This window comes from Sorex fumeus, unplaced genomic scaffold (assembly GCF_029834395.1).
Source record: "Sorex fumeus unplaced genomic scaffold, SorFum_2.1 ptg000069l, whole genome shotgun sequence".
Classification (NCBI taxonomy): domain Eukaryota; kingdom Metazoa; phylum Chordata; class Mammalia; order Eulipotyphla; family Soricidae; genus Sorex; species Sorex fumeus.
The window spans coordinates 1820935-1893023 of NW_026606126.1; the positions used below are offsets into that span (position 1 = coordinate 1820935).

The following is a 72089-nucleotide window of genomic DNA, read 5'->3' on the forward strand; positions in this document are numbered from 1 at the left end:
AAGCCAGCCCTGGAAATGCAGAGTGGAAATGTCCTAGCAGAAGCTCAGAGAGCTTGACAGACACTGGAAAAGAGAAAAGTCTGGTTAGAACATCAGAGAGCACTGTCCAATAATACTGTCCAACCAGCCAACACACTACCTCTTGAAAACGCACGACCAGGGCAAACTTGCCTACTAGGAAAACCACAGAAGGCAGTTTCAGAAACACAATTCCAAAGCCAGAGTATGGAACAAGAGCAGGTGGACGCTTGCCTTGCATATGGTATATCTGGATTCAATCCTCAGAATTCCAAATATACCCCTGAGCACCAAAGAAGTGAAAATCCATGAGTAAGCCCTCAGCAGTGTGGGTGTGCACCAACAACAAAGATATATAGAGTATTTGTGTGTTATACATCATATATGGTATGTGTATTCGATATGCCAAAACGAGTAACTACAACTGGTCTCATTCACCTGACCCTGAAGGCTTCACTGACATGGAAGCACTGAGAAGGATGAGAAAGGAGAGGCCGACAAAATCTCAAGGCCGACCTAGGCTGCCACAATGAAGGAAGACAAAAATGATTGTCTGTACTTTCAAAGCACGTACGCTAGCATCAGATGCATCCATCGAGGACCTGATGGTACAAGCGCGAATGATCAAGTACGACATCATTGGTCTGACCGAAACAAGAAGGCACGAATCTCACCATGCTGTTTTCGACACTGGAGAAGAATTGTTCCTCGGAACATGCGATAAAAGAGGTGTTGGAGGCGTCGGTGTCCTTGTCAACACAAACTTGGCCAAGAGCATTGATTCATTCGAATGCCTAACAACCCGAATCGGATGTTTACATTTGAATAGATGTGGCTCACTGCCTGCAGTTTCTATCTTCGTTGTCTATGCACCAACATCTCATTATGATGAAAGAGAAATCGAGAAGTTCTACATGGAGCTAGAGAAGTTCTATAAAGAAGACCACACCTTCTACAAGATCATTGTGGGTGATTTTAATGCCAAGATAGGACCAAGAAGATCAGCTGAAGAACTTCACATTGGGACCCATGGCCTAGAATGGAACGAACAGGGTGAGAGACTGTCTGAGTTCATCATGTCGACCAGGACCATTCATGGTAACTCACAGTTCCAGAAGGCAGAATCTAAACGATGGACATGGGAGTCTCCCGGCGGACGATTCCACAACGAAATAGACCACATCATATTCAATCGACGGTTTTGCCTGACTGATGTCGCTGTTGTCCCAAAATTTCGAACGGGATCAGACCACCGTCTCCTTCGTGCAAAATTCTACTTCACAGAGTGGGGAGAAAGGGCTGCAAAGTTCAAAAAGAGAACTCCCAGAATGACCACCAACTGGGAACTCTTTGGTACTATTGTGGCAACATGGGAAGATGCCATTGTTGACAACATTGACGAGGAATATGATCGACTGGTTCAGCACCTCCATGAATGTGCGAGGAACGCCAAGAGAGAGATAGCCACAAAAAGTCGCCTATCTTCGAAAACTCTTGAGCTAATTCGCCAGCGTGGTTTGGCGCATGCCTCAGGCAACCACAAGCTAACGTCTGAGCTCGCAAAGCAGTGCAGAGATGCGATCAAGGAAGACCTCAAAGAGAGAAGAGCAGAAGTACTGGTAGATGCGGCAGAAGCCGGGAAAAGTATTCGTAACACCCGCCTGTCCTTCGCCAACTATAAGACCAAGATGACTGCCCTCCGACGTCCTGATGGATCCATCACATCCTCCAGAATGGCAATGGAGAAGATTATCTATGACTTCTACTCAAATCTCTTCGATAGCCATGTCTACTTGCCGACATACCAAATTCCACAGGATGGATATGTCGTTCCCAACGTTCTCCCTTCTGAAATCCGACACGCCATTTCGTCGGTAAAGAAACAAACAGCACCCGGCCCAGACAAGGTCAGACCTGAACACTTGAAGAACCTGCTGTCAGTACTCATCAATACACTGGCTCAGCTCTTCACACGCTACCTGTCTGAATGCAAGGTTCCGTCCCAATGGAAAACCAGCAGGACCGTACTAGTGTTCAAGAAGGGAGACATCCATGACATTGGCAACTATCGCCCAATCTGCCTATTGTCTGTCATCTACAAGTTGTTCACTCGAGTCATCCTAAATAGGATTGGCAGAACACTAGATGAAGGAAAACCATGCGAGCAAGCCGGGTTCTGCAAAGGATTCAGCACCATCGACCATATCCACACGATATCCAAGCTCATTGAGGTTTCTCGGGAGTTCAAGATGCCGCTCTGTTTAACGTTCATTGATTTAAAGAAGGCCTTTGATTCTGTTGAGACGGAAGCGGTCATTGAAGCCCTAGCCAATCAGGGCATTCAAGCCCAATACATCAGGATCCTCCGTGAGCTGTATTGCGGATTCACTACCAGGATCTCACCATTCTACAAAGAAGTGATCGTTGATGTCAAGAGAGGGGTGCGGCAGGGTGATACCATTTCACCGAAACTCTTCAGTGCCACCCTCGAGAACATCATGCGACGACTGGAATGGGAAGGAATGGGAGTGAGGATAGATGGTCGGCAACTACACCACCTCCGCTTTGCTGATGACATTGTTTTAATAACACCAAACATCAGCCAAGCGGCACAAATGCTGGCCAACTTTGACCGTGAGTGTGGAAAGGTAGGACTACAGCTGAATCTCACGAAGACAATGTTTATGAGAAACAGCCTTGTTCCTGATACCCCATTCGCTCTCAATGGAATCACCATATCCGAATGCAACAGCTATGTGTACCTAGGTCGAGAGGTCAACATGACAAATGATCTGGCACCCGAGCTGCGCAGGAGGAAGAGAGCGGCTTGGAACGCCTTCAAGAACGTCGAAGAAATAGCTAAGAGGACGAAGAACCTCCGGCTCCGGGCACATCTCTTTGATTCCACTGTTCTTCCTGCATTAACATATGCCTCAGAGACCTGGGCCCTACGCAAACAGGATGAGAATGCTATTCAGGTCTCCCAAAGAAGAATAGAAAGAGCTATGCTTGGAATATCACGTTTCACTCAAATGAGAGAACGAATCCGGAGTTCTGACATCTGTCGACGATCAAGGATCAGGGACGCTGTCTCATTTGCCAAGGTGTCAAAAATCAGATGGGCTGGTCACGTAATGAGATTTAAAGATGACCGTTGGACTAGAGCTGTTACTGATTGGTTTCCACGGGATGTCAAGAGACCGCGTGGCCGCCCACCTACCAGATGGTCAGACTTCTTCGTCAAGATCATGAACGATCGGTTTGAGGCCCTTCATGTTCCCGGAGCGAACAGATGCCATTGGGCTACACTAGCACGCAACAGGGACAAATGGAGACGTTACTGGCGCCCGCTCGAGCAAATCGACGACTAACGGGAAGTTAAGTGATTAAGTGATAAATTACACATATATAAAATTTACTTATATTTATGTACATTTACTTATATTTATTATCTCATTCTTACTTTGGACAAACTCACAGGCTACCAAATGTAACCTGCCCACATGGCAGAGTATGGCAAACTCCCCGTGGTGTACCCAATATGCCAAATACCAGTAACAATGATGGGTCTCATTCTCCTAACCCTGAAAGAGCCTTGAATATGGCACTTTTTAAAAAAATTATCTGGGCTAAGACGAAGGAGACATTACTGGGGCCTGCTTGAGGTAATCGACGAACAACAGGATGGTTGTGATCATGATGTACACGGATGTACATATAAAAATCTAGAGTATATTCCAACACTAAGCATGGAGATTAATGGGCAACAAAGCATTCCGGTCACCATGAAGCATTTTTTGGCCTTCAAAATCCTTTTCATCACTCTAGTGAAAACTAGATTAATTGGACTTTGCTAATTCCAATTATAATACTTATTTTTTTCCTCTGATATTATTGAACTGATGGGTGGGATGCATGACTGTGACCAACCTTGCAAGTAATCACAGGTAAACGGAGCAGCCTGCTGGAATGTGGGGGGTTTGGGGAGTGCTGGGATGTGGGAAGCTTGGGGAACTAACCCATATTCCCAACACTGTCAGACCTTTGATACAAGGGGTCCCTTCCATCCTTTCAAATGTCTTTCTATGCACAATAAAGTTCATTTAAACTGTTTACAATAGGTTCCAAAGAGATAGGACAGCAGGTAGGATATTTGTCTTCCACAAGGTTTAACAGGGCCCCAGAGCACTACCAGGAGTAATCTCTCAGCATGTCTCGGTGTGACCCAAAATAACGAAAAAAAGTTTAAAAATTAAAATAACTCTTCATTTCATGCCAATAAAGAACCTTGCCAGTGCCATTTTGCTAAGATGAGTATAAAAAATACTTATCCTTTATACTTCCACAACGCTAATCAGTACCTGAAACAAGGGAGGCAGAGATGACACAGGAGGGAAGGAGCTGGTCACACACGACAGACCTGGATTCTATAAGGTACCCCATAAGGATCCTGAGGTAGAGATACCTAAACTCCTTAGAGCTAGGAGTGTGCTCAGCTGGTTGTGGCTCCCCAGACAGAACATGATTCAGGAGGAATTGAAAAAAGATGGTATGTCTGTTTCTCTGCCATAATTCCCCAAAGCCCAGGGCCTCTAAGCCAAGCCACAGGGGCTGGAGAGATAGTCCAGCAGGGACGGTTTTTGCCTTGTACGAGGCCAGGCCTGGGTTCAATCCCACCTTCTACTATGGTCCCCAAGGTAGGAGTAATTCCTGAGGAGGCGGGAGTAACACCTAAGCATGTCTGGGTGTGACCAAAAAGAAAAAAAAATAGTCAAGTCCGAGTCAGAGCAAACAATGGGACAGTGGAGAGCCTTGGCAGCCCTGAGCGAGGAGCATCTCTTTTGCTTTTTATTTATCCACATTCTTCCTGGCTTTCACCAGAAGATCCAGAAACTACAAGTTAACCTACGCGTGATATCCAAATATCTGGACACTCACATAGACTTTCCTTTATTGACTGACATCACAGGAACTTGTCATACACTACCAGGATCGTTTCCTTCCTGGCTGTACTTCTGAAGCACACCTAACACTCTGGTACAAACAAAACAGGTTTTACCAAGGGGGCCTGTTTTGACACTGTAAACTCTTATTAGGGAATCGAGTTATGTAGTATGAATTTTATGATGCTTCCAAGGGTTATGACTTGGGATATAACTAAGGCTGCAACAGTGGGCAGGGGGCAGGTTGAAGGAGGGATCAGGGAGGAATCCGAGCAAAGAACAGGGGAGAATACAGGAGGAAGAATCAAGAGGAGGAGGCTGGAAGAGTGGGCGAGGGGAAAGAACCAAGGAGAATGTTAGAAGGAGAATACAAGGATACTGGATAAGAGAGAATGGAGAAGAGTATCATGGGAAGTAGGGAAGAAAGAATCCAGGAGGAATCCAGGAGAATCAGGAGAGGAGGATAAAGGAGAAAAGAGAGAGAATAGTGGAAAATCAAAAGTGAATGGAGATGAAATTGGGATAAACTGTAACTGATACCAACCAGCCCGGCCCTTGTTTTCTCCTTTGTGAACCCAGGGCCAGTGGCCATTCAGGGTGGGGAAAGCAGTGTGAGACCACTGAACACAGGTGGTGAGAGGTGCCGTGGTATACGTACTTATTTTTTGAATACACATTAAAGGTCCTCTACCCCGAAGAATTAGATTCTGGATTTCTTCCCGGCCATGGCCAGCCTGCAACTTAAAAATAACATGCTGGTCCACTGACCTTCTTCACTGGAATAATAATATTGATTTCAAACTTGCAAATCTTACCAGCTCACTCATACTCAGTAACTGTGTCCCTAAAGCAAATTGCTGAAAGACCAAATCTTGAAGCCATGTTTTGAGTTCTGAAACCAAACACAATACCCAATGTAAGAATATGTCCAATGGAACATCCTTGAATGAGGCAGTGCAGGTGGAGGACAACTCTACGGTTGTCATAGCCCAAAGCATCCCAGAGCAAAGGAAAGATCCCTTGGGAGGATCACTGTGAGAAGTTGGAAATCCTACAACAGTTTTTTGGGTTTTGTTTTTTGAAGAATCTCAGTGATGCTCTGGGAACAAGGAGCATGAATGTCATGTACTGGCAGATGCGGAAAAATAATGTCAAACCAAGAAAGTAAAACACAGGATCATTCCATGAGAGAGTATCTAGAGGGGTCCCTCAAGACGTGAGCTCTGATACCTCCTGCATATTCCAGAGGAAAACCCTGAGGCTTGATGAACCAAGAACCCTTGATCCCAAGCACTCAAATAGAGCAGTGTCTGATGAGGTGAGACCCTAAGAAATAAATGAACAATGGTAGGAGAGACATCACAGCGGTAGGACACAGACAGTGCACACACATACAGGTTTGATCCTCAGCAGCACACATGGTCCCAGACTGCAGCGTGAATAACTTAATACACAGCCAGGAATAATCTGAGATCTGGCAGGTGAAACCCCAAAGCCAAATCAATGCAAAACAAAGAATTTGAACTTGACGAACAAATGCAACAGTAGGAGGAGTAAGGCAGCAACCCTGTAAGCTGGCAAATGGGTCCAATACTCAGCACACCATAGGCCGCTAGCACTCCCAGGAGTGATCCTTCAGCACAATTAGGAGCATTGCAGTTGGGCCCCCAAATAAAGCCAAAACCAAAACAAATACACAGAATATGTAGCGTAAGAATTAAACTGAAAAGCAAACTTAGAAATGACACAAACTTTGGCAGGCTCAGGGGACCATAAAGGGTGCCAGGGATTGAACCATGGTTGGCCACATACAAGGCAAATGTCCTACCTGCTTTGCTATACTATCTCTCCAGCCCCTTGGGTCTCACTTTTTTTTTTGGCCTTTTTTTTCGGTCACACCCAGCGATGCACAGGAGCCACTCCTGGCTCTGCACTCAGGAATTACCCCTGGCGGTGCTCAGGAGACCATATGGGATGCTGGGAATTGAATCTGGGTCAGCCGCGTGCATAGCAAACGCCCTACCCGCTGTGCTATTGCTCCAGCCCCTATGCAACAATTTTTATGTTGCTGTTGTGTCGCCATACCCACACACCCAGCATTGCTCAGGGATTGCCCCTGGCTCTGCACTTAGATGTTTCTCAGGGGATTATCTGAGCTGCTGAGGATCAATCCTGTGTCAGCTGCGCACAGGCAAGTGCCTTACCCGCTTGTATATGTCTCTGGCCCCTGCAAAAGTCTTTTTAAATAAGTATTTTTGCGCTCTTGGGGTCAACGCTAAGAAGTGGAATTACTGGATCATATGGAAGTTTTGTTCTTTATTTTTGATAATTTTTTGCACTGTTTTTCATAGAGCATGAAACAGATGACAGTTCCACCAACAGTGGATGAGGCTCCTTTTTCACATCTCTGCCATTACTGATTGTTTCTAATCTATTTTTTTTATTGATTGCTACTGTTGATTGTTTCTGGGTTGCTGATGATATCTGAGGCTTACTGCTGTCTCTGTGCTCAGGGATCATCAATCCTGGCGGTGTTTGGGGAACTATATTGGGTGCTAGAGATTGAACTTGAATCAGCCCCATGCAAGGCAAGCATCCTACCCACTGTACTAATTTTCCAGCCCCACAAAATTTTGGAGCAAAAAGATAAGAGGAATTAAGAGGAAGTGAAATTCTTTAAGAAGGTCTGGGGGTGGGGCTGGAACGATAGCACAGCAGGTAGGGCGTTTGCCTTGCACGCGGCTAACCCAGTTCGATTCCCAGCATCCCATATGGTCCCCTGAGCACTGGCAGGAGTAATTCCTGATCACAAAGTCAGGAGTAACCCCTGAGCATTGCCAGGTGTGACCCAAAAAGGAAAAAAAAGAAGGTCTGGGGGTTGGGTTGGGGGCTTGAGAACATAAATTAATAAAAAGTAACACAGGGTCAGGGAGATAGCATGAACTGGAGGACTTGCTTTGCCTACAGGAGCCCTAGGCTGGATTCCTGGCACATACAGTGCCAACGTGTGGCTCAAAAACCAAAACCAAAACCCCATAAAACAACTAAAAACATCACAGATGATTCTGGTGCACAGCCTTATTGTTGCACATTTATGAGTTATTTGGTAGCCACTATGTTGCTCTGTAACATACTACTCATGCTTTTAACTATTTTTAACCTCCTCCCCCTCTTATTGTATATTTTTATTTTTAAATTGTTTTTATTTTTTGCTTTTTGGGTCACACCGGCAATGCACAGGGGTTACTCCTGGCTCTGCGCTCAGGAATTACCCCTGGTGGTGCTCAGGGGATCATATGGGATGCTGGGAATCGAACTCGGGTTGGCCACGTGCAAGGCAAACACCCTATCCACTGTGCTATTGCTCCAGCCCCGCTACTGTATATTTTTAAAACAGAAGGTCATTGTATCTTGAGAATATAATTAAACTTTGAGTACTAGTTTTTCATCTACAAAATTAAGAAAATATTATTTCTAACGTGCCTCCAAGTCTCCCTCTATGCACTAGGAAAACCAGAACTCAAACTTTATTAGATAAGAAAGATAGATCTCTAAATTTTGTGTGTGTACCTTTTTTATAGTTGCTGCTACTGGAATTCCTGTATATACTAACTACCTGGACTGTTTCTATAAGACAAACATAAAATTGGCTGTATTTTTCTGAAAGCTGCAGGAAAAACAATTCATAAGATACTTATAAGTAAAGCAAGTAGCTGACCTATAACATCTACAAATAGTAGAAAAAACAAATACATTTCTACAAATAGTAGGCCCTCCCGTTGATCGTCGATTTGCTCGAGCGGGCCCAGTAACGTCTCCATTGGAGACTTTGTTGTTACTGTGTCTGGCATATCGAATACTCTCGGTAGCTTGCCGGGCTCTCCGAGAGGGGCGGAGGAATCGAACTCAGGTCGGCCATGTTGGCCGCTTGTAAGGCGAACGCCCTACCCGCTGTGCTATCGCTCCAGCCAAAAAAACAAAAACAAAAGCATTTTTTCCCAGGACCTTCGCTGATTATAAGACTGGGATAAAAGGAAAATACAGACAAGTAAATTTACTGTTGATTTGTTTTCTTTATTCAATTATTTCTACTATAAAATAGCAATGTATACAAATGGGAATTTAATGCATCACATATACACACATATATATACACATATGTATTTATATACAACAAGCTTTGAAAGGCAAAATGGAAGTTACAATTATTATGAATATAGTACTTATATTAAAAGACTTTTCATAGGTGATTTATTTGGCTATTTTAGCTCGAAGTCATCGCTTAAGAATCTCACGATCACTTTCTGGTTCATCACAATCTAAAATAAACAATTTCACAATTAAAAAAATGAAAAATGAATTAAAAGATATAATGACTGAGATGTTCATGAGCTTAACAATGGAAAAGTAGGTACAGTATGAGATCTTTTTTTCTCTTAAACTGCAGGTATATTATCATTTTTTTGTATTTTGGGGGTCACACCTTGTGGTGAACTTAGGGTTCACTCTTGGCAGTGATAGGGACTGCTGGGTATTGAATACAGATTAGCTGTATGTAAGGCAAGTGCCCTGCTCACTGTAACATCACTCTAGTTCCAGATATACTCACTTTATAGAAAATCGTGCCTGTAAAGATTTTGCAAAAGACTCTTTTACTGCTATGATCTTTTATAGCAACAAGCATATAACTTAGAAAGTAGAAAGATTAATTATTATGTTGCAATTAAAAATAATTTTCATGGGGCCAGAGGGATAGCACAGCAGGTAGGGTGCTTGTCCTGCACACACTGACCAGAGGCAACCCCTGGCATCCCATATGGTCCTCCAAGCTCTGTCAGGAGTAATTCTTGTGTGCAGAGCCAGGAGTAATCCCTTAGCATTGCTGGATGTGGCCTAAAACAAACAACGCCCCCCCACCACCCCCCAATGTCTATCTTTTATCTGATAGGTAATATTGCGAATGCCTCTCCCCTGATTTTTCTTTGCCATTTTCTGTTGAAGGCTTTTCTTCAAAGTACATTTTTACATGCGAGAAAATGAGATCTTTCCCTGCAATAGCACAACCTGTTCTGAGTGAGGAGAATGAGTCATAAGTATTAGGGTGATAAACTACAGTCTTTTCTTAATGGAATGTGGATTGATGTTTAAAGAAAAGGTGGGAGGAAATAACGTCAATTCTCCATTTTTAACAGGCACACATTGGCCCAGATTTGTATAACTTTTGTGATAAAGATAGCAAGAAAAATAACTCTGGAAGCAAATAAATTACCAGTAACAACTCTGGATGGAATTAAAATTCTCCATGATTTTACAAATGTAAATGTAGAACACTTGTGTATATTGATGCAGCATTTATATAGACTGTGTGTGTGTGTGCGTGTGTATGAATTTTTTGTTTGTTTTTCGGCCATACCTGGCTATGCTCAGGGGTTATTTTTATTTATTACTTTCTTTTGGGTCACACCCGGTGATGCTCAGGGGTTACTCCTGGCTTTGAACTCTGGAATCACTCCTGGTGGTGCTTGGGGGACCATATGGGAAGCTGGGAATTGACCCCGGGTCGGCCGCGTGCAAGGCAAACGCCCTACCCGCTGTGCTATTGCTCCAGCCCAGGGAGCAATAAAAAACAAAGTAACTCAGGGGTTACTTTTAGCCATGTACTCAGGGATTCCTCCTGGAGGGGCTCAGGAGACCTTATGTGGCCTGGGAATTGAACCCAAGTTGGCTGCATGCAAGACGAGTGTCTTACCTGCTGTACTATCTCTTCAGCCCATATTTAGTATATATCACATAAGAAGTTACTGTCACTGTCACTGTCCTCCCGTTGTTCATTGATTTGTTTGAGTGGGCCCAGTAACGTCTCCATTGTGACACTTGTTACTGTGTTTGGCATATCGAATATATCACGGGTAGCTTGCCAAGCTTTGCCGTGCGAGCGAGATACGCTCGGTGGCTTGCCGGGCTCTTCGAGAGGGGTGGAGGAATTGAACCTGGATCGGCCGAGTGCAAGGCAAACGCCCTACCAGCTGTGCTATTGCTCCAGCCCCACATAACAAATATTATTCTTAAAACATGTATTTTAAGAGATCTGATTTAGAGAGAATAGAAATTCAATCCATTTATACTTTAAATTGTTATCAAAACTTTAGAAAATTTAAGGAAACTGAAATAGCAGCTTACCACTTGGACAGATATATCAACAGGAGATTTAATTTCTTGTGTGTGCAATTTCCGTTTCGGTCGAGACTCATTTTCTTTACTTGCTTCTACAGTTGAGGGCTTTGAAGAACTCATTGTTTCAATTATCTTCTTTGCTGTGAAAAAAATATAGACACTAATTCTTGTAATAATTTTCAAACTTCAAAGATCTGAAATTATTCCTTAAGAATTTCAAACCTGGGGCCTGAGCGATAATAAAATGGGTAGGGCATTTGCCTTGCATGCAGCTGAACCCGGTTTGATCCCTGGCATCCCATACGGTCTCCCAAGCACCGCCAGGACTAATTCCTGAGTGCAGAGCCAGGGGTAACCCCTGAGCATCGCTGGGTATGACCCAAAAAGAAAAAAAAATTCAAACCTGAGGATGGAGTGATAGTACAGCAGATAGGGAACTTGCTTTGCATGTGACCAATCTGGGTTCAATCCCCAGCACCCCCGAGCCCCACCAGGAGTGATTCCTGAGCACAGAGCCAGGAATCAGTTCTAAGCACCACTGGGTGGTCCATAAACCAAGGGGGAGGTTTATATCAAATACTAAAACCTGTAATCTTGACAACTTTAAATACTCAGATTAAATTTCATTTCTTCAGTAAAATTTTCTTTCAGATTCCCAATTACTATAGTCCTCTTTCATCCAACACTCCTATAGCACTCTGCTTGCAACTTTCATCACTAGTTTAATGTTACCTTAGGCAGATCATTACTTATATGTAGATCTTTCTTCTACACTTCACATTAAACATTAGATTTATCATCCTATTATCCCCTGAACCTCCACAGTATCTAACATAGGGACTCTTTTATTATTATTAGTCTGTTTGAAATATAATAATCAGCCATTGACTTTATATACCAGACATCAGAAAATACTTTATACTTAACATGCAAGGTCATTTAATTAATTTTCAACAAACCTTTTGACTGAAGAATTGCTAGTGAATGTTGTAAGAAGTCTCCAAATTTCTGTAACGTTTCTTCTTATTTATTTATTTATTTATTTATTTATTGAATCACTGTGGGAAAGGTTACAAAGCTTTCAGGTTTATGTCTCAGTCATGCAAATATCAAACACATTTCCCTTTACCAATACTTATTTTTTACCATGAAGAACCCCAATAAAACCCCACCCCCCACCCCTCCCCGTCCCTGTGAGGCAGATGAATTCTAGTTAACACTCTATCTGCTTTGATTAGATTCATTGTTTCAATAAAAGATTCACCACTATTATTTAGAGTTTACCCCCCCCCCCCCCAAATCAGACATGCTGAAAAAGCATTGTGAAGTGATTTGCTTTCTACGGCTGGGTTCAAGAATTAAATGTTGGTTTTGGATTTCTGCTCTTTTACCTATTGACCCTGGAAGTATTTCTACTGAAAGTCAGATAGTTAAGAAATTGGTTTCTGTGTTCTGGAGTCCTGGCCGTGCTGGAGAGCCGCTCGCGGGGGGCAACCGGTGGCCTCGGTAGGGCGTGAAGGGCGGAGCGAAACGCCCCCCTTCCCATGAGGTTTTAGTCGCCCCCACACTCCCGGCTCATACCTGCTGTCCAAAAGGCTCCCATGTGGCCGCCATCTTTCTTTCCAGAGAGGAGAGGGCGAATGGGGCAACACCATTTCCCCTCCGGCAGACTTGATGGCCTGGATCAATGCATAGTCCGTTCACTTTTCTGCTCCAAGCTGCTGGGTTCTGCATTAAGTCCTTGTGCTTCTGGGGCCGTGGCCGTGCTGGAGAGCCGCTCGTGGGGGGCAACTGGTGACCTCGGTAGGGCGTGAAGGACGGACCAGAACGCCCCTCTTCCCATGAGGTTTTAGTCGCCCCCACACCCCCGGCTCATACCTGCTGTCCACAAGGCTCCCATGTGGCCGCCATCTTTCTTTCCAGAGGGAGGAGGGCGGAAGGGAGCAACACCCTTTCCCCTCTGGGCAGAAATGATTGCCTGGATTAACGCATAGTCCTTTCACTTTTCTGCTCCAAGCTGCTGGGTTCTGCATTAGGTCCTTGTGCTTCTGGGGCTGTGGCCGTGCTGGAGAGCCGCTCATGGGGGCAACTGGCGGCCTCGGTAGGGCGTGAAGGGCGGACCGAAACGCCCCCCTTCCCATGAGGTTTTAGTCGCCCCCACACTCCCGGCTCATACCTGCTGTCCACAAGGCTCCCATGTGGCCGCCATCTTTCTTTCCAGAGAGGAGAGGACGAATAGGGCAACACCCTTTCCCCTCCGGCAGACTTGATGGGCTGGATCAATGCATAGTCCGTTCACTTTTTTGCTCCAAGCTGCTGGGTTCTGCATTAAGCCCTTGTGCTTCTGGGGCTGTGGCCGTGCTGGAGAGCCGCTCGTGGGGGGCAACTGGCGGCCTCGGTAGGGCGTGAAGGACGGACCGGAACGCCCCCCTTCCCATGAGGTTTTAGTCGCCCCCACCCTCCCGCTCATACCTGCTGTCCACAAGGCTCCCATGTGGCCGCCATCTTTCTTTCCAGAGAGGAGAGGGCGAATGGGGCAACACCCTTTCCCCTCCGGCAGACTTGATGGGCTGGATCAATGCATAGTCCGTTCACTTTTCTGCTCCAAGCTGCTGGGTTCTGCATTAAGTCCTTGTGCTTCTGGGGCCGTGGCTGTGCTGGAGAACCGCTCGTGGGGGGCAACTGGTGACCTCGGTAGGGCGTGAAGGACGGACCAGAACGCCCCCCCTTCCCATGAGGTTTTAGTCGCCCCCACACCCCCGGCTCATACCTGCTGTCTACAAGGCCCCCATGTGGCCGCCATCTTTCTTTCCAGAGGGAGGAGGGCGGAAGGGAGCAACACCCTTTCCCCTCTGGGCAGAAATGATTGCCTGGATTAACGCATAGTCCTTTCACTTTTCTGCTCCAAGCTGCTGGGTTCTGCATTAAGCCCTTGTGCTTCTGGGGCTGTGGCCGTGCTGGAGAGCCGCTCGTGGGAGGCAACTGGTGACCTCGGTAGGGCGTGAAGGACGGACCGGAACGCCCCCCTTCCCATGAGGTTTTAGTCGCCCCCACACTCCCGGCTCATACCTGCTGTCCACAAGGCTCCCATGTGGCCGCCATCTTTCTTTCCAGAGAGGAGAGGGCGAATGGGGCAACACCCTTTCCCCTCCGGCAGACTTGATGGGCTGGATCAACGCATAGTCCGTTCACTTTTCTGCTCCAAGCTGCTGGGTTCTGCATTAAGTCCTTGTGCTTCTGGGGCCGTGGCCGTGCTGGAGAGCCACTCGTGAGGGGTGACTGGTGACCTCGGTAGGGCGTGAAGGACGGACTGGAACGCTCCCCTTCCCATGAGGTTTTAGTCGCCCCCACACTCCCGGCTCATACCTGCTGTCCACAAGGCTCCCATGTGGCCGCCATCTTTCTTTCCAGAGGGAGGAGGGCGGAAGGGAGCAACACCCTTTCCCCTCTGGGCAGAAATGATTGCCTGGATTAACGCATAGTCCTTTCACTTTTCTGCTCCAAGCTGCTGGGTTCTGCATTAAGCCCTTGTGCTTCTGGGGCTGTGGCCGTGCTGGAGAGCCACTCGTGGGGGGCAACTGGTGACCTCGGTAGGGCGTGAAGGACGGACCAGAACGCCCCTCTTCCCATGAGGTTTTAGTCGCCCCCACACCCCCGGCTCATACCTGCTGTCCACAAGGCTCCCATGTGGCCGCCATCTTTCTTTCCAGAGGGAGGAGGGCGGAAGGGAGCAACACCCTTTCCCCTCTGGGCAGAAGTGATTGCCTGGATTTACGCATAGTCCTTTCACTTTTCTGCTCCAAGCTGCTGGCTTCTGCATTAAGCCCTTGTGCTTCTGGGGCTGTGGCCGTGCTGGAGAGCCGCTCGTGGGGGGCAACTGGTGACCTCGGTAGGGCGTGAAGGACGAACCGGAACGCCCCCCTTCCCATGAGGTTTTAGTCGCCCCCACACCCCTGGCTCATACCTGCTGTCCACATGGCTCCCATGCGGCCGCCATCCTTCTTTCCAGAGAAGAGAGGGCGAATGGGGCAACACCCTTTCCCCTCTGGGCAGAAATGATGGCCTGGGTTAACTCATCGTCCGTTCACTTTTCTGCTCTAAGCTGCTGGTTTCTGCATTAAGTCCTTGTGTTTCTGGGGCTGTGGCCATGCTCCAAACTTAACTCTGATTTTCAGGGAGAAAGATTGGGTGGTTTACTTCTCATTGATCACTTTGTATATAGAGAAAAAGTCCTCGTTCCCGCATACTCGAGCTGTGTTTGTAGAGGCTTCTGGTCACCGGGGTTCCATCTGGGGGAGGCGGGATGCGGCGCCTACTCCATCTGGAACTTGCCGGTGCTCTCGGCTCTTTTTGGAACCTGTTTTTTCTTTTTTCTTTTCCTCCGGGATCCCGCACCCTCCATGTGTTCCTTCTCTTATTCTGAACGCTTCAAAGATGGCCAACGTTTCTTCTTTTTCCTTAGTAGTCAAGCTAATACTAACATCGTAGGCTTGAATTTGTAAAGAATAAGTTTTCTTAGATGGAAGTTGTGTGGAAACCTAATAGACAAACGTGTTTTGTTATTGTTGCTGAGTAATGTCAGAAATAAATACTCGTAAACACAGCTAAGAAGACAAGCACGGTGGGGGTGGGGGTGGGGGAGCAGAACAATAGCACAGCGGGTAGGGCGTTTGCTGTGCCTGCAGCCAATCCAGGTTCGATTCCCAGCATCCCATATGGTCCCCTGAGAACCGCCAGGTGTAATTCCTGAGTGCAGAGCTAGGAGTAACCCCTGTGCATCGCCAGGTGTGACCCAAAAAGAAAGAAAAAAAAAGGTGGCAGACAAAGGGCTGAAGAGATAGTACAGCAGATAAGGCACTTGCCTGCACTGACCTGGGTTTGATCCCCCCCACCCCCAATCCCCGTACCACATACAGTCCCCTGATCCCTTCCAGGAGTAAGGCCTAAGCACAGTTGGTGTGGCTTTGAAACCAAACCAAACCAAATCAAAACAACATAAGAAGACGGCAGACACAGGTTATGAAGCCTAAGGCAAAGAACTTATTTTATTAAGTATGTGAAGAACAGGATGAAAGGGCCAGAAGATGGCAAAGTACTGTGCCAGGCAGAGGGCTAATGCAGAAATAAACACATCGAGTTGTGGCAAATGCTGATGTTTCTATTCCAAGATGAATGAATGAACGAGAAAGAGATGCTAAATGAATTATGTTGAGTAAAACTGGTAATACTAATCAATTTTGGGGGGGGAGGTTGTGAAGGGATGGGGAGACGGTCACACCGGACAATGCTCAGAGGTTACTCCTGGCTCTGCACTAAGGAATCCATCCTGGTGGTACTCAGGGAACCATACGGGATGCTGGGGTTTGAACCCAGGTTGGCCATGTGCAAAGCAAGAGCCTTACCCGCTGTCCTATCTCTCTGGCTCCAATACTAATCAATTCTGACATCTTTATTTTTATCTTCTAGTTACAGTTGTGGAAAGAGCTAATATGGGACAAATCAAAAGACAAACCTGTTGTTCCTTTTTGGGAGAATTTCTGCACTCTGGAAAAGGGGATTTCGGATTGGTTCTGGGTGTAGCATTCTTCTTATTTTCACATTTCACCAAATTCTAAGTAAAAAGGCCCTCCCGTTGATCATCGATTTGCTCGAGCGGGCCCAGTAACGTCTCCATTGGAGACTTTGTTGTTACTGTGTCTGGCATATCGAATAGGTCACGGGGAGCTTGCCAGGCTCTGCCGTGCAGGTGAGATACTCTCGGTAGCTTGCCGGGCTCTCCGAGAGGGGCGGAGGAATCGAACTTGAATCGGCCATGCTGGCTGCGTGCAAGGCAAACGCCCTACCGCTATGCTATCGCTCCAACCCTCACCAAATTCTAAAAATAATAAGTTTCACCAATGGTTAATTTCTTTAAAATATTTTTTCTCTACACTTAAAAAACTGAGATCTTAACCAGGTGATCTGATCCCAGGGATCCTGGCTATGTCCACAAACCACAGAGACAGCATTGCCCCTGCCTGAGAGATCAGAGATGTGACTAGACAGAACGGGCAGAGGCCAGAAAGGCTGCTCAAGATCCCGCAACGCTGAGGGCAATCTCATTTGGTGATGGTAAGGGATTGCTCCTGGCTCTACACACAAGAATTACTCAGAGGATCATATGAGATGCCCGGAATTGAACCCAGGTCAGCTGTGTGCAAAGCAGGCTCTCTGCCTGCTGTGCTATTGCTCTAGCCCCATGAAAATTGTTTTTTAATTGTAATATAATTATTCTTTCTACTTTCTAAGTTATATGCTTGTTGCTATAAAAATGATATGTATTTCAGTGATTATTTTAAGCTATCTATTATTAAATTCAACACAGTAGAATATTGTGGTTTTAGAATCAGTATTGAAAGAATCTTCTACAAAATTTTTACAGGTATGATTTTCAATAAAGTTAATATATCTGGTGCCAGAGTAGTAGTACAGTGGGTAGGGCACTTGCCCTGCATGCAGCAGACCTGGATTCAATACCCAGCAGCCCCTGTGGTTCCCTGAACACTGCTGGGAGTGAACCCTAGATGTACTGCTCTGAGGGTGACCAGATGGGACGCCAGGAATTGAATACGGATCAGTCATATGCAAGGCAAATGCCGACCTGCTGTACTATCACTCTAGCCCTGCGATAATATTCTTACAGAGTATAAAATATAAATTATACCATAAATGCTACTCTGTTCTGTAAGAGCAGAATTTAGTAATTCACTTACCCATTAAATATTAAATAAATATCTCCAATATTTGGATGTATCATGGTGAATGAAGTTACTCAGAAGCAGAGGGATAAGCACAGAATAATCTCCCTCACCTATTTATATAAAGTAATGTAGTAAAGAAACAAAAATACTCAAAGACAATAGAAACTTAGAACTGGTCTTTAACAGGAAGCACACCACTGCAGAGGGGATCGGGTGGAAGAGCAGGTGGGTTCTGGGATACAGCCAAGGGAAGATGACACTCTGGTGTAGGGTGTAGCATTGGAGTGGTTTTTGCATGAAACCCTTCCAGTATCAATATTGTAAATACAGTGTCTTTAAAAAAAAAAGAAGTTCGCCTCCTCTATTTCACTACTTTTCCTCTTCCGGGCCTTGGGAATCCTAACTGTCACTGGTGAGGAGCAGCCGGGGTGTTTCACTGCCATTACATTTGGCCTTAAGGGGGTAAACTGAATCTCTAACTCGGGTTTTGGAAATCGAGTTGTTGGATTATTTTCTGTTGACACTTCACAAGAGTCAATGACACCAGATCCATCCTACAACAAAAACTTTATTTGCCATGTATGAATTGACATCAACTCTCATAAGTACTGATAAAAGACAAAGAACTGAAAAGGGCCCCCACCCAGAATGACGTCAATGGCAGAGCCGGGAGTAAGCCGTTGGTGCCACACCGGTGGTACTCAGGAATCACATCTGGTAGTGCTCAGGGGCATCTTCTGCAGTGCTGGGGATCAAACTGGAGTCAGCTGTGTGCCAGGTGAGTAGCTCACCCATGTATTATCTCTCCAACTCCCCCTGTGGCACCTTTGCCTTGATAGTGAGCACATAAACTCTTAGCGAGCACAAAAACAAACATAGTGAGCACATAAAGTCTTACCAGATTCCTTATTCCTCGAGAACGGCAATCATGTCTTCTTTGAAGTCCCTATACGACCTCTAGATCTATGCCTGTACATACTATCTATATAGCAGCAGATCAGCAAGGTTCAATACTGAGTGCTACCAATAAATGTGCTCAAAGATACATATGAAGTATTAATTTTATCTTCAAAACTTGGGGTGAATAAAATTTTTATCTACTATCAGACAATTAGAAAATTTCTTTATTTATTTCTCAAAATGATACACAGAAATCTAAAGTCCACTGAAAATTAAGGAATCTCATTGTGAATTACTGAGATTCAGTGACAAAATTATTGTATATCATTAAAAATCAATACAATTTTGGGCCAGAGTGATAGTACAGCAGGTAAGGCCTTGCATGAAGCTGACCTGGGTTTGATCTCTGGCATTCCTTCTGGTTACTCAAGCACTACCAGGAGTAATTCCTGAATGCAGAACCAGGAGTAACCCCTGAGCTTCGCTGAGTGTGTTCCAAAACTTCCCCTCCCTAAACCAAACCAAACCAAACCAAACCAAACCAAACCAAACCAAACCTAAACCCAAGAACAATCCCCCACCCAATCATACAATTTAATAAAATGCTTATTAAAGAAACATTTCAGGGACAGGGAGATAACAATAGTGGTTAGGGCACATGTTGACCCCAGTTTGAGCCCAGCACCACATGCATGACCGAGCACTGTTGGGATGGTTCTGATGGTTCTTGGTAACACAGGGCCCCAGCCATTCAACCAAATGGCCTTCTTGGCACAGTATCACCTGGACTGGCTCTAGAACTCCACTTGCGAGTCCCTCCCCCCATAATCACCCAAAAAAGTTAAAAAAAATGCTTCTGCAGAGGCTGGGGAAATAAATAAAAGGGCTAGAGTGTATTCTTAGATCTGGAGGGCCCCAGACATGATGTCATGCACTGCAGTGCCTCTTGGATACTGCATCACTGAATGGACCCTCCCTCGTTCCTCCCCCAACCAAAAGAAAACTTTTTTTTTGGCGTTTTTTTGGGTCACACCCAGCAATGCACAGGACTTACTCCTGGTTCTGCACTCAGGATTTATTCCTGGCGGTACTCAGGGGACCATATGGGTTGCTGGGAATCGAGCCCGGGTCAGCCGCGTGCAAGGCAAACGCCCTACCCGCTCCAGCCCCCGCCCCCCCCAAAGAAATCTCTTATAAGAAAAAATAATCATCTCTATCTTATCTTTTATAACTTTTTTTTTAAAATTTTGGACCATATCTGGCAATGTTCAGGGGTTACTCCTGGCTCTGTACTCAGAAAATCATTACCAGCAAGTTCAGGGGACCCATAATTGTCTAGGGGATTAAACCGAGGGGTCAGCCACGTGCAAGACAAGTGCCCTACCAGCTATAATATCGCTCTAGCCCCCTAAAGATATTTTTGATTCCCCAAGTTTGTTTATACTTATGCAGCTGCTATTTTAGGTGATATTTTGGAAAGAATAATATCCATTTGGTAATCTATTCTCCCAAAGTAGTTTCAACACTCCTGAAAAGCTTAATTACTTTCCCAGACCCAAGAGATCATATAACTGTATATTAAACTACATAATAACACTTACAACAACTGACAAATTACCTTGCAAATTCTATTCAGTAATTAAAGGCCAAAGGTAGAGGATAAAAATGGATTGTGGAGGCCTTGGCTCAGTGGAGAGCACTGCCCTGGGGGAAGCCCTGGGACTGCCATCCTTGGTGCTGCCAAAAAAAGGGGAGAGGGGGGTAAAGGACCGTGACACCATATACGCACCTCGACTTCATTGCTACAAACTTCAAAACTTGTTGACTGGGGGTCAGCTCTGCCAGAATCTGTTGAACTCTCAGGTCTAGGTTTGCTATCCATGGTCTGTGTTTCCTAAAGTAAGAATATTTAAAGCAACAAGTCATTGTAACAAGAAATTATATTATATTGAATTACTTAACCTTAAAAAAACCCCAAAGAACATAAAAATCACAACTTGGGTAGATTAAACAAATCTTCTACTCAAGACTTCTTCAATGACCACCTAATTCTCCTTTGTCCCCTCTAACATCTTCAGAAATTCAGGAAAGGCTGGTAACTTTCCAGCCTGATTTTTTGTTTTTGGCCACACCTGGAAATGCTCAGAGGTTACTCCTGGCTCTGCATCAGGAATTACTCCTGGCAGTGCTCAGGGGACCATACCGGGTAGGGGATCAAACCTGGGTTGGCCACATGCAAGACATACACCCTATCCACTATACTATTGCTCTAGCCCTCAAAACTTCTTTAATAACACAAATTTAAAAAAAAACTAGAGGATCCTTTTCATTTTTCTTTAGTCATACTTAGAAGTGCTCAGGGTTTATTTCTGGTTCTGTGCTCAAGGATCACTCCTGGCTTGGCTCAGTGGACCATATATAGTATGAGGATTGAACCCAGCAAAGCAGGCACCCTAACTTACTCTCATTCCAGCCCATAAAGCTAGAGGACTTTTGCAAAGGCCATGACAGCCTAACAGTAAAGACCAAATTGATAACTAAACCTCCCTGTGCTGTATAATCTCTAGCCCATTTTCTTCGTCATAGGATATATTCTACTCCTAAACCCCACTTAAAGTATTTAGAGAGATTTATCAGATTGTTCTTAATCTTGGGCCCATGTGGTACCAGAGCAATTAAACCCAGGCTCTGTGCATTCCATCTCTGAGCTCTCTGCCTAGCCCTCATAAAAATTTCTTTTGGGGGGAGTGAGGGGGTTATCACACTTGGTGATGCTCAGGAATTACCCCTGGATCGTCACCGAGGAATTGCTCCTGTCAGTGCTCAGAGGAACATACGAGATGCTGGGGATCGAAACGGGTTGGCTGCATGCAAGGAAAGTACCTTACCCATTATATTATCTCTCTGGCCCTGAGCTGCAAAATTTTAAGTGCAGGTCATGTATTCCGGAAAGACTAGATCTAGATGGGGTGTGATGGGATTCTCGGAGAAGGAACATTTGTAAAATGCATCCCTTATTCCCTTGGCATTGTCAGGTACAGCCTTTGAAGCCCCCAATACCAAGTGTGGTCCTGGTATTGCTGGGTGGTCCTGGTAGTCTTTGGCCCCTCGAGTAGTGCTATACTCTTGGGCTACTGCATCTTGTTGGCCAGGGCAGGGGGACAATACAGGGAAGTCACTTGTCTTGCGTATGGCCAACACAAGTTCAATCCCCGGGACCACTGTGGTTCCCAGAATACTATCAGGAGTGACCCTTAAGTGCAAATACATACATGAGTAAGCCCCAAGCACTCTTGGGTATGGCCTCCCCACACTCCCCCCAAAACAAGGTACAACAAAAAAGGCCTGGTTGGCCAATGATCACTGGGTGCGGCCCTCTGGGTACCAAAGGTGCCCCTCAAAAAAAAAAAAAAAGAAAAGGAATTCTGTTTATCAAGGGCTCCCAGCCCCAACAATCTAGCTTCTGAATGATTTTGTATGATATACATTGTGTTTATTTTAAAATAGTTTTTTTCTTTAGTAAATAGTAAAAGTAGGATGCCACCAATATTTTAAATATCAGCAGGAATTGAAGTGAAACCACATTCCACCATCCTAAAGTATATTACGGACTACATTACAAATTACTTATTTCCCAATTAAATTTACAGGGAAGGTAGGACCAAAACATTGTAGAATGAGTTATTTCTTTTTCATTCATTCATTCATCATCCTGTTATTTGTCGATTTCCTCGAGCAGGCCCCAGTAACGTCTCTTTCATCCTAGCCCTGAGATTATATTCAAGGCTCTTTAGGAGAATGAGACCCAATGAGTCTCCTGCCCCTGCGCCTGGCTGTTCCAAGGGACCCCGGCGAGGAAAGCAGATGGGGCCCAGAGATGCGACTCAGAGCCTTTCTTGAGGGTCTGAGACAGAACCTGGAGGTCCCTAGTGCCACCCCCATGCTGCCGAGCGTAATCCCAGCAGCACTGCAGTTTGTGATCGTTGGCACCACAACAAAGTCTGCGATCTCCAGTGTGCCATAACCAACTGCGTGTAAGCACTGCAACCAAAGTGTATGAGACACAGGGCCTTAGAGCAATCACAACAGCAACGAAGAAAAGGGGGAGAAAGCAGAGGAGACACATGCAGAGAATGTATAATTGTTACCAACCACTTGTTTATTTATTTTTTTTCTTTTTATATTTATTTATTTATTTATTTATTTTTTATTAGTGAAAAACCATGAGGTACAGTTATAGGCTTACAAATTTTGTGCTTGGGTTTCAGTTATACAATGATCAAGTGTCCATCCCTCCACCGGTGCCCGTCATCCATCCCCATGGGTCCCAGCATCCCCCCCCTCATCCCCCCACCCCGTCCCATCTTGCCTCTGTGGCTGGGTATTCCCCCTTGTTCTCTCTCTCTTCTTTTGGGTACTGTGTTTTGCAAGAGAGGCTTTGAGTGGCAATCATGTTTGGTCTCTCGACTACTTTTAGCATGCTTCTCCCACCCTGGGAGGACCCTCACAACACCCTTCATTTGGTACTCTCTTCTCTATCTGAGCTTCCTTTTCACCTAGAGCCTGTGGCTGGCCTTCCATTCATGGATCAAAATTCCTGGTACTAATCTCAGCCATTCCTGGGTGATAGTCTCCCTTTTTGTTGCTTTATGTTCCCCAGATGAATGCAATCTTTCTGTGTCTATCCCGCTCTTTATGACTCATTTCGCTTAACATGATACTTTCCATGTAGTACCACTTGTATGTAAATTTCATAACTTCATCTTTTCTAACAGCTACATAGTACTCCATTGTGTAAATGTACCAAAGTTTCTTTAATCAGTCATCTGTTCTTGGGCACTCAGGTTTTTTCCAGATTCTGGCTATTGTAAAGAGTGCTGCAATGAACAAACAATTGCAGATGTCACTTCGACTATACCTTTTTGCCTCTCTGGGATATATTCCCAGGAGTGCTATAGCTGGGTCAAATGGCAGATCAAATTCTAATTTTTTGAGAGTCGTCCATACTGTTTTCCAAAAGGGTTGGACCAGCCGGCATTCCCACCAGCAGTGAAGGAGGGTCCCTTTCTCGCCACATCCACGCCAGCACCGGTTGCTTTTGTTCTTGTGGATGTGGGCCAGTCTCTGTGGTGTGAAATGATATCTCATTGTGGTTTTGATCTGCATCTCTCTGATGATTAGTGATGTAGAGCATTTTCTCATGTGCCTTTTTGCCATTCGAATTTCTTCTTTGCGAAAGTTTCTGTTCATTTCCTCACCCCATTTTTTGATGGGGTTGGGTGATTTCTTCTTGTGGAGTTTAACCAGTACCTTGTATATCCTTGATATCAACCCCTTGTCGGATGTGTACTTGGTGAATATCCTTTCCCATTCTGTAGGCTGTCTTTGTATTTTGGTCAATGTTTCTTTTGAGGTGCAGAAGCTTCTTAGTTTAAGATAGTCCCATTTGTCTATCTCTGTTTTCACTTGCTCGGCCAGTGGCGTGACATCTTTGAAGATACTATTAGCTTCAATATCATGGAGAGTTTTGCCGACTTTGTCTTCAATAAACATGGATTCTGGTCTGATGTTGAGGTCATAAATCCATTTTGATCTTACTTTTGTGCATGGTGTTAGGCAGAGATCTGAGCCCACTTTTTTGCATGTAGCCGTCCAATTTTGCCAGCACAGTTTGTTGAAGAGGCTTTCCCTGCTCCATTTCACTTTTCTTGCCCCCTTATCAAAAATTAGATGACTATATGTTTGGGAGGAAATGTCAGTATATTCAACTCTGTTTGTTCCATTGGTCTGCAGCTCTGCTTTTGTTCCAGTACCATGCTGTTTTAATTATTACTGCCTTGTAGTAGAGTTTGAAGTTAGGGAGGTTGATTCCTCCCATTTTCTTTTTCCCAAGAATTGCTTTAGCTATTCGTGGGGGCTTATTGTTCCATATAAATTTCAGGAGTGTTTGCTCCATTTCTTTGAAGAATGTCATGGGTATCCTTATAGGATTGCATTGAATTTGTACAGTGCTTTGGGAAGTATTGCCATTTTGATGATGTTGATTCTCCCCATCCATGAACAGGGGATATTTTTTCATTTCCTCGTGTCCTCTTTTATTTCCTGAAGTAGCGTTTTGTAGTTTTCTTTGTACAGGTCCTTTACTTCCTTAGTTAAGCTGATTCCTAGATACTTGATTTTCTGGGGCACAATTGTGAATGGGATTGTTTTTTTGATGTCACTTGCTTCTCTTTCACTATTTGCGTATGGGAATGCCATGGGTTTTTGGGTATTGATTTTATAGCCTGCCACTTTACTATACAAGCCTATTGTTTCTAGGAGTTTCTTGGTAGAGGTTTTAGGGTTCTCTAGTATAGTATCATGTCATCTGCGAATAGTGAGAGCTTAATTTCTTCTTTCCCTATCTGGATGCCCTTAATATCTTTTTCTTGCCTAATCGCTATTGCAAGTACTTCCAGTAATATATTGAACAGTAGTGGAGAGAGTGGGCATCCTTGTCTCGTCCCTGACCTTAGGGGGAAGGGTCTCAGTTTTTCCCCATTGAGGATGATGTTTGCTGTAGGTTTGTGGTAGATGGCTTTAACTATATTGAGGAAAGTCCCCTCAATCCCCATTTTGGCAAGGGTTTTCATCATGAATGGGTGCTGGATCTTGTCAAAAGCTTTCTCTGCGTCTATTGATATGATCATATGATTTTTATCTTTTCTTTTGTTGATATGATGGATTATGTTGATTGATTTCCGAATGTTGAACCATCCTTGCATCCCTGGGATGAATCCCACTTGGTCATGATGTATGATCTTTTTGATGAGTTGTTGTATTCTATTGGCTAGTATTTTGTTGAGAATCTTCGCATCCGTGTTCATCAGGGATATTGGCCTGTAGTTTTCTTTTCTTGTGGTGTCTTTGTTTCCTTTTGGTATTAGAGAGATATGGGCTTCATAGAAGCTGTTTGGGAGAGTTTCTGTTTTTTCAATTTCCTGGAAAAGCTTGAGAAGAATTGGCAATAGGTCCTCTTTAAATGTTTGGAAAAATTCGCTAGTAAACCCGTCTGGGCCTGGGCTTTTGTTTTTGGGAAGACTTTTGATTACAGTTTCAATTTCCTTGATGTGAATAGGTCTATTCAGGTACTCTATATCTTCTTGATTCAGCTTTGGGAGGTGTTAGGAATCCAGGAATTTATCCATTTCTTCCAGGTTCTCGTGTTTCGTGGCATACAGACTTTCAAAGTAGTCTCTGATGATCTCTTGAATTTCTTTAGTTTCTGTTGTGATATCCCCATTCTTATTTCTGATTCGATTTATTAGGGTTCTCTCTCTCTGTTTCTTTGTGAGTGTTGCTAGTGGTTTATCTATCTTATTTATTTTCTCGAAGAACCAGCTCTTGGTTTCATTGATCTTTCGGATTGTTTCTTTGTTTTCCATGTCGTTGATTTCTGCTCTAAGTTTTATGATCTCTTTCCTTCTGCCTGATTTAGGCTCTTTCTGTTGATCCTTTTCTAAGGTCTTGAGCTGTGAGGTCAAATTGTTTATGTGCATCGTTTCTATCGACTTAAGATAGGCTTGCAGAGCTATAAATTTTCCCCTTAATACAGCTTTCGCTGCATCCCATAAGTTCTGGTAGTTTGTGTCTTCATTCTCATTTGTTTCCAGGTATCTTTTGATTTCATCCTTGACTTCATTCCTGACCCACTCATTGTTCAGCATCGAGTTGATTAATTTCCAGGTGTTTGATTTGGTTCTCCGTGTCTGTGTGTGATTCACTTCTATCCTCAGTGCATCATGGTCTGAAAAGATGGCTGATACTATTTCTATCTTCTTGATTCTGTTGAGGTATGTTTTGTGTCCTCGCACATGGTCTATTTTGGAAAATGTTCCGTGCGCGCTGGAGAAGAATGTGTATTCTTTCTTTTTGGGGTGTAAAGCCCTGTATAAGTCCATAAGCCCTTTCTCTTCTATTACTTCTTTCAAAGCCAATAATTCCTTGCTGGGTTTTGTTCGTGTTGATCTATCCAGAGGTGATAAGGCGATGTTGAAGTCTCCAAGTACTATTGTGTTGGTAGTGATGTCCTCCTTAAAATCTGTTAGCAGTTGTTTTAAATATTTAGCTGTTCCCTCATTAGGTGCGTATACATTTAAGAGTGTGATTTCTTCCTGTTGTACGTATCCCTTGATGAAGAGAAAATAGCCTTCACTGTCCCTTCTAATCTTTTTCAAGGTGAAATTAATGTTGTCGGATACTAGTATGGCCACCCCAGCTTTTTTGAGGGAGTTGTTTGCTTGCAGGATTGTTTTCCATCCTTTGACTTTGAGTCTGTGTTTGCTCTGGCTGTTGAGGTGAGTTTCTTGTAGGCAGCAGAATGTTGGGTTCTGTCTCTGTATCCATTTTGCCACTCTGTGTCTCTTAACTGGTGAATTTAGACCGTTGACATTGAGAGAGAGAATGGTTATGGGGTTTTGTGTCATGTTTCTGTGCGGGTGTGTTGTGGTTGTAGGGTTTGTCATGTCTTATAGTAGCCCCTTTAGGCCTTGCTTTAGGTTTGGTTTTGAGTCTATGAAGTTCCTGAGCTGCTGTTTATCTATAAAATAGTGTACTGTTCCTTCGATTTTGAGGGAGAGTTTCGCCGGGTAGAGTATTCTTGGCGAAGCATTCATTTCCGTGAGTTTTTTGACTATATCTCGCCACTGTCTTCGGGCTTGTAGGGTTTCCTCTGATAGATCTGCTGTGAATCTAAGGGATGCTCTGTATGTGATTTCCTTCTTTGCTCTTGCTGCTTGCAGTATTGTGTCTCTATTGGCAGTATCGATCATTCTAAGTATGATATGTCTTGGAGTGTTTTTGTTGGGGTCTCTTTTAGCTGGCACCCTTCGGGCTCCTTGAACCTGAATGGCTGCATTGTGCAGCTCTGGGAAGTTTTCGGCAATGATTTGTTTGATGGTGTTTTTTTCATTGGGATTGTTTCCCTGAGGTTCAGGTAGTCCCATGATTCTAATATTGTTCCTCTTGGAGTCATCTGCTAGGACTCTGATTCTCTGTAGAACCATTTTGAGGTCCCTTGCCACTGTTTGTTGTTGCGTGTTGGCTTGTTGCAGCTGATCTTCCAGGTCACTGATTCTCTCTTCAGCTGTGGTCATTCTATTTTTAAGAGAAGAAACTGAGTTTCTCATTTCATCTATGGAATCTTTTTTTATTTTTATTAAAAATTTTTTAATAGTGAGACAGCATGAGGTACAGTTGCAGACTTACACATTTTTGTGCTTGGGTTTCAATTATACAATGATCAAAGACCCATCCCTCCACCGGTGCCCATTTCCCATCACCATGGATCCCAGTATCCCTCCCACCACTCATCCCCCCATCCCACCCTGCCTCTGTGGCAGGACATTCCCTTTTGTTCTCTCTCTCCTTTTATGTGTTGTGGTTTGCAAAAGAGGCAATGGGTGGCAATCATGTTCGGTCTATAGTCTACCTTCCGCATGCTTCTCCCACCCTGGGAGGATCCTCCCAACACCTTTATTTGGTGTTCACTTCTTTATCTGAGCTCCCTTTTCCCCTAGTATGTGTGGTTGACCTCCAAGCCATGGAGTAAAATTCCTGGCACTAATCTCGGCCATTCTTGGGTGTTAGTCTCCTATTTTGTTACTTTATGTTCCCCAGATGAATGCAATCTTTCTATGTCTATCCCTTTCTTACTGAGTCATTTCACTTTACATGATACTTTCCATGTAGTACCACTTGTATGTAAATTTTGTGACTTTGTCTTTTCTTTTTTTTTTTTATTAGTGAAGCGCCATGAGGTACAGTTGTAGATTTACAAATCTTTGTGCCTGAGTTTCGGTCATACAATGATCAAATACCCATCCCTCCACCAGTGCCCATTTCCCCCCACCCCCCCTCCCACCCTGCCTCTGTGGCAGGGCATTCCCCTTTGTTCTCTCTCTCCTTTTGGGTGTTGTGGTCTGCAAAAGAGGCATTGAGTGGCAATCATGTTCAGTCCATAGTCTACTTTCAACATGCATTTCCCCTCCTGGGAGGATCCTCCAAACACCTTTCATTTGGTGTTCCCTTCTCTATCTGAACTGCCCTTTCCCCTAGAATATCTGGCTGGCCTCTAAGTTATGGAGTAATCCTCCTGGTGTTGATCTCAGCTATTCTTAGGTAGTGATCTCATATTTTGTTGCTTTATATCCCCCAGATGAATGCAATTTTTCTATGTCTATCCCTCTCTTTCTGACTCATTTCGCTTAGCATGATACTTTCCATATTGTAACACTTGTATGTAAATTTCATGACTTCATCTTTTCTAAGAGCTACATAGTACTCCATTGTGTAGATGTACCAGAGTTTCTTTAACCAGTCATCTGTTCTTGGGCACTCAGGTTTCTTCCAGTTTCTGGCTATTGTAAACAGTGCTGCAATGAACAAACAAGTGCAGATGTCACTTCGACTACACATTTTTGCCTCTCTGCGGTATATTCCCAGGAGTGGTATCGCTGGGTCAAATGGGAGCTCAATTTCTAATTTTTTGAGAAACATCCATACTGTTTTCCAAAAGGGCTGAACTAGTCGACATTCCCACCAACAGTGAAGGAGTGTCCCTTTCTCGCCACATCCGCGCCAGCATCGATTGCTTTTGTTCTTTTGAATGTGGGCCAGTCTCTGAGGTGTGAGATGGTATCTCATTGTGGTTTTGATCTGCATCTCCCTGATGATTAATGATGTAGAGCATTTTCTCATGTGCTTTTTTGCCCTTCGGATTTCTTCTTTGAGAAAGTTTCTGTTCATTTCATTGCCCCATATTTTGATGGGGTTGGATGTTTTCTTCTTGTGGAGTTCCACCAGTATTTTGTATATCCTTGTTATCAACCCCTTTTCAGATGTGTATTCAGTGAATATCCTTTCCCATTCTGTAGACTGTCTTTGTATTTTGGTCACTGTTTCTTTGGAGGTGCAGAAGCTTTTTAGTTTAAGATAGTCCCATTTATCTATCTCTGTTTTTACTTGCTCGGCCAGTGGCATGGCATCTTTGAAAGTACCATTAGCCTCAATGTCATGGAGGGTTTTGCCAACTTTGTCTTCAATGTACCTTATGGTTTCTGGTCTGATGTTGAGGTCTTTAATCCATTTTGATCTTATTTTTGTACATGGTGTTAGGCAGAGTTCTGAGCCCATTTTTTTGCATGTAGCCGTACAGTGATGCCAGCACAATTTGTTAAAGAGGCTTTCCTTACTCCACTTCACATTTCTTGCACCTTTATCAAAGATTAGATGATCATATGATTGAGTGGAGATGTCAGTGTATTCAACCCTGTTCCATTGGTCTGCAGTTCTGCTTTTGTTCCAGTAGCACGGTGTTTTAATTATTACTGCTTTGTAGTAGAGTTTGAAGTTAGGGAGGTTGATTCCTCCCATTTTCTTTTTCCCAAGAATTGCTTTAGCTATTCGTGGGGGCTTATTGTTCCATATAAATTTCAGGAGTGTTTGCTCCATTTCTTTGAAGAATGTCATGGGTATCCTTATAGGGATTGCATTGAATTTATACAATGCTTTCGGTAGTATTGCCATTTTGACAATGTTAAGTCTCCCGACCCATGAGCAGGGGATATCTTTCCATTTCCTTATGTCCTCTTTTATTTCCTGAAGTAGCGTTTTGTAGTTTTCTTTGTACAGGTCCTTTACTTCCTTAGTTAAGCTGATTCCTAGGTACTTGATTTTCTGAGGCACAATTGTGAACGGGATTGTTTTTTTCATGTTGCTTTCTTCTCTCTCACTGTTTGCGTATAGGAAAGCCATGGACTTTTGGGTATTGATTTTATAGCCTGCAACTTTACGATACGAGTCTATTGTTTCTAGGAGTTTTTTGGTGGAGGTTATTGGGTTCCCTAAGTATAGTAACATATCATCTGCGAATATTGAGAGCTTGATTTCTTCCTTTCCTACCTGAATGCCCTTAATATCTTTTTCTTGCCTAATCGCTATTGCAAGTACTTCCAGTACTATATTGAACAGCAGTGGAGAGAGTGGGCATCCTTGTCTCGTCCCTGATCTTAGAGGGAAGGCTCTCAGTTTTTCCCCATTGAGGATGATGCTTGCTGTAGGCTTGTGGTAGATGGCTTTAACTATGTTGAGGAAAGTCCCCTCTATACCCATTTTGGCAAGGGTTTTCATCATAAAGGGGTGCTGGACCTTGTCAAATGCTTTCTCTACATCTATTGATATGATCATATGCTTTTTATCTTTTCTTTTGTTGATATGGTGGATTATGTTGATTGATTTCTGAATGTTGAACAATCCTTGCATCCCTGGGATGAATCCTACTTGGTCATGGTGTATGATCTTTTTGATGAGTAGTTGGATTCTATTTGCTAGTAGTTTGTTGAGGATCTTTGCATCTATGTTCATCAGGGATATCGGCCTAAATTCTCTTTCTTTGTGGTACCTCTGTCTGCTTTTGGTATCAGTGTGATATTTGCTTCGTAGAAACTATTCGGAAGTGTTTTTGATATTTCAATTTCGTGGAAAAGCTTAGAGAGGATTGGGAGTAAGTCTTCTTTAAAGATCTGGAAGAATTCACCAGTGAATCCATCCGGGCCAGGGCTTTTGTGCTTGGGGAGACTTTTTATTACCATTTCAATTTCCTTGATGGTGATAGGTCTGTTCAGGTATTCCATGTCTTCTTGGTTCAGCCTTGGGAGTCTGTAGGAGTCTAGGAATTTATCCATTTCCTCGAGGTTTTGATGTTCCGTGGCATAAAGCTTCTCAAAGTACTCCCTGAGGATCCTTTGAATTTCTGTAGTTTCTGTTGTGATGACCCCCTTTTCATTTCTGATTCGGTTTTTTAGGGTTTTCTCTCTCACCTTCTTTGTGAGTTTTGCTAGAGGCTTATCGATCTTGTTAATTTTCTCAAAGAACCAGCTCTTGGTTTCATTGATCTTTCGGATTGCTTTTTGGGTTTCCATCTCGTTAATCTCTGCTCTGAGTTTTATTATTTCCTTCCTCCTGTTCGGGTTGTGCTCCTTTTGTTGGTCCTTCTCCAAGCTCTTAAGCTGTGAGATTAGTTTATTTATGTGGGCTCGCTCCTCCTTTCTGAGGAATGCTTGTAGAGCTATAAACTTTCCTCTTAAGACAGCTTTTGCTGTGCCCCATAAGTTTTGGTAACTCGTGTCCTCATTTTCATTCGTTTCTAGGAATCTTTTGATTTCCTCTTTGATTTCCATTCTAAGCCACTCGTTGTTCAATAGTGCACTGTTTAATTTCCAGGTGTTTGATTTAGTTTTCTGTTTTTGTGTGTGATTTACTTCTAATTTAAGCGCATTGTGGTCTGAGAAGATTGTTGCTACGATCTCTATCTTCTTAATTTTATGGAGATATGTTTTGTTGCTCAGCATGTGGTCTATCTTGGAGAATGTTCCATGTACGCTTGAGAAGAATGTGTATTCAGCCTTTTGAGGATGAAGCGTCCTGTATATATCTACTAAGTCCCTTTCTTCCATTGTTTCCCTCAGATTAAGTATGTCCTTGCTAAGTTTGAGTCTGGTTGATCTATCCAGAGGTGACAAAGCGGTGTTGAAGTCTCCCACTAGTATTGTGTTGCTATTGATGTCTTTTTCCAAATCTATGAGTAGTTGTTTTAAGTACTTTGCTGGTCTCTCATTAGGTGCATATACATTTATTATTGTAAGTTCTTCCTGTTGTACAGATCCTTTGATCACTAAGAAATGGCCTTCACTGTCTCTTATGACCTTCTTCACTCTGAAATCGATGTGGTCTGATATTAAGGTGGCTACCCCAGATTTTTTATGGGAGCTGTTTGCCTGTAGGATTGTTTTCCAGCCTTTGACTCTGAGTCTGTGTTTGCTTTGACTATTAAGGTGTGTTTCTTGCAGGCAGCAGAATGTTGGGTTCAATTTTCTAATCCATCCAGCCACTCTGTGTCTTTTAATTGGTGCGTTTAGCCCATTGACATTGAGAGAGATTACTGTTATGGGATTTTGTCCCATTGTTCTGTTGAAATTAGGTGTATTTGAGGGGCCTGTCCTGTCTTAAAGTAGCCCATTTAGTTGTACTTGTAACCATGGTCTTGAGTCTATGAAGTTCCTGAGCTGTTGTTTGTCTGTGAAACTGTGTGTTGTTCCTTCTATTATGAATGAGAGTCTTGCTGGGTAAAGTATTTTTGGAGAGGCATTTATTTCATTGAGTTTTCTCACTATGTCCCCCCACTGTTTTCGGGCCCTGAGGGTTTCATCAGAAAAATCAGCTGTGAATTTTAAGGATGCTCCTTTGTAAGAGATTTCTTTTTTCGATCTTGCTGCTTTCAGAATTTTGTCTCTGTCTAAAGTTTTGGTCATTTTGATCAGGATGTGTCTTGGGGTATTTTTGTTCGGATTTCTTCTGGCTGGTACCCTCCGGGCCATCTATGGAATCTTTTAATCGTGACATTTCTGCCCTCATTTCTTCTCGTAATTTGTCGATTTTTTCTGTGGTGTTACTGGCTGTCTGTCTGACTGTTTCATTGAGTTGATTGAACATCTTGATGACTTCGTACCTGAATTCTATGTCAGAGAGGTCCCTTAGGTGAGCTGTATTGACAGAATGGTCTAGATTGTTTTCGTTGTTCTCCCCTTGTGTTGGAGATTTTCTTTGTTTCTTCATATTGCTGAGTAGGTTGGGTTACTAGATTCCCTGGGGACTAGGTTCCTTAGTGTGGGAAAACAACCTGCGGCTGCGTCAGCGTTGGCCGGAAATTAAGCCACGCCCACTTTTGAGGCCACGCCCACTTTTGAGGAGGCCACGCCTCTACAGAACCCTGGGTTCGGGATGAGATGGGCGCTGCCGTCAGGTCAGGAGTGAAGAGGGCAGGGCAGACGCTCAAAACTGCTTCTCTTCAGGCATCTCGGGGGACACCTGGGGTCCTGCAGGGAAAGATGGAGGTCCCAGGGTCACGAGCCGGCAGCTGTTCTGACCTGGAATTAAGATGAGATGGGCGCAGCCGTCAGGTCAGGAGTGAAGAGGGCAGGGAAGACGCTCAAAACTGCTTCTCTTCAGGCATCTCGGGGGACACCTGGGGTCCTGCAGGGAAAGATGGAGGTCCCAGGGTCGCGAGCCGGCAGCTGTTCTGACCTGGAATTAAGATGAGATGGGCGCCGCCGTCAGGTCAGGAGTCACCAACCACTTGCTTTAAACAACGTTCTCTGTCTTCAACAAATTTTTTCATTTCCTTGTTTCTTAGATTCTCAGCTTCTCTTGCTTGAGTGATTAGCATCATTTTTTCTTCCAACCATTTCTCTCTATCAGCTTTATATTTCTGCTTATATTCCTGTATAGATAAATAATACAGTTAGGAGTTGGAGGGATAAAACAGTGTGTAAGGCGCTTACATAAGCCTCACTCAGGTTCGACCTCAGGGATTACATCAGGTTCCCTGAGCACAGAGCTAAGAGTAATTCCTTAGCACAGCTACATATAGCCTTCAGCCCCCCAATAATCTATTTTTATAATGCTTATAAATGCTCTGCACTTATGCAACCTGGAAGAAGCTCTGAACACCATCAGGTGAGCCTCTACCACTGGTCCCCCATCGCCCAAAGTACCTAAAATTCAAGTAAAACTTGATTTAACAAAAAACACTATGTCTTGGAGCCGGAGCAATAGTACAGTGGGTAGGGTATCTGTCTTGCATGCGGCTGACCTGGGTTCAATCCCTGGTGGTTCAATCCTCATCATCCTATATGGTCCCCTGAGCAATTCCAGGAGTAATTCCTGCGTGCAAAGCCAGGAGTAACCTCTGAGCACTGTCAGGTATGACCCAAAAAGAAAACAAACAAAAACCACTATGTCTTAAAAAAACAACCAAAGCAACCCAATCTATCTACATAACTCTTACATAAGGTGGTGTTGGTAGTTGAGGAGGTCATTCCTGGCAGTGTCTGGGAGGCCAGGGAGGTTCAGGGATTAAACTCAGGGCATTCTTGGTCCTTTTCCCACTTTTTGTTGTTTTATTTTTTATTTATTTAGTTTTTGGGTCACACCCGGCGATGCTCAGGGGTTACTCTTGACTCTGCACTTAGGAATCACCCTTGGCAATGCTCAGGGAACCATTCACAGTCTTGGGGATTGAATCCAGGTCAACAGCATGCAAGGCAAATGCCCTAGCCACTGTACTATCACTCTGGCGCTCCTCCATGTTTTAAAACTTTTTTTTGCCACACTCTGCAGTGCTGAGGGGTTGATCCTGGCTCTGCAGTCAGGAATTATACCTTGAGGTGTTAGGGGTGACCATATGATATGTTGGGGATCAAACCTAGGTTTGGCTATATGCAAGGCAAACACCCTACCCACTGTACTATTGCTCTGGCGCTGTTTTAAAACTTCTAAAATCACTGTTTTAGGTAAACTATGGCAGTTCATTCCAGGATTATAAAATATACTTCTAAGATATGTGATTTCATCATTTTAGAATAGTGCTAAGTAGGAATGGAGGGGCTAGATCTATAATACAGAGGGTAGGGTGTTTGCCTTGCACGTGGAAGACCCGGATTCGATTTCCAGCATCCCATGTGATCCCCTGAGCACCACCAGGGGTGATTCCTGAGTGCAGAGGCAGGAGTAACCCCAGTGCATCGCCAGGTGTGACCCAAAAAAGAAAAAAAAAGAAAAAAGAAAAAACAAAGTAGGAATGGAGCGATAGTACAGCAGATATGGCATTTGCTCTGCATAAGGTTTGATCCCAAGTATCCCATATGGTCCCCCAAGCTCCACCAGGAGTAATTTCTGAGTGCAGAGCCAGGAGTAACCCCTGATTATTGCTGGATATGGCCTCCCAAGATTCCCCCACCAAAAAAAGAATAAGGAAAGGTATACTAATACTCCTTATATGAACTCTCACAATTAGTATGTTTTCCCTGTACGAGTGATGTTCTAGCAGCTTTTGAGTTTTTCACAATAAAAAAGTAAATAAGCACATTACAAAAGAAAGTAGTTGTTTGTTTTTTTCTTAATTTCTGACTCTAGAGACTAAATGTAGATTAAATCCCCAATCTTTAAAAAACATTTTTTAAAATGTTAATTAAAAACATTAATGTTTTAACTTAAATTAGTTAGAATGTACTTTTAACAAAATGTATAAAAACTTATGTAGTATTATGTAAATCCCATGAAAAAAAGAGAACCGCATGTTATATTCTATACAGTACGATGAAGCAGAACATGAAAAAGACAAAGATAGTCTTCTTTATAGTTTTGAATATATTATTGTATTTTCATATGTTATATTCTTTTCTTGCCTAAAATTTGAAAAATTTATAATAGTCAAGATGATTTCCTAATGCTCATCTTCTCCATAGCAGTGTTTGATGAGGAAGCAGTATAAAATAGATATACATTCCTTGGCATCTGCTTGAAGAAAATGGAAACTCTAATTTGAAAAGATATATCCGTTCTTCTATGTACAGCAGCATTATTCACCGTAGTTACCAACATGGAATCAACTGAGATGCCTAATGTCAGATGGCTAGACAAAGAATCTAAAGTACACAGATTAAGAATTCCACTGTCATTAGAAAAGATGAAATTGTGCCATCTGGAATAAAATAGCTAGATACTAAGTACAATCAATGAAATAGGAAGTGATAAACAATTATTACATGGTTACACCTGTATGTGAAAAATGAATAAATAAAACAAAGAAGTTGGCAAACAACACCAGACGCACAGAAACCAATCTCGTAATTATCTGGCTCTTGGCAGAAATCCCTCCAGACTTACCTAGTAAAATATCAGAAATCCAAAATCTCAATAGTGGCCACGTGACATCATATGGTTCTCATAACCAGCTATAGGAAACAAAGTATTTCACAATGCCTTTTCAGCAGTTCTGATTGTTGGGGGGAAATTCTAAACAATAATGGTGCATCTTTTGTTGAAATAATGAATGTAATCAAAGTAGAGAGTTAAGTAGAAATCATCTGCCTCACAGGCATTGGGAGGGGTGGGAGGGGGGGTATACTGGGGTTCTTGGTGGCGAAAAATGAGTACTGGTGAAGGGAAAGGTGTTTGATCATTGTATGACCGAGACTTAATCTTGAAAGCTTTGTAACTTTTCTTACAGTGATTCAAAAAAGGCCCTCCCGTTGATCATCGATTTGCTCGAGTGGGCCCAGTAACGTCTCCACTGGAGACTTTGTTGTTACTGTGTTTGGCATATCGAATACGTCATGGGGAGCTTGCCAGGCTCTGCTGCGCAGGCGAGATACTCTCGGTAGCTTGCCGGGCTCTCCAAGAGGGGCAGAGGAATCGAACTCGGGTCGGCCATGTTGGCTGCATGCAAGGCAAACACCCTACCGCTGTGCTATCGCTCCAGCCCTGATTCAATAAATAAATATAACAAAAATAAATGAATAAATAATTTAAAAAAAAGAAGGGAAATGGGGGGAAAGTCAGAGGTCGCTTTTTTGATTGTGTGACAGCACTATGGTGAAATGGGTGAGGGAAATACTTGTGTGGAGTGTTAATAAAAAAAGAAATGATAATGAAGAACAGGCAATAAGACAAAAAAAAGGTAATTAAAGGATTAATCCTGAAATTATGGAAAAAAAAGACCCAATCATTATGTTTACGTTGACATTTTGTCACTGTATCTTGAAAATTTCTTCTCCATATTATTTCAATATCTATTACTAACAATTTCTGGCTTTTAACTCACCCATATGTAAGTTAATAATAAAACATACGCTGAATTTTCCTCTAATGGAAATACAATCGTCAGATACAGATAAATTTCATACCTGTAACTCATCTTGAAGCTTACTGAGCTTTTTACTAAGTGAATCTTCATTATCCTTAAGTTCTTTATTTGACCTTTGATCTTTTTTGGTTTCCAGATCTTTGTACCTTTCTTTCAATTTCTCCAATTTTGATTTTCATTTTTTCATTTCATCATCCTGTTAATCGTCGATTGCCTCGAGCAGGCCCCAGTAACGTCTCTTTCATCCTAGCCCTGAGATTATATTCACGGCTCTTTAGGAGAATGAGACCCATCATTGTTACTGGTATTTGGCATATTTGGTAGGCCACGGGGAGTTTGCCAGACTCTGCCCTGTGGGCAGGCTACATTCGATAGCCTGCAAGTTTGTCCAAAGTAGGAATGAGATAATAGGATTTTGATTTAAAAACAAAATTGTTTTAAAATACACGTGGGATACAGACAAGAAATCACCAGAGCCCAGAAGAAGAGACCAAGGAGAACTGATACAACTGATACAACTCCCAGAGCTACAAGTTAAGTTTTTAGGGAAGAACAACTACTACAAGGAACTTTCAGGTACCCACTACATAGTGTTCAGGTATATTATATTTTAAAATATGCCAATTTTAAAAAAAATTATTACTTTTTTGTCTTTGGGCACTACTTGGTAGTGCTGAGGGATGATTTCTGACTGTGTCCAGGGATCACTGCTGGTGGGGCTTGGGGGTACCATATGGGATGCTGGGGATCAAACCCAGGTCAGCTGTGTGCATGGCAAGAGCCCTACACACTATAGACATATTGCTCCAGCTCCCAATATACATGCCAATATTATAAAAAACAGCCTGTAATTCTCAAAAAAAAGTGATGCATTGAGTGATATGATCATACTTTTGATTGATCTAAACATTTAAGATGATATAAAGAATGGGACAGAGGTGAGACGTAGTTGAAAAATAATTCTTATTGACAGAAACACTGCAACTTAATATTGTATCTTGAAAATTTCCTCTCCAGGGGCTGGAGCGATAGCACAGCGGGCAGGGCGTTTGCCTTGCATGCGGCCAACCCGGGTTCGATTCCCAGCATCCCAATGGTCCCCTGAGCACCGCCAGGAGTAATTCCTGAGTGCAGAGCCAAGAGTAATCACCTGTGCATTGCCGGGTGGGACCCCCCCCAAAAGCAAATACATAAATTAATTAAATTGAATTTTAAAAAAGCCAAACTTAAAAAAAAAGTCCAAATCTTGACTGAGGAACCCACTTCGGGGAAACCTCCCTGAGAAATTAACCCAAGATGTATAGAGAGCCCTAATGAGAGATGTTTGGTTGGCCCTGTGATATTTAAGCCAGTGAAAAATAAATAAATTAAAAAAATTTTTCTCTTCATATTATTTCAATATGTATTAAATATTTGTAACTATATACTAACAATTTCTAGCTCTTAAATCACCCACATTTAAGTTAATAATAAAACATTCACTGAATTTTCCTCTAATAGTCAAATACAGATAAAAAAAATCATACCTATAACTCATTTTGAAGCTTACTGAGCTTTTGACACTTATTGTGTCTGTGTCCTCATCTTTTTTTTTAATATACAATTTTACTTAGATAAAACTATTTTAGGGGCAAAAGTGATACTACAGCAAGTAGGGTGCTTGCCTTGCATGTGGCTGACCTAGGTTCAAAAAAATTAGGGGAGAATATTTTTTAGAAACAGTACTAATACATACTATCCAGATAATTGACTTTTTGAGTTCTAAAATTAAAATGTAATTTGATTAACTATAAAAAATGTGAATTCCATATAGGTAGAAACTTTGATTTGTTCGTTACTGAATCCTCAATACTGACAAATGCCGAAAACAATAGATCAAATAAATATCAGCTGTACAGATAGATACAAGAATGGTGGCAAAAATAAAAAGGAAAACAAATTTTTAAACAAAAAAAACTGAGCATAAATCATGAAACTTAGAAAAACTGTTACTTTTGACAGGATTATTTTGACAAAGCTATTATTTTTAATACTAACATTAAAAAACTAAGACTTTTTTCTCCTAAAAACACTTTTAGCCCCAATCTTAAAAAATAAATCACAGGAATATTTTTCCTTTAAATTTGTTCAATTTTTGGTATTTTTTGCCAGACCTGGTGGTGCTATTTCTGGCTCTATGCATGGGGAATCATGTGTTGCCAGACTGAACTGGGGCAAGCCCCTTTAGCCATTTCCCTGACATGTAATTATTTCTTCTTCAAAATTGTCATTGCTGAATACTTATTACTTTTATAGTTGCTATTTCTGCTCTTCTAGAATGACAGTGCCACAAGTCTTACTAAAGTTGTTTCTGGGGACAGGAGTGATAGTACAGGTAGGGTACTATCTGTACTACCGCCGTACTAGAGGGTAGGGTGTTTGCCTGCACGCGCTGACCTGGGTTTGATTCTCAGCATCCCCCATGGTTCCCTGAGCACCGCCTGTAGTAATCCTTAAGTGCAGAGCCAGGAGTATCCCCTGTGCATCACTGACTGTGACCCAAACAGTAAAAAAAAAGTTGTTTCTGGGTGCCAGAGTGGATAGGGTGCTTTCCAGGTTGACCCAGGTTCAATACCCGGTACCCCATTTAGTTTCCTCAGCTCTATCAGGAATAATTCCTGAGTGTAAAGCCAGGAGTAATCCCTAAGCATCACCAGTGTAGCTGAACTCCTACCCCCTGAAAAAAAAGTGACATTAAAAATGACACAAATCTTCAAATATGATTCCCTTAATTAAAGGCACATAAAGAAGTTAAAACAAAAGAATTACAACAAATCGTATACGTGCTTTGCTGTGCCTCATTCCATTGACACCAGACTGCCAAGAGTGCTAATAAAACAGAATTCCTTTAAGGATTATTAAAGAAGTCTTAATTTTATGTAATTCATTTCCTTCATAAGCATGATTTACAAACAGATTCATACTATGTTACTAATCATAAATTTATTCAAAGACACTCCTTTATTTTTTAAATTATTTTTTGGTACTGGGGCCACACACCAAAATTGGAATTTACTCCTGACTCTGTGATCAGAAATCACTACTTGCGAAGTTTGGGGAACATATAGAATGCTGAGGATTGAACCGGAGTCAGCTGCATGCAAAACAAATGTCCTCCCCACTCTGGCCCCCGAACCCTTTCTTTATCTTTACATTTCACACTCAATTAGAAGCACAGACTTTATATTTCACTTAAAATTAATAAAGTGGCAATACTAACTAATAACCATCACCTAAAATTTTATTTATTTATTTATTTAGCTTTTTGGGTCACGCCCGGCGATGCTCAGGGGTTACTCCTGGCTCTGCACTCAGGAATTACTCCTGGCAGTGCTCAGGGGACCATATGGGATGCTGGGAATCGAACCCGAGTCGGTGGTGCATGACAAACGCCCTGCCTGCTGTGCTATAGCTCCAGCCCCACCTATAATTTTAAATGTAGGGTCAGTAAAGGGAAAAAAAAGATAATGTTATTGCCTCCAAATAACATATCACAAAACAATTCAGAAATATGCAACAAATCAAACAACTTCAATACATTTAAGAGGTAGATATCTTGGACTGGAGACACAGTATAGAAGGTAAGGTGCTCTGCCTTGTAAGAAGCTGACAAGGATTTGATCTCCAGCATGGAAGATAGTCTTCTAGTATCACCAGGAGTGAGTCAGGAGCACACCAGGGTGTGGCCCCAAAACAAAAACAAAAACAAAAGTGAAAAAGTAAAAGAGATAGCTATCCCTATGTGTTATCACAGTAGAATAAATGACTGTCAAATGGACAATCAATTATTTACCATCAGAAAGAGAATCACTTAGAACAATAATGTTCTGGAATACTTTCAAGGAGGAAAGGTTTAGAGAATAAATGTTCTTGAGAGAACATATGAAAATAAGTGGTAAGTGCAAAGAAGAACATCACACACTAGAGACAAAAATGACACATAAAGGTCAGGCAAAACAATGGATGAGAAATATTTCGTGATAGTTTGCACTTATTTCCTATCTGTATACCAGTTACATTTAAGACAGTACAGGACAGGAAAGACAGAACAGGGGTTAATGCGCTTGCTTCACATGTGGCTAATTCTGATTTGGTCCCCGGTACCTCATATAGTCCCAGAAGTCCCTCCAGGAGGGATTCCTGAGCACAGTAAGGTGTAAGTCCCGAGCACAGCCACGAATGGCTCCCAAGTTTGTTTTTTTTTCTTTAAAAACAAAACAAAACTATAACGGATTAGGGAGGACCATAATCCAACAGGCAATGTCCTTTTAAGAAGGGGTAGGGGCCATGGCCCAGTGGTGCCCAGGGCTATTGCTGGCTATGCGCACAGGAGCTCACCTGGGGGTGTTCAGGGGATCACTGTGGTGCTGGGGATTGGACCAGGATTGGCCAGATGCTATGCAAGTGCCTTAACCCCTATACTCTCTCTCTCTCTCTGGCTCCTTAAAAGAAGAAAATTTGGGTATAAATATATATTTTTAGTGGAGCAAGATAGTTTTTATTTTTTTGGCTTTTTGGGTCACACCAGCAATGCTCAGGGGATCGATAATGGGACCATATGGGATCAAACCCAGGTTGGCTGCGTGCAAGGCAAATGTACCCTTCACTGTGCTATCCCTCTGGCCCTACAAGGTGATTTTTACTGAACAAAACTTACTTAGAACAAAGGAGAAATATTTCCTCTCTAGAGTGGGGGAAAAAAAAAAACTAAGACGCACTGACACAAGTAAGCAAGATGTGTACATATTCAAGGGAGAATATGGGCTTGAAGGAGAAAGGATAAATGCATTTTATTATTGGAATCAGGGATTTGTTTCTGACCTCTGCATACTTTCTCGTACTGTTGAATAGCTTCTTCTGCTTTTTGGTTATTTAACTGCTCCTGAAAAATGAAGCAACATGAATTAAATTAAAATATAACTTAAAACACACAGAAATACTTAACAATGGGACTTTCACTTTGGTAAAAAGGGAGAATGGGAAGTGTAATGGGAAGAAACCCGTTATACTTTATGGATAGGAGACAACTCAGGGCTGAGCATATGCTTTGCATGCAGGAGGTCCACACCACTCTGATACCATATAGGGGATTGCCAGTGATCAAACCAGGTTTGCCGCATTCAAGCCAAGTGCCCTAATGCTATACTACTATTGCAGCCCACAAGACAGTTTTTATTGAAACTTATTTAGAAAGATGTGAGGGGAGGAAAAGCGGTGTGTTTTTAGAATACAGCTTCCCCAGATGGGAAACAAGGAAGCAAAGAGGCAGAGATGTGTTTCAGGGCGAACACGGGCTTAAAGAGCAAGCCAACAGAATCTTTTCAAGCCATTCTTAAAAGCAAAATTTACCATAAGTTGCTGAATGGTTCGCTGTTTCATATCTATTTCCTGGGAACCCTGGTTTTTCTTTTTCTCCAGTTCATTAATTTTAACCCTCATTAATTTCTCTTCATCACCTATTACAGATACCTAGAAAGTAAGATTTATAAGAGATTAAATATTTTTATTATGAACAAAAATATTCATTATAAAAATTAATAAATGCAACAAATAGAACTTTTGCAGTAGGGTTTTTCCCTCTTGGGGTACACCCTGCTCAGGGCTTACTCCTGGTTCTGTGCTGAGCAATCAATCCTGGCAGGCTCTGGAGGCCCTATGGGATGCCAGAGATCAAATCCAGACTGGCCACATACAAAGCAAATGCCCTTCCCACTGTACTCTCTGTACAGCCCTGGCAACAAGTACTTTTATTTTTATATTGGCTTCCTCTACTGTTTTATCTAGATCGTCATCAGTTAGTTCAGTTTCCATACTTGGCTTTTCTTCATTTTTTTCTAGATCTTCAACCAAATCTTCATCTTCCAAGTATTAAATGTAAAAAGATCCACTATTGCATGGGAAAGTAACCTAGAAGGTCCCATGCAATAGTGGATCTTTTTACATTTAATACTTTATTTTCTGAATTATTAATGTCTAGTGATACATCTTGGGAAGATCTGATAGATCCAAAAGATTTCTCTTGAGAGGAATTTAAAGACTCTGGAACACAAACCTGTCAAAAATTCAAAGGTGATTTTTAATAAATGGAAAGAATTGTCCACTAATAATTAAAAATTTTAAGTAAAATGACATGTTGATTGCCTTAAAAAACCCACAGAACACATAAGGATCAACCCTTGAGAAGGGCAACTAAAAAAAGTGAACTACACATGCAAAGTTATGCTCAGAAACATGTACTTTCTTCAGTTAAGTTCTCATCCTAACAGGATCTCCTAATTTATTACTAAATGAACCAGAGAGATGGCTAAGTTGAAAATTAGTGTAAGAATATCCATCAATGGTCCCCTGCAGGTATTGCGTTTGCCTTGCACGCATCCATCCCGGGTTCGATTCCCAGCATCCCATATGGTCCCCCAAGCACCGCCAGGAGTAATTCCTGAGTGCAAAGCCAGGAATGACCCCTGAGCGTTGCTGGATGTGACCCAAAAAGCAAAACAAACAACAACAAAAATTTCAATAATTTCCTAGGTTTACAATTAAAAGAACAATTTCTTTTTATTACCTATGCAAAGAAAAACACAATGATATTCTATTAAGTTCTATGGAAACTTGAATATATTTACCTTTTGTGCAATGGCTGAGAACTTCAACACATTGAGTGTTTCATAATAGGCAAAACAGCACTGACTGATGTTGACAATCATAGATATTTTCTCTTTACCATTAAAAAAGCTTTGAAAATAGTGAGTCAGTTTACTTTCCCTAAAAGGCACGTGTTGAAACCTATGAAAAAAAAGTTTCACAAGAACTTTAAGTTAAAACAAATCAAGTGAGGGGCCGGAGTGATGGTACAGCAGGTAGGGCATTTGCCTTGCATGCAGTCGACCTGGGTTCAACCCCCGGCATCCCATATGGTCCCCTAAAGCACCACCAGGAGTAATTCCTGACTGTAGAGCCAGGAGTAACCCCTGTGCATTGCCAGGGGTCACACACACACACACACACACACACACACACACACACACACACCAAAACATACTCTAGCGAAGTCAAGATTCTAATAAATTTTACAGGGAAGTAATTAATCTATTATAGATTTAAATTCTAGACTAGAAATTAGTTACTCATGTAATAATAATTTTTTGCTTACTTATATTTTTAAAAAACTACCACCACAATTAACCCACTAGGCAGAATGTTAAAAAAAAAATACCAAACTGGGTTGTGTTCAGCAATGTAGAGCAATTTTATATATATATAATACATATCATTAAACACTTAGAAACAGGCCAGAGAGGTGGCTCAGGGGCCTAGAGCTCATGCCTTGTGGGCAGAACAGATTGAATCACTTGCACTATATGTTTCCCTGAGCACAAGACTGGTGTAATCCTCAAGCACAGCTGAGTGTAGTCCAAAAACCAAAAACCGTAACTACTAGTGATGAAGACTAATTCATAATTTACTCAACCTAAAATGCTTAGGCAGAAATCAATCACATCTAGAGCATAATTATAATGAACAAACCAGCACCGTGAAAAGCTTATTAGCTACTGACATGTATTTTCTACGAAAACCTTTATTTACTTGGCAAATCACTAACATTGAGACTGTGTTTCCTTTATTCTTCTCCTTTTTTTTTGATTTTGGGCCATACCCATTGATTCTCAGGTTACTTCTGGCTCTATGCTCAGGAATCACCCCTATCGATGTTAGGGGATACGTGATGCGGAGGATCAACCAGGTTGACTGCGTGAAAGGCAAGTGCCCAACCAGCTGTACATCTCTCTGGCTCTTGTGTTTTATTTCAATCATTTAAAAAAAAGCAATCATAAGCCATTGTCATTACATAAAAAACAAAACAGGTTAAGAAAAAAAACTTTCTGGGTTGGGGAGATAGCTCAAAGGGATAATGCATGTTCTGCATGTCCGGGCCCCAGTTTCCATCTACTACTTGGTTCCGAGTAGTGCTTGAAGCTGGCAATGCTGGAAGTAGTCTCCAGCACTACCAGGTGTGACCTCCCATGTGAGCCCTCCACAACGGAAAAAGAACTTCTTAAAAGCTTAAGTATTTTAATACTAAATATGCTAGTAACACTTATAACACTTACTTTGACTTTTCACTATTTTTCAAAGCATTAATACACTTTCCCAGAGCCAATAAAGAAGTGTTGATGTTCCCAGTTTCTCTTAACCTTTCACCTTCATTTTGTGTCTTCATGCTTCTTTTTGAACCAGCAAGTTCACTCAATGACAGTCTGAGTGAACCAAAAAGAAAGTTAAATAACAAAAATAACTTTAAAGGCTTTTCAAACAGAACAACTCAAAATAATAAGAATTTAAAGTATGACCAACTTACTCACTGACTTGTGTTACATGAGGCATCTCAGAATCTTTGATCTGCAATATTCGTATAGTAAATATGCTGTGACTAAAAGAAAGATAAAATGTTATCTTTTATTCGTAATTTTGGCATTAAAATATTCTAGGAGGCAATTAACTAAATAAGAAATCTATTTATGTCCTGATACGAGTCATGGTTCCAGTAGTATATTTTCTAACTAGCTGCCAGAGAGCTCACTTCAGTACTTGGGTGTCACCTATACATCCACCCGTATAAAATGAAATCTTTCATTTCACTTAGCCCACATGCCTTAAACTGAGTAACAATAAAATCTCAATTTGCTTGCAAAAGATCATACTCTTAGTTTAAATGGTATTTATTATACACAGTTCTCTTAGAATTATGCCATTTGACCTATATATATGCTTGTCTGGATTATATATCCTCACGATGTACTGAGAAAAGGACAGGATTATTTACATCTTAAGGGAAATCTGTTTGAAGTATCTCATTGCTGAAACTTGTTTTAACTTTGTCTCACATTCTAACTCCTTCCCTCTTCCCTTAACCTCAAGATCTGGGCAAACCCAGGTTGCAGAAAAGCTATGTTCATGGGATAACGCAAAAAAAAAATCACCAATACTTGCAACTCTGAAAGGAATAAGCTTAGATATTAACATAAAGAAAAGCACCTGGGAGACAAATTAGTAAATCCAAGAATAAATGTTCCTGAGAAGTTTTATTTTTAGAGTGCACTTCATGTTACAGTATTCTGCACGTCTGTGAAAAAACTTAACAGCAGATAACCTCCTACTTACTTTAATCTTAATTAGTTTTATTTAAATTAGCATAGAATAGTCTAGGTGCTTTGGGTTTATGCCAAAGGATGCCTTATTTACCTTCTACTTGAAGCACTGTTCAGTTTAGTAAAGGCAACACTCCGATTCTTTATTCCTAGTTTTAAAAGTTTGTATGCTTCTTTGGAATCACACACTTGAATCCAATGTAGATCTTGATAAAATAAAGAAGGTACAGATAAAAAACACACAGCATTTGTCATATAACATAAAGTCATATAAATATATGCCCTAGAGGTAGAATCAACTCAGCTTTTCACTATTTTATTAGAAGGTATAGAAAAGGAAGACATAATGTCACAGACATCAAGTTAAAGTTTTTTTTTAAATTTTTATTAGTGAGACATCATGAGGTACAGTTGTAGACTTACAAACTTTTGTGCTTGGGTTTCAATTAAACAATGATCAAATACCCATCCCTCCACCAGTGTCCATTTCCCACCACCACGGATCCCAGTATCCCTCCCACTCCCATCCCCTCCATCCCAACCTGCCTCTGTGGCAGGGCATTTCCTTTTGTTCTCTCTCTCTTATTGGGTGTTGTGGTTTGCAAAAGAAGCAATGGGTGACAAAGTTAAAGTTCTTATATAGTCTGACAAACAGAAAATCTTTTCCTTAGAAGTAGAATCCAGAACATAAAAGAAAAATACAGTATAGTTTAAGCCTATAGCAGTGAGACAATGCAGATTAAAATTAAGTAGTCATAAAACAAAATTTACTCAGTCATAATCAGTATTATGTAAAATTAAGTTAAAAAAAGGTGGGGCTGGAGAGACAGCTGATGTGACAAAGAGCACAGGGCTTAAGCTCTAGCACCACCTGGTCCTTCAAGCACTACAGAGTGACTCCTGAGCACTAGGCTGGGAGCAGTCCTTGAGCACTGCCCAGTATTGCCCCCAAATCAAAATTATTATATTACTACAAAGGTTATACTTTATAGTAAATAAAATCTGAGGCATAAATATACATGCATGTATTAGTGTGCATATTTATATAGATATGCAGGTACTAAGTCACGACAGTATTGATACGTAGGTATTGACACTGTGAGTAGGATTTTCTATCACCTCTCCTTCTCTCCCTCTCTCTAAGAGCCAAACCCAGGGTCTCACTATCAAAACATACACTCGACCCCTGCTCTGAAAACAGGTCACTTTATTTTTCTTTTTGTTTTGGGGCCATACCAGAGATGCTGAGGGCCTACTCCTGGCTCTGTGCTGGAGTAGGTGGGTCTCTGTCCTCCGGGTGGGTGCTGGGACCACATGGGCCTCCTAGAATTGAACCCAGGTGGGCTGCATGCAAGGCAACCTACTATACTATCATTTTGGCCCCTATATAAGCATTTAAAATGGCCTGTTCAGGGGCTGGAGCAGGTTGGGAGAATAGCATTTCGGTAGTTGTAAATTTGGACACTGTTATAGGGCAGAATAATATGAAAACTCACAGCTTTTCCTACTTGTGAATCCAATTAGGGATATTTGGCAACGCTATGGCAACACTCAAGTAGAGCCCTTTATATTCAGGTTTAATTAACATACTTCCTAAACACAATCTTTTTATCTTGAATTTTAAAAGAATAAAATAATTTCAATTTCTGGTTTGATTTTTTTTGAGAGGGATCATTATGATTGGGGTTACTAATGCGCTGCACTCAGGAATAACTATTGGCAGTGCTTGGGGGACCATATGGGGATGTCAGGGATCAAACTCAGGTTAGCTGCATGCAAGGCAAATTCCTTACCCGCTGTACTATCGATCTATTCCTTGGTTTGATTTCTTATAGCTTTAACAAAATCTAGAAAGGAACTTTGAATCAATAAATAAAATAAAAAGTACTCATTACTATACCTTTTATAAAAGAATAGCCCTTTACATCCTGAGAAAGGCGTAGCATATTTCTCTTTAGGAGCTTAGAAGATACAGGAACAAACAAGTCATAAATATATTCATTGTAAATCTCAAAGAAAGAAATCCAAATAGAAAACTTTATGCTATCATCCATGTTCAAGCAGGACTGTTCACAATCTTTCATAAATTCTTCAAACTCTGAAGTACTCAAAGAGTTCGTCGAACTCCCTACAAAAAATTTTAAAAAGGATAATCACAACAATTCAGCAACTCATTAAAAACAAGGTAACAGGATAGAACAAGCCTCCTAGACTTGAAAACTAAGTATTCTTAATCATTTAACAGCAGCTCATAGATTTCAGATGAAACAGACATCTGTTTGTCAACCAAAGTTTGGCTTATCTTTCTTTTCCTTTTGGAAATATTCTAATGAACCAAACTGAAACCAAAGTCAAAGGACAAAGAAAAAAAATTGTCTTGTGAATTTAAGATATTTGAACTAGTAAAGGGCTATTTATGTTCTAAATAAAACTTTAGATTGACATTTCATACTAAGTATCATTTTCTAGATTTGTACTGTCACTAAAGAAATTAAATCAATAGGAATGATTAAAATTTAAAAGCTTTTCATGTATTTCTTCAGACAATACACATTTTAAAGATTAGTGAAAAAGGACACCTTACCATGAAGAGCATCATAACTGTCATGATGCATAGCAGCCTGAAAATAAAAGATTAAAAAACTTTAAAACCATGTTAAGATAGTTGATCTACTAAATTTTCCAGCCAATTAAAAAAATACATTCTCAGGCCAGAGAAATAATATAGGGGTTACAGAATGTACTTTGCGTTCTGCCAACACTGGTTCTCATTCTGGGCACCAAATAGGGTCTCCTGAGTATTGCTAGGAGTTACTCTTGCACACAGAGCCTTGGAAAGTCCTTGAGCACTGCGGGCTGTGGCCCAAGTCACTCCCAACCCCTCATAAAGGGAAAGCTGGAGAGACAGTACAGGAGATATGGCCAAAGCATCTCCTACTCCTCCCCCCCTCAAAAAAAGGGGGGGGGTCTGGAGAGATAGGACAGGACTAGGCACTTAGCCTTCCATACTGTTGCAGCAAAAAGTACTAAATTACTGGTTTGAATTTTTGATACTATTCTTGTGGTCCCCCGAGTAACACTTCTGAGCAGAGCCCAGAATAGCCTCTGAGTAACAGTGGCTATGATCCCCACCTCCTAGAAAAGGGATCCAGGGATAGTGCATTGGGTAAGGTGCCTGCCTTGCATGCAATTATTGGCACCCCATATGGTTCTGAGTGATCCCAGGAGTAAGCCCTGACTGCAGTTGGTAAGGGCCAGAAAACAAAGCAAAACAAAACTAAAAACCACCCAAAAATACAAACAAAAAAAGAAAATCTCTATCAATCCCAAGGCAAGTGTCCAACCCACTGTACTATCTATCGCCCTGGCCCTATAGAAAATATTCTGTTAAAGACTTTTACAAAACTAGATACATGGGGGCCGGAGAGGTAGTAGAGCAGAGAGAGCGCATGCCTTGTATACAGCCAACATGGGTTTGACTCCAAACATTTTATATGGTCCCCAGAACACCTCCAGGAGTAACTCCTAAGTGCAGAATCAGGCGTAACCCTTAAGCATCACTGGGTATGCCCCCCCCCAACCAAAAAAAAATAAATAAAACACAAAAATACATACAAAAACTTTTTTTTAAGTTCTTTCTGTATAATATGAATAGTTTCTAGTCTGGTAACTTTGTTCTTTAGGAAGAGAAATGTTCACTTTATATTTTACACATTCCCTATATTTTTTATATACAAATTACTTCTACAATTAAGAAGTAATTTTAAGGGCACCAGAGCGATAGTACAGTGGGTAGGACGTTTGCCTTGTATATAGCTGACCTGGGTTTGATCCCCAGCATCCCATATGGTCCTCTGAGCACTACCAGGAGTAATTCCTGAATGCAGAACCAGAAGTTAACCCTGAGCATGAATGGGTGTAGTCCAAAAACCAAACCAAACAACAAAACCTGCCCCCCCCAAAAGCCCCGATTACCATCATACATTCCACTATAGGCTAAAACAAATGATGGAACTTCAAAAATGCTATAATGTGTATTTTATATACTAAGACAACTCCAAATCTCTTTAATTTGCCGAAGCAATGCACTTTTGCTAGTAACTTCTTCTTTCTCTTGATCTGGTGACAACTGTAAATATTCTCTGGCAATATGTGGTTTAAGATTCATTTTCGTATATAGTCTTCCCCGAAGAGTGTCAAATAGTACATTCAAAGTCCGAGGCAGGATGCCAACATTCTGTTTCGTGCCTGTGGAAAGAATTTTTGTCTTGTTTTCTCTCAGCGTACTGTTAAGGAAAAGAATTTCTGCACTATCGGGGTTCCTTTTATGTCACCAATAGGTACAGTAGCACTGTCCTTCCGCTGTTCATCAATTTGCTCGAGTGGGCCCAGTAATGTCTCCATTGTGAGACTTGTTACTGTGTTTGGCATATCGAATATGTCATGGGGAGCTTGTCGGGCTTTGCCCTGTGGGCGAGATACTCTCGGTAGCTTGCCGAGCTCTCCGAGAGGGGCAGAGGAATCAAACCCAGCTTCGCCGGGCCGGCTGCGCACAAGGCAAATGCCCTACCGCTGTGCTCCAGTCCAATAGCCAAAAAAAAAAAAAAAAAAAAAAAAAAAACCAAAACCCTACAGCAAAAGCAAGGAGTTAAAGGATTACTAATTTTTCTTTCACTCTGGTCTCTGTTGTACAATCAACACTTTTAAAACTATTATTCTGATACAAAACCTGAAATTTTACATTCAGAGCAAGACTTAAAAAGTGCAACCACTCATAATTATAAAATATAAAATGTTTTTGCTTCTTTGCTCTGCTTAATTCACTATGTTGTATCAATCCTTTTACTGGTTTCTGCTTTTGATTTTTTTTCTGGTTTGGAAGTGTTTACCCGCTGTATAACACAGCAAGTAGGGTGTTTGCCTTGCACACTGCAGACCTGGGTTCGATTTCTCCTCCCGTCTCAGAGAGCTCGGCAAGCTACCGAGGGTATCTCGCCCGCATGGCAAAGCCTGGAAAGCTACCTGTGACGTATTCGATATGCCAAAAACAGTACCAACAAGTCTCACAATTTGTTGTGAGATGTTACTGGTGCCCGCTGGAGCAAATCAACGAACAACGGGAGGACAGTGTGACAGTGCTTGGAGGTGTTTAGGGTTTACTTCTGACACTGTGCTCAGGGATTACTCCTGGTGGTATTTAGAGGGATTTTATGTAGCGCTGAACTTCAAGTACTGTAAATCAAGTGTCTTACTGGCGTTACTACCTCTCTAGTTCCCTATTTTTAGTATTATCTACGTCTCTTTTTGGTTTTTTTTCAGGGCACACCCAGTCCTGACTTTGTTCTAAGAGATCATTCCTGGAGGTGCTCAAGAGATACAATCAGAGTCAGCTAAATGCTAGATAAGCAAGCACCTTATCTCTCTTCAACTCCCCTCATCATCAAACTCTTTCATATAGGTAGTTGTACTAATTAAAAAAAATCAAACTGGGGGCTGGAGCAACAGTACAGCGGGCAGGGCATTCGCCTTGCATGTGGCTGACCCAGGTTCGATTCCCAGCATCCCATATGGTCCCCCGAGCACCACCAGGAGTGATTCCTGAGTGCAAATCCAGGAGTAACTCCTGAGCATTGCTGGGTGTGAAACCCCCCAAAAAAACCCCAAAAACCCAAACTGAATTAAAAGTCACTAGCAATACATATTCAATATACTTAAAAATGGAATATGCTAGATAGTGAAAATATAATTTATAAACAAGTATATAAAAATCTGTATTGGTTCTTCTTTATTCTTTCCTGAATAAATAAAACAATTACCCTGAAAAGTATATGTTTTACCAGAATTTGTTAGCCCATAAGTAAAAATCAGCCAACTTTCTCCTTTCAAGAGGTCTTTTATTTGCTGCAGAGTACAATCTCGGAAGAATTCCTTCTGTGTAGTTTCTGGGCCAAAAACCTAAAAAAAAATTTAAAAAGAAGACCTTTAAAGAAAATTTCAGGACTCACAAATGAATCTTAGAAAAGAGCAGCATGCTGCAGAGATAGATATCTCCCCACCACTCACCAGGCTGATTCCACCGGGCACATAGGAGGGGGGCAGGTGTGTCCATGTGCCTGCCCCAGATGAACCCGAGCAGCCTCAAACCTCCAGAACCCAATCCCCGCCACGCTCACAGCCGACCTTCACAGGTTCTTCCAGAGTGAGCTCCCTTTGCATGAGAATGAATCTGCTAATACCCAGGAATGCAGGAACTGTGACTGAAACCCCAGGCTTCATGAAGTCAGGAATGGGCAACCCCCCCCATATCCCTGCCCTTCTGGTTTCCTGGAAGGCACCACAGAGATGCCTCTGAATCCCAAATATTTAAAATTTTAGAATTCTAGGAGCACGAGGCCACTTTCGTGGCCATGCAACATCTCATACTATTCACAACAAGCAATACAAAATAAATTAAATTTAGCATCTGCCTGTGTGGCAGGCTTTGGTATTAGTGGGAAAATTCAAATAATGGGGGTGAGATTGGAGTTGAAATACTGAATGTAATCAATTATTGTGAATAGCTTTATGAAGATAAAAAATTTAAAAATTTAAAAAATAAAGAAAAATTTAATAGTTACTATTAACAATGGATTCCTCCCCATCCGTCACTCATACTTCAAAAATTAAAATAATTTGTTTTAGAAGATTCATTCTTAATATAGTACCGCATTCCTAACTCTTACAAATATACTTGATAAAATTGTTTAAGGACCACACACTGATTTGTTCACTACTATTATACATGTATTAAATTTGGCATTTGAGTCCTAGACTTGAGAAAAAAAGTACTGGTGCTTAAGATCTAAGTTCCACAACCACATAATACACACACACACAGAGCAGTCTATATACACAATTTTGTAATAAATCTGCCAAAGTTTCCCTCTACTAAAAGAAGACTTTTCAAGTTCACATTTTCCAGTGTACCTACCTTAGAGAAACTGAATTTCTGTGCCATCTGCGTAGAACTTTTCTCACTTAACCTACCAGGGATGCTTTGAGGATCTTTCAGCATAATAGTCTGGGAGTCTAAACTATAAGCACAACCTTAAATAGAACACAACACGTACAATTAAACATAACAAATAAATGAAAATAATGGTATTTTGTCCATTCAATACAAAAAGTAAAAGAATAAACCCCAAGCAAACTCAACACAAACCTGAGTCTCTTGTTCTTTTTCTGATTGTGTGAATGGTCTCACTCGAAGATAAACTTGGAGATAATCTATGGGTTCCAAACTGCTTGTCTTAAAAAAAAGGGAGCAAGATAACTTTATTTTAAAGATACAAAATAGGGCTTTTCATAGGTCATCTTTCTTTAAAGTGGGCTGTAAAGGCATTATAGAGGGATAAGGCACTTGCCTGCATGTGACTAACCCTTTTTCAATCTCTGGCACCACAATCCCATATTCCTAATTTGGAAAATGAATGGGTGGGGGAGGAGTAGAAGTGGGTAGTAAGAGACACTCATAACAGGATCTATAAAAAGTGACTAGATCTATTAAGTGGAACACCTTTTCCTCCCCAGATGTCTAAAGATACACCACCTGATGTATCTGTTGAATGTAATCAATTATTGTGAATAGCTTTATGAAAATAAAATTTAAAAATTTAAAAAATAAAAAAATTTATAGTTACTATTAACAATGAACACATCAACAGTACTGTAAATCATGGTATCTCAATTGGGAGTAAACCATGAAAAAGTTACTAAAATGGAAGGTTGCCTCAAATCTACAGATTTTTTACTGTTATTTTTTGGGGAACGGTGGTGCTCAGGGGCTACATTCTGGTTTGTACTCTGGTGGTGCTTTGTGACCATGTCAGACCAGAGTTTAATCCAATTTTCCTGCATGCAAACGATGCATTCAGTCTTCTGAGCTACCTCTCCGACCCAAAATCCAGCCAGAAAAGCTCTATTCTAGATCTACCATATTTCCATGCAGACACACATTTCCACTCAACTAAGATACTCAAAACAGTGCTTTTCTTGTACTCACCTCATTGTTCGAAGCAACTAAGGAAAATTCATGTGAGAGATCAAGCTTAATGGCATCAAAATTTTTTTCTGAAGGTCTTACCTCTGGGTCAGCACTAATAACATCAGATAGTCCAGGCAATTCATCTTGATTTAAATTGGACGCCATCCTGCAAGAGTAACAACCGTGTTAGTCAACTTTATTTATTTTTTGGTCACACCTGGCGATGCTCAGGGGTTACTCCTGGCTCTGCACTTAGGAATTACTCCTGAGTGCAGAGCCAGGAGTGCTTGGGGAACCATATGGGATGCTGGGAAATGAACCTGGGTCTGGCTGTGTGCAAAGCAAACGCCCTACCCACTGTACTATCACTCCAGTCCCTTGTTGGACAACTTTAAACCAACATGTATGCCACAATAATTTTGAAAGTCTGACTTGAGCAACCACTGCAAATGATATTCTAATGACATGCTGAACATTGGTGTGTTTTCGGAAGGCCAGCGGCACTCTATCTCTCCCGCCGCCCATGTTCGGTAGCTCGAGCCATTTCCCCTACCCCAGGGAGGTCGATGGCGATGGGCACGCGAGGGAACGAACCAGGGCCACACTGGCCGGTCGTATTAATTGTCGTTTTTTTCCAATCTTCACCCACCCCTCTCTCTCTTCTCTCTCTCAAGCCTAAGCCCCTCTCACCTCTGACTCTTTCCTCTGGGGCCCAGCCTCCTCCTCAGCCTGAGCTTTCTCCCGCCTGCCTGCACCTTCTAACCCCCCCTCCCCAGCTTACAGTCTTAGTTTATATAGCAATCATATGGGGTCGTGACACAAAGGTGGGTTGAACATTAACAAATCAGCAAAGGGAGGTAAGACCACTCCTCGAGGTGATTAACTCACAGATAAAATCTCATCTAAAGAGATTATTCCAGATTACTAGGAGATCTGCTCAAAGGTGGGATCCCAACAAGGGTGTGTTCTTTCCTCAGCTAGTACTTTCAATATTTCTAGCAATATCATTCTGTATGAACACAGTAAGAGATATAAACTTACAGTTTGGTTCTTCCTGAGGACATCTCACCATATATTCCGCAGTCCTCAGGCCAGGTTAGTCTTCCTAGCCCCAGCAGGGTCCTATTCTCGTCATTACTTACTTTTGGATCATGACAGCATTTGTCCATAATCATGCCCTCAACTTATCTCACAACTTGCCCTGGGTCCCTCGTCAGGACCCTGCTTTAGGGATGCTAGAAACTAAGGGAAACTGAGTATTATTCGGAGTCAATTAACTCCCAAGTTACAAAGCATAATATTAAATGTCTTCCTGTGTCCATACCAAAAGGACATTGCTTTAAGGTAAATTATAGGAAAGACATAATTTACAATACGAGTTCAGTGTCCTTAGAAGGATCTGATCTTACAAGCTAACATAATCTGATTAGGGAGAAAAGGTGATCAACTGGCTAGGGAGGAGAGCACAGAGAAGAGTTTACAGATAAACAGAGGAAAGGGAGTGATTTAGGAGCACTGTGATGGGTGCTACTTGTGGCAATGGAGAAAGGACAAGCCAAAGTTATCTTACAAACATTGTTTATAATTTTGATAGAAAAAAGCAATCTCCATGTGTCATGCTGAACAAAGGATGTTTTTGAAGATCTGCTTTTTTTCTAATGTCATTTTCCATAAGTCAAAGTCTTTAAGAGCCTCCTGGAAACTTTGAGTGAAGAAGTACTGTTACTAGATCTTCAAAGGAAAACACAAGACGACTGATCTATAATGACCCATGGAAAAAGCAAAAGGTTAACTAATTTACAGATTTTAAGTCATATAATAACACCTACTAGTATTATTTATATAATCTAATCTCTACATGTAAATTCATCTAGAGATTTAATGAATAATCTGTCAACAGAGGAAAACTCCGAATCCCTGCATGCATGTCTCAAACATGGAGGTGGAAAATTCTCTTTAAATGAAATAGAAAGAAGATGGTTAAGAAAATTACGACACTGGTCCTTCACGTCCTACCGAGGTTATGAGTTGTCCCCCACAAGCGGCTCTCTGGCACGGCCATGGCTCCAGAGGCAAAAGGACTTAATCCAGAGCCTGGAAGCTTGTGGCAGAAAAGTGAATGGACCATGCGTTAAATTACAGGCTCCATGCTCCCCCAGGAGGGAAAGGGTGTTGCTCCCTTCCACCCCCCCCCTCCCAGCAGCAAGGTGTCTGCTACCTCAGAGTGTATTGGAAAGCCAGGTATGAGCTGGCAGTGATGGGGCAACTGCAGTCTCATGGGAAGGGGGACAGTACCGGCACGTCCTTCACGCCCTACTGAGCTCATGAGTTACCTCCCACGAGCGGTTCTCTGGCATGGCCATAACACTGGACACACAGAAACCAATCTCATAATTATCTGGCTCCTTAAAGAAATCCAAAATTGTGGCCGCGTGATTATATGATTATATGATTCTCATAACCAGCTATAGAAAACAAAGTATTTCACAATGCCTTTTCAGCAATTCTGATTGGGTGGAAATTTTAAACAATAATGGTGCATCTTTTGTCGAAATAATGAATGTAATCAATGTAGAGAAGAATTAAGTAGAAATCATCTGACTCACAGGCATTTGGAGGGTTGGGAGGGGGGTATACTGCGGTTCTTGGTGGTGAAAAATGAGTACTGGTGAAGGGAAAGGTGTTTAATCATTGTATGACTGAGACTTAAGCCTGAAAGCTTAGTAACTTTTCCCATAGTGATTCAATAAATAAATATAAAGAAAAAATAAATAAAATAATTAAGGTGGAGTTCATGCCACCTACTTCCACTACCCAGCCATCGCCACACTCCAGGACGCTTTCCGGACCCACGCGGCAGCTCCGGCCGAGACCCACGCACAACTGAAGACCCACAGAACAAGGTAAGTGGAACTCTCTGAGACCTTGGACTCCAGGCTTGGCGGACCCAGGGACAGAGCTTCTCTGCTTGCTCCCACCACCACAGGTGACAAAGGGATTCTAATCAGGAGCCCCACCCTACCCTGCCCTGTCTGCTTCCATCAACCATCCAGGGATCGAATTGTGCACAGGAGACCCACCCTACCCAGATAAATACCCCACTGGCAGATTTCCACTCTCGACACTACTTCCACTACCCAGCCGTCGCCACACTCCAGGACGCTTTCCAGACCCGCGCGGCCGCAAGCGGCCGCGCGACACATCATAATACACTAAATACCCATCTTCTGGAATTGTCGTACCATATTTGATAGGGTTCAAATATGGTAACACCTACAAGGGTGATTAGAGGCCACCCCAAAAGCCTCTATACCTCTCGGAAAGACTGGCAAGCTACCGAGAGTATTCCGCCCGCACGGAAGAGCCTGGCAAGCTATCCGCTGTGTATTCGATATGCCAAAACCAGTAACTACAACTGGTCTCATTCACCTGACCCTGAAGGCTTCACCGACATGGCAGCACTGAGAAGGATGAGAAAGGAGAGGCCGACAAAATCTCAAGGCCGACCTAGGCTGCCACAATGAAGGAAGACAAAAATGATCGTCTGTACTTTCAATGCACGTACGCTAGCATTCAGATGCATCCATCGAGAACCTGATGGTACAAGCGCGAATGATCAAGTACGACATCATTGGTCTGACCGAGACAAGAAGGCACGAATCTCACCATGCTGTTTTCGACACCGGAGAAGAATTGTTCCTCGGAACATGCGATAAAAGAGGTGTTGGAGGCGTCGGTGTCCTTGTCAACACAAACTTGGCCAAGAGCATTGATTCATTCGAATGCCTAACAACCCAAATCGGACGTTTACATTTGAATAGATGTGGCTCACTGCCTGCAGTTTCTATCTTCGTTGTCTACGCACCAACATCTCATTATGATGAAAGAGAAATCGAGAAGTTCTACATGGAGCTAGAGAAGTTCTATAAAGAAGACCACACCTTCTACAAGATCATTGTGGGTGATTTTAATGCCAAGATAGGACCGAGAAGATCAGCTGAAGAACTTCACATCGGGACCCATGGCCTAGAATGGAACGAACAGGGTGAGAGACTGTCTGAGTTCATCATGTCGACCAAGACCATTCATGGTAACTCACAGTTCCAGAAGGCAGAATCTAAACGATGGACATGGGAGTCTCCCGGTGGACGATTCCACAACGAAATAGATCACATCATATTCAATCGACGGTTTTGCCTGACTGATGTCGCTGTTGTCCCAAAATTTCGAACGGGATCGGACCACCGTCTCCTTCGTGCAAAATTCTACTTCACAGAGCGGGGAGAAAGGGCTGCAAAGTTCAAAAAGAGAACTCCCAGAATGACCACCAACTGGGAACTCTTTGGTACTATTGCGGCAACATGGGAAGATGCCATTGTTGACAACATTGACGAGGAATACGATCGACTGGTTCAGCACCTCCATGAATGTGCGAGGAACGCCAAGAGAGAGATAGCCACAAAAAGTCGCCTATCTTCGAAAACTCTTGAGCTAATTCACCAGCGTGGTTTGGCGCATGCCTCAGGCAACCGCAAGCTAACGTCCGAGCTTGCAAAGCAGTGCAGAGATGCGATCAAGGAAGACCTCAAAGAGAGAAGAGCAGAAGTACTGATAGATGCGGCAGAAGCCGGGAAAAGTATTCGTAACGCCCGCCTGTCCTTCGCCAACTATAAGACCAAGATGACTGCCCTCCGATGTCCTGATGGATCCATCACATCCTCCAGAACGGCAATGGAGAAGATTATCTATGACTTCTACTCAAATCTCTTCGATAGCCATGTCCACTTGCCGACATACCAAATACCACAGGATGGGTATGTCATTCCTAACGTTCTCCCTTCCGAAATCCGACACGCCATTTCGTTGGTAAAGAAGCAAACAGCACCCGGCCCAGACAAGGTCAGACCTGAACACCTGAAGAACCTGCCGTCAGTACTCATCAATACACTGGCTCGGCTCTTCACTCGCTACCTGTCTGAATGCAAGGTTCCGTCCCAATGGAAAACCAGCAGGACAATACTACTGTTCAAGAAGGGAGACATCCATGACATTGGCAACTATCGCCAGATCTGCCTATTGTCTGTCATCTACAAGCTGTTCACTCGAGTCATCCTGAATAGGATTGGCAGAACACTAGATGAAGGACAACCATGCGAGCAAGCAGGGTTCTGCAAAGGATTCAGCACCATCGACCATATCCACACAATAACCAAGCTCATTGAGGTTTCTCGGGAGTTCAAGATGCCGCTCTGCTTAACGTTCATTGATTTAAAGAAGGCCTTTGATTCTGTTGAGACGGAAGCGGTCATTGAAGCCCTAGCCAATCAGGGCATTCAAGTCCAATACATCAGGATCCTCCGTGAGCTGTATTGCGGATTCACTACCAGGATCTCACCATTCTACAAAGAAGTGATCGTTGATGTCAAGAGAGGGGTGCGGCAGGGTGATACCACTTCACCGAAACTCATCAGTGCCACCCTCGAGAACATCATGCGACGACTGGAATGGGAAGGAATGGGAGTGAAGATAGATGGTCGGCAACTACACCACCTCCGCTTTGCTGATGACATTGTTTTAATAACACCAAACATCAGCCAAGCGGCACAAATGCTGGCCGACTTTGACCGTGAGTGTGGAAAGGTAGGACTACAGCTGAATCTTACGAAGACAATGTTTATGAGAAACAGCCTTGTTCCTGACGCCCCATTCGCTCTCAATGGAACGACCATCTCCGAATGCAACAGCTATGTGTACCTAGGTCGAGAGGTCAACATGAGAAATGACCTGGCACCTGAGCTGCGCAGGAGGAAGAGAGCGGCTTGGAACGCCTTCAAGAACGTCGAAGAAATAGCTAAGAGGACGAAGAACCTCCGGCTCCGGGCACATCTCTTTGATTCCACTGTTCTTCCTGCATTAACATATGCCTCAGAGACCTGGGCCCTACGCAAACAAGATGAGAACGCCATTCAGGTCTCCCAAAGAAGAATAGAAAGAGCTATGCTTGGAATAACACGTTTCACTCAAATGAGAGAATGAATCCGGAGTTCTGACATCCGTCGACGATCAAGGATCAGGGACGCTGTCTCATATGCCAAGGTGTCGAAAATCAGATGGGCTGGTCACGTAATGAGATTTAAAGACGACCGTTGGACTAGAGCTGTTACTGATTGGATTCCACGGGATGTCAAGAGACCGCGTGGCCGCCCACCTACCAGATGGTCAGACTTCTTTGTCAAGATCATGAACAATCGGTTTGAGGCCCTCCATGTTCCCGGAGCGAAGAGATGCCATTGGGCTACACTAGCACGCGACAGGGACAAATGGAGACGTTACTGGCGCCCGCTCGAGCAAATCGACGACTAACGGGAAGTTAAGTGATTAAGTGATTAAGTGGAGTTCATGCCCAATTCAATCAGCTAATCAGTGGCTGAATAAATAGCAGTACTCCTACAAAAAAAAAAACAAAAAACAAAACCATTGTGGTTGAATTTGAAATCTTTAAAAAAAAGAAAAGAAAATTACGACAATTGTGTGGTTATACTTATTCTGTGTCTTCTGAAGGATATTACAGATTTTGTGTGAAATTTGTTAGCACTTAACAGTTAAACTGTTTTTTTTTCTCTTTTTTTTTTTTTTGCTTTTTGGGTCATACCTGGCAATGCACAGGGGTTACTCTTGGCTCTGCACTCAAAAATTACTCCTGGTTGTGCTTGGGGGACCATATAAGATGCTGGGAATTGAACCGAGTTGGTAGCATGCAAGGCAAATGCCCTACCTGGTGTGCTATTGCTCCAGCTCCTTGGTTAACCTGGGTTTAAAGAGGTTAAGTGTTTAAAGGTAAGGTAAAGGTAAAGGCCCTCCCGTTGATCGTCGATTTGCTCGAGCGGGCCCAGTAACGTCTCCATTGGAGACTTTGTTGTAAAGTCTAGACAATTACTTACAAGCAAATTCTTCTAAATAAGACATGCAAAATGTCAAACTATATCAGTGTATTCAAAACAGGCCTAGAGGGACCAGATAGAAAAGGGAGTAAGGCCTTATGAAGGATCTTGCTTTCTGCAGCCAATTCCATCCCTGGCCCCTTATGGTTCCCAGAGCTTTGCAGAGAGTGACTAGAGCTCAGGAGCTTAACAGGACCCTCCACATTCCAGGTCTTAAATCAAGGTGAATACATAACAGTGCATCAGTAAATTATTACAACCTAATTAACTACCAAGTCACAAAACCTAAAGATAAATTTAGGGGTAAGCTTTAGTTTAAAAAAAAAAGATAAGTACCAGGCGGATTACTCCATGGCTTTGAGGACAACTGCACATGCTAGGTGAAAAGGCAGCTCAGACAGAGAGGGGAGCACCAAATATCGAGTGTTGGGAGGTTCCTCTCAGGATGGGAAATGCGTGATGAGAGTAGACTATAGTCTGAACAAGACCGCCACTCAATATCTCTTTCGCAAACCACAGCACTCAAAAGGAGAGAGATAACAAAAGGGAATGCCCTGCCACAGTGGTAGAGTGGGATGGGGGAAGGGGGGTGGGAGGGACACTGGGACCGGTGGTGGTGGAGAATGGGCACTGGTGGAGGGATGGGTATTTGATCATTGTATAACTGAAACCCAAGCACAAACTTTTGTAAGTCTACAACTGTACCTCATGGTGTTTCACTAATAAAAATTTAGGGAAAAAACCCCCACAACGCAGGCCCTCCCCTACCCCCCACCCCACCCTCTGCAAAAATCAAAAACACGTGATGGGGCTGGAGGGATAGTACAGCAGGTGAAGCAGTTAATTGCCTTGCATGTTACAGACCCCTTGGTATTCCATAAGGTCCATCGAGTACTGCCAGGAGTAACCCCTGAGTATCGCTGGGTGAGGACCACCCCCACCCCCAGCCTAAACATTCAAATATTGACTGAGAACCTACTTGTGGGCAAAGCCAAGGAGAAAGGGAGGGAACTCGCTGCAGTCTTTGACGTGATTTTAAAATATCCAGAACAGCGAGTTCTAAACTAAGGTTCCTGGTTCAGAAAGGTGGAAATGATGATACAAAGATGTTACTATGTAAAAGAGTCAAAGCGGGTACCTGAGACGGACCCGTGGTGCTGGGACTCCAACCTGGACCTCCCGCGAGCAGAGCAGGTGGAGCGCTTTGTCCGGCCCACGCTGCCTTGTTTGAAACACAAAAACGAGCCCGTGGTTTTATCACCTTAAGCAAGGATTAAAACCGAGGCTAGTTCATGAACTGCGTCAATTAATCTTTCAAGCAGTCAATATTGGAATCACTGAATCAGGAAGCCAGACGACAGGGGAATCCTGTTAAAGGGGGAGGTGGCAGCAATCACTGCCTTCCCACACCGTGTCTCCACCCCGCTGCGTTCGCTGTGGCCAAGAACAAGGACAAGCCCCAGGCACCGTGACAGCCCGGTATTAAGTGCCCGGAGGGGTGGCAAACAGGGTCTCCCAAAGAGAGAGCATGTCGTCTTTCAAGGGAATCTCATCTCAAGAATGCGGGCACAGGGACTGGAGCGATCGCTCGGCGGGGAGGGCGTTTGCCTTGCATGCAGCCTGACCCGGGTTCAATTCCCAGCATCCCATAGGGTCCCCCGAGCAGGGCCAGGAGTAATTCCTGAGTGCATGAACCAGGAGGAACTCCTGTGCATCGCGGGGTGTGACCCCCCCAAAAAGCAAACATAAATAAAGAATGCAGGCAGCTGGGCTGCAGTGACAGCGCCTCACCAACAGAGCAATTAACTAGAAAAACATTCAAGACTGCGAAGAGTGACTGCCGTGCGCCGCACTTTATGACAGCCTCCTAGCGTTTTTTATTATTATTATCCTCGTTTAACGTATCAACAAAGTGAGACCCTCGAGGGATTTGTTTTTTTTGAGGGGGGCATACCCGGCGGGAGCTCAGGGCTTACACCGGTGCACTGGATCGTTCCTGGCGGGGTGCGGGGGGCCCGGGGGAGGACCACAGCGGTGCCGAGGCTGACCCGGGGTCGGCGGGACGCAACGGGAGACATTCAACACGCGGACTGCGTCATTCCGCTCGTGTGTGTCCAGGGAGACACTCAAACCTCAGGCCGAGTCTCGGTCCAAGCAGCCCGAGCGCACACGAAGCCCCAGGCGCCCCCAACGCGCCTCCGACAAGCCTCGTAAGAGCGCAGCCAGCACTTCCTCACCTCCGAATGCCCGCCTGCCCGGCCGAGTAGCGGGTAGCCCCTCGCTGTTTTCATTTTCAAATTCAAACAATGCCAGCCAGGGCGCCGCACGGAACGCTGAGAGGGAGCGGAGCTTCGCGAGCACGGCCAGGAGGTGTCCGAGGACGCGCCGAAGACACTTTCAAACCTGGGGGCGGAGCTCAGAGCGTGACTGGCCAATGGGCGTGGGCGGGTGGAGGGCGGTGGGCAGGTGCTCTACCTGAGTTTCCAGCTGGGCCGCGCAGCGTCAGGTAGGCTCTGGCTCTTTCGACGTGGTGGGAGCCACTCCCGGTCTCAGGATTCAAAAAAACCAACTTGGGTTATGCCGTTGTGCACTGCCGCCACACTTTGTTCCGTGCGACCCTAGAGACTGGCGGAGCTCTTGCGGGCTGGCAAGGGCCTGTCCCCTGGGCTGGCTAGGCACTGCGTCCCAGAGTCTCTGTGGCCCGCACGGATAAGATATTTAAAAAATTTCATTCATGAAATGAAAATTCTTTTTTTTTTTTTTACTTTAAATACATATAAAGTAAATGTATTTAGCTGTTGTAAGGCGGGGAAGGATAGTGAATTCAACATTTTAATGTCAATAGAAACATTCCTAGGAAGTTCTTTTGGTTCCCAGAGTTACCTAATTGTTTTTATTTATTTATTTATTTATTTATTTTTTGCTTTTTGGGTCACACAGGGGTTACTCCTGTCCCTGCACTCAGGAATTACTCCTGGCAGTGCTCAGGGGACCATATGGGATGCTGGTAATTGAACCCTGGTCGGCAAATACCCTATCCGCTGTGCTATCACTCCAGCCCCAACCTAATTTTTTCTCATTTTTTTTATTAGTGAAACACCATAAGGTACAGTTATAGGCTTACAAATTTTGTGCTTAGGTTTTAGTTATACAATGATCAAGTGCCCATCCCTCCACCAGTGCCCGTCATCCATCACCACGGATCCCAGCATCCCCCCCCCCCATCCCCCCGTCCGATCCTGCCTCTGTGGCAGGGTATTCCCCCTTGTTCTCTCTCTCTTCTTTTGGGTAATGTGTTTTACAAGAGAGGCATTGAGTGGCAATCATGTTTGGTCTATAGACTACTTTTAACATGCTTCTCCCACCCTGGGAGGGTCCTCACAACACCCTTCATTTGGTGCTCTCTTCTCTATCTGAGCTTCCTTTTCACCTAGAGCGTGTGGCTGGCCTTCCATTCATGGAGCAAAATTCCTGGTACTAATCTCAGCCATTCCTGGGTGTTACTCTCCCTTTTTGTTGCTTTATGTTCCCCAGATGAATGCAATTTTTCTGTGTCTATCCTGCTCTTTCTGACTCATTTCGCTTAACATGATACTTTCCATGTAGTACCACTTGTATGTAAATTTCATAACTTCATCTTTTCTAATAGCTACATAGAACTCCATTGTGTAAATGTACCAAAGTTTCTTTAACCAGTCATCTGTTCTCGGGCACTCAGGTTTTTTCCAGATTCTGGCTATTGTAAAGAGTGCTGCAATGAACAAACAAGTGCAGATGTCACTTCGACTATAGCTTTTTGCCTCTCTGGGATATATTCCCAGGAGTGCTATAGCTGGGTCAAATGGCAGATCAAATTCTAATTTTTTGAGAGTCGTCCATACTGTTTTCCAAAAGGGTTGGACCAACCGGCATTCCCACCAGCAGTGAAGGAGGGTCCCTTTCTCGCCACATCCGCGCCAGCATTGGTTGCTTTTGTTCTTGTGGATGTGGGCCAGTCTCTGTGGTGTGAAATGATATCTCATTGTGGTTTTGATCTGCATCTCTCTGATGATTAGTGATGTAGAGCATTTTCTCATGTGCCTTTTTGCCATTCGAATTTCTTCTTTGCGAAAGTTTCTGTTCATTTCCTCACCCCATTTTTTGATGGGGTTGGGTGATTTCTTCTTGTGGAGTTTAACCAGTACCTTGTATATCCTTGATATTAACCCCTTGTCGGATGTGTACTTGGTGAATATCCTTTCCCATTCTGTAGGCAGTCTTTGTATTTTGGTCACTGTTTCTTTTGAGGTGCAGAAGCTTCTTAGTTTAAGATAGTCCCATTTGTCTATCTCTGTTTTCACTTGCTCGGCCAGTGGCGTGACATCTTTGAAGATACCATTAGCTTCAATATCATGGAGAGTTTTGCCGACTTTGTCTTCAATAAACATTATGGATTCTGGTCTGATGTTGAGGTCATAAATCCATTTTGATCTTACTTTTGTGCATGGTATTAGGCAGAGATCTGAGCCCACTTTTTTGCATGTAGCCTTCCAATTTTGCCAGCACAGTTTATTGAAGAAGCTTTCCCTGCTCCATTTCACTTTTCTTGCCCCCTTATCAAAGATTAGATGATTATATATTTGGGAGGAAATGTCAGTATATTCAACTCTGTTTGTTCCATTGGTCTGCAGCTCTGCTTTTGTTCCAGTACCATGCTGTTTTAATTATTACTGCCTTGTAGTAGAGTTTGAAGTTAGGGAGGTTGATTCCTCCCATTTTCTTTTTCCCTAGAATTGCTTTAGCTATTCGTGGGGACTTATTGTTCCATATAAATTTCAGGAGTGTTTGCTCCACTTCTTTGAAGAATGTCATGGGTATCCTTATAGGGATTTCATTGAATTTGTACAGTGCTTTGGGAAGTATTGCCATTTTGATGATGTTGATTCTCCCCATCCATGAACAGGGGATATTTTTTCATTTCCTCGTGTCCTCTTTTATTTCCTGAAGTAGCGTTTTGTAGTTTTCTTTGTACAGGTCCTTTACTTCCTTAGTTAAGCTGATTCCTAGATACTTGATTTTCTGGGGCACAATTGTGAATGGGATTGTTTTTCTTTCATGTGAAAGCCTTTTTATTTATTTATTTATTTTTTATTTAATCATTTTTTTATTAGTGAAACACCATGAAGTACATTTATAGACTTATAAATTTTTGTGCTTGGGTTTCAATTATACAGTGATCAAGTACCCATCCCTCCACCAGTGCTCATCCTCCCCCACCACGGGTTCTAGCATCCCTCCCCCCCCATATCCCCCCCATCCCACCCTGCTGCTGTGGCAGGGCATTCCCCCTTGTTCTCTCTCTCTTCTTTTGGGTACTGTGTTTTGCCAGAGAGGCATTGAGTGGCAATCATGTTTGGTCTATAGACTACTTTTAGCATGTCTCTCCCACGCTGGGAGGGTCTTCACAACACCCTTTATTTGGTGCTCTCTTCTCTATCTGAGCTTCCTTTTCATCTAGAGCGTGTGGCTGGCCTTCCATTCATGGAGCAAAATTCCTGGTACTAATCTCAGCCATTCCTGGGTGTTACTCTCCCTTTTTGTTGCTTTATGTTCCCCAGATGAATGCAATTTTTCTGTGTCTATCCTGCTCTTTCTGACTCATTTCGCTTAACATGATACTTTCCATGTAGTACCACTTGTATGTAAATTTCATAACTTCATCTTTTCTAACAGCTACATAGAACTCCATTGTGTAAATGTACCAAAGTTTCTTTAACCAGTCATCTGTTCTCGGGCACTCAGGTTTTTTCCAGATTCTGGCTATTGTAAAGAGTGCTGCAATGAACAAACAATTGCAGATGTCACTTCGACTATAGCTTTTTGCCTCTCTGGGATATATTCCCAGGAGTGCTATAGCTGGGTCAAATGGCAGATCAAATTCTAATTTTTTGAGAGTCGTCCATACTGTTTTCCAAAAGGGTTGGACCAGCCGGCATTCCCACCAGCAGTGAAGGAGGGTCCCTTTCTCGCCACATCTGCGCCAGCACCGGTTGCTTTTGTTCTTGTGGACGTGGGCCAGTCTCTGTGGTGTGAAATGATATCTCATTGTGGTTTTGATCTGCATCTCTCTGATGATTAGTGATGTAGAGCATTTTCTCATGTGCCTTTTTGCCCTTCGGATTTCTTCTTTGCGAAAGTTTCTGTTCATTTCCTCGCCCCATTTTTTGATGGGGTTGAGTGATTTCTTCTTGTGTAGTTTAACCAGTACCTTGTATATCCTTGATATCAACCCCTTGTCGAATGTGTATTTGGTGAATATTCTTTCCCATTCTGTAGGCTGTCTTTGTATTTTGGTCACTGTTTCTTTTGAGGTGCAGAAGCTTCTTAGTTTAAGATAGTCCCATTTGTCTATCTCTGTTTTCACTTGCTCGGCCAGTGGCGTGACATCTTTGAAGATACCACTAACTTCAATATCATGGAGAGTTTTGCCAACTTTGTCTTCAATAAACATTATGGATTCCGGTCTGATGTTGAGGTCATAAATCCATTTCGATCTTACTATTGTGCATGGCGTTAGGCAGAGATCTGAGTCCACTTTTTTGCATGTAGCCGTCCAGTTTTGCTAGCACAATTTATTAAAGAGGCTTTCCCTGCTCCATTTCACTTTTCTTGCCCCCTTATCGAAGATTAGATGATTACTTGTTTGGGAGGAGATGTCAGTATATTCAACTCTGTTCCATTGGTCTGCAGCTCTGCCTTTTTTTCTAGTACCATGCTGTTTTGATTATTACTGCTTTGTAGTAGAGCTTGAAGTTAGGTAGGTTGATTCCTCCCATTTTATTTTTCCCAAGAATTGCTTTAGCTATTCGTGGGGGATTATTGTTCCATATAAATTTCAGGAGGGTTTGCTCCATTTCTTTGAAGAATGTCGTGGGTATCCTTATAGTGATTGCATTGAATTTGTACAGTGCCTTGGGAAGTATTGCCATTTTGACAATGTTGATTCTCCCCATCCATGAACAGGGGATATTTTTCCATTTCCTCGTGTCCTCTTTTATTTCCCGAAGTAGCGTTTTGTAGTTTTCTTTGTACAGATCCTTTACTTCCTTAGTTAAGGCGATTCCTAGGTTCTTGATTTTCTGGGGCACAATTGTGAATGGAATTGTTTTCTTCATGCCACTTTCTTCTCTTTCACTATTTGCATATAGGAAAGCCATGGATTTTTGGGTATTGATTTTATAGCCTGCCACTTTACTATACAAGCCTATTGTTTCTAGGAGTTCCTTGGTAGAGGTTTTAGGGTTCTCTAAGTATAGTATCATGTCATCTGCGAATAGTGAGAGCTTAATTTCTTCTTTCCCTATCTGGATGCCCTTAATATCTTTTTCTTGCCTAATCGCTATTGCAAGTAGTTCCAGTACTATATTGAACAGTAGTGGAGAGATTGGGCATCCTTGTCTCGTCCCTGACCTTAGGGGGAAGGGTCTCAGTTTTTCCCCATTGAGGAGGATGTTTGCTGTAGGTTTTTGGTAGATGGCTTTAGCTGTATTGAGGAAAGTCCCCTCTATCCCCATTTTGGCAAGGGTTTTCATCATGAATGGGTGCTGGATCTTGTCAAAAGCTTTCTCTGCGTCGATTGATATGATCATATGATTTTTATCTTTTCTTTTGTTGATATGATGGATTATGTTGATTGATTTCCGAATGTTGAACCATCCTTGCATCCCTGGGATGAATCCCACTTGGTCATGATGTATGATCTTTTTGATGAGTTGTATTCTATTGGCTAGTATTTTCTTGAGAATCTTCGCTTCCATGTTCATTAGGGATATTGGCCTGTAGTTTTCTTTTCTTGCGGTGTCTTTGTTTCCTTTTGGTATTAGAGAGATATGGGCTTCATAGAAGCTGTTTGGGAGAGTTTCTGCTTTTTCAATTTCCTGGAAAAGCTTGAGAAGAATTGGCAATAGGTCCTGTTTAAATGTTTGGAAAAATTCGCTAGTGAATCCGTTTGGGCCTGGGCTTTTGATTTTGGGAAGACTTTTGATTACAGTTTCAATTTCCTTGATGTGAATAGGTCTATTCAGGTACTCTATATCTTCTTGATTCAGCTTTGGGAGATGGTAGGAATCCAGGAATTTATCCATTTCTTCCAGGTTCTCGTGTTTCGTGGCATACAGACTTTCAAAGTAGTCTCTGATGATCTCTTGAATTTCTTTAGTTTCTGTTGTGATATCCCCAATTCTTATTTCTGATTCGATTTATTAGGGTTCTCTCTCTCTGTTTCTTTGTGAGTGTTGCTAGTGGTTTATCTATCTTATTTATTTTCTTGAAGAACCAGCTCTTGGTTTCATTGATCTTTCAGATTGTTTCTTTGTTTTCCATGTCATTGATTTCTGCTCTAATTTTTATGATCTCTTTCCTTCTGCCTGATTTAGGCTCTTTCTGTTGATCCTTTTCTAAGGTCTTGAGCTGTGAGGTCAAATTGTTTATGTGCATCGTTTCTATCGACTTAAGATAGGCTTGCAGAGCTATAAATTTTCCCCTTAATACAGCTTTCGCTGCATCCCATAAGTTCTGGTAGTTTGTGTCTTCATTCTCATTTGTTTCCAGGTATCTTTTGATTTCATCCTTGACTTCGTTCCTGACCCACTCATTGTTCAGCATCAAGTTGTTTAATTTCCAGGTGTTTGATTTGGTTCTCCGTGTCTTTGTGTGATTCACTTCTATCCTCAGTGCATCATGGTCTGAAAAGATGGCTGATACTATTTCTATCTTCTTGATTCTGTTGAGGTATGTTTTGTGTCCTAGCACATGGTCTATTTTGGAAAATGTTCCGTGCGCGCTGGGGAAGAATGTGTATTCTTTCTTTTTGGGATGTAAAGCCCTGTATATGTCCATAAGCCCTTTCTCTTCTATTACTTCTTTCAAAGCCAATAATTCCTTGCTGGGTTTTGTTCTTGTTGATCTATCCAGAGGTGATAAGGCGATGTTGAAGTCTCCAAGTACTATTGTGTTGGTAGTGATGTCCTCCTTAAAATCTGTTAGCAGTTGTTTTAAATATTTAGCTGTTCCCTCATTAGGTACGTATACATTTAAGAGTGTGATTTCTTCCTGTTGTACGTACCCCTTGATGAAGAGAAAATAGCCTTCACTGTCCCTTCTAATCTTTTTCAAGGTGAAATTAATGTTGTTGGATACTAGTATGGCCACCCCAGCTTTTTTGAGGGAGTTGTGTGCTTGCAGGATTGTTTTCCATCCTTTGACTTTGAATCTGTGTTTGCTCTGGCTGTTGAGGCAGCAGAATGTTGGGTTCTGTCTCTGTATCCATTTTGCCACTCTGTGTCTCTTAACTGGTGAATTTAGACCGTTGACATTGAGAGAGAGAATGGTTATGGGGTTTTGTGTCATCTTTTTGTGCGGGTGTGTTGTGGTTGTAGGGTTTGTCTTTTCTTATAGTAGCCCCTTTAGGCCTTGCTTTAGGTTTGGTTTTGAGTCTATGAAGTTCCTGAGCTGCTGTTTATCTATAAAATAGTGTACAGTTCCTTCGGTTTTGAGGGAGAGTTTAGCGGATAGAGTATTCTTGGCGAAGCATTCATTTCCATGAGTTTTTTGACTATATCTCGCCACTGTCTTCGGGCTTGTAGGGTTTCCTCTGATAGGTCTGCTGTGAATCTAAGGGATGCTCCTTTGTATGTGATTTCCTTCTTTGCTCTTGCTGCTTGCAGTATTGTGTCTCTATTGGTAGTATCGATCATTCTAATTATGATATGTCTTGGAGTGTTTTTGTTGGGGTCTCTTTTAGCTGGCACCCTTCGGGCTCCTTGAACCTGAATGGATGCATTGTGCAGCTCTGGGAAGTTTTCAGCAATGATTTGTTTGACGGTGTTTTTTTCGTTGGGATTGTTTCCTTGAGCTTCAGGTAGTCCCATGATTCTAATATTGTTCCTCTTGGAATCATCTGCTAGGACTCTGATTCTCTGTAGAGCCATTTTGAGGTCCCTTGCCACTGTTTGTTGTTGCATGTTGACTTGTTGCAGCTGATCTTCCAGGTCACTGATTCTCTCTTCAGCTGTGGTAATTCTATTTTTAAGAGAAGAAACTGAGTTTCTCATTTCATCTATGGAATCTTTTAATCGTGACATTTCTGCTCTCATTTCTTCTCGTAATTTGTCGATTTTTTCTGTGGTGTTACTGGCTGTCTGTCTGACTGTTTCATTGAGTTGATTGAACATCTTCATGACTTTGTATCTGAATTCTATGTCAGAGAGGTCCTTTAGGTGAGCTGTATTGATGGAATGTTCTAGATTGTTTTCGTTGTTCTCCCCTTGTGGTGGGGATTTTCTTTGTTTCTTCATATTGCTGAGTAGGTTGGGAACTAGATTCCTTGGGGAGTAGGTTCCTTAGTATGGGAAAACAACCTGTGTCCGCATGAGCGGCCACCCGC

The 72089-nt window shown here is 42.6% G+C and overlaps 1 protein-coding gene across 1 annotated transcript; it reads right to left on the reverse strand.

Moving 5' to 3' along the window:
* Nucleotides 1–9220: 9220 nt before the first annotated feature.
* On the reverse strand, nucleotides 9221–54890 carry LOC130036912 (kinesin-like protein KIF20B). The gene is given in 22 exon segments (XM_056128838.1): nucleotides 9221–9280; nucleotides 11142–11275; nucleotides 12095–12160; nucleotides 15589–15673; nucleotides 16648–16748; nucleotides 18231–18429; nucleotides 20565–20669; nucleotides 42388–42438; nucleotides 42906–43025; nucleotides 43302–43440; nucleotides 43472–43608; nucleotides 44180–44339; nucleotides 45665–45811; nucleotides 45913–45984; nucleotides 46797–46908; nucleotides 48603–48830; nucleotides 49287–49321; nucleotides 50764–50950; nucleotides 52519–52657; nucleotides 53673–53775; nucleotides 53893–53990; nucleotides 54744–54890. Coding segments are annotated over 22 exon segments (2625 nt in total).
* Nucleotides 54891–72089: the final 17199 nt, after the last annotated feature.